This window comes from Staurois parvus, unplaced genomic scaffold (genome assembly GCF_062004578.1).
Source record: "Staurois parvus isolate SC_StPar_1 unplaced genomic scaffold, SC_StPar_1.0 ptg000099l, whole genome shotgun sequence".
NCBI classification, from domain to species: Eukaryota; Metazoa; Chordata; class Amphibia; order Anura; family Ranidae; genus Staurois; species Staurois parvus.
The window spans coordinates 51079-123167 of NW_028317895.1; the positions used below are offsets into that span (position 1 = coordinate 51079).

General features: G+C 40.4%; 1 protein-coding gene across 1 annotated transcript; it reads left to right on the forward strand.

The window, feature by feature from the left end:
• The first annotated feature begins 12796 nt into the window (after window positions 1-12796).
• On the forward strand, window positions 12797-32114 carry LOC149467799 (sulfate transporter-like). Its single transcript, XM_089671157.1, has 3 exons — window positions 12797-12817; window positions 16395-16985; window positions 30107-32114. The coding sequence occupies exons 1-3, from the start codon at window positions 12797-12799 to the stop codon at window positions 31679-31681; spliced, it is 2187 nt and encodes a 728-aa protein (XP_089527283.1). The 3' UTR covers window positions 31682-32114.
• Window positions 32115-72089: the final 39975 nt, after the last annotated feature.

Below are 72089 nucleotides of genomic sequence, written 5' to 3' on the forward strand. Positions count from 1 at the left end.
AGTTGCTGCGGGAGTGCTGCAATAAAATGTCTTAATTGATAATAACGCCATTCATCTAATATAAAAAATAATTCCTTTTTATTTTTTTAAATCTTGAAAAGAACATAATTCCCCTTTTTCAGTGATATATTTAATATAATTTAATATCTTAAATGTACATTTCTATATTTATTTCCATTTTCCTGCAATATCTTTCCCCGGTGGGAAACATTCTGTTCTTACCAACAGTATTAACAGTGAATTATACTCCCACCCCATTTGCTTATGAATTATATCCCATACCTTAATTACATTCCGTGTTAAAGTACTCGTATTTTCAGAAAAAGTACTAAAATGTTGTGGAAGCCAAATAATCCTATCTAATTGTGACTCAGTTAGTGTACTTTCCATTTTTACCCAACTTTTCCCCTGTGAATTATATATTCAATCTGCTATTCGTTAAATCATCACAGAATAATAATATCTCATAAAATCCAGCACATTTAACCCCCATTTACTTTATCATTACACAGTACCTCATATTTAACTCTTGATTTTTTATTTACCCATATATCTGAGTATAATTTTTTTTATAGTCTCAGAAAATGTCCCCGGTAGATATATTGGGAGCATATGAAATTTATGCAGAATTTTTGGTACTATCACCATTTTTACCATATTTATACAACCAATCTAGGAAAGGAATCCTATTGACATTTTTCTCAGTTTATCCTTTATCTTGTTTATTAATGGAATATAATTTACCTGATATAAATTCTTTGAAGAAGGGGTTAACTTTATTCCTAAGTAACTTAATTATTTTTCCCTCCACGAAGGGAAAAGCTTTGTGTAAGGTCTGCTTCTCTATCTTTGGAACATTAATATTTAATATCTCTGACTTTAAAGGACTAATTTTCAGGTTTGATAACTCTCCATAGTATTTTAATATTTTCATTAAGTTGGGTAATGTTAATCTAGAGTTTACGATATAAAATAACATATCATCTGCATATGCAGTGACCTTGTGTTCCACATCTCCTATCAAAATTTCCTTTCATCTAGACTCCTTCGTACAGTCGCTAATAACGGCTCCAGAGATATAATAAATAGCAGAGGAGAGAGTGGACATCCCTGCCTTGTTCCGTTATACATTTTGAAGAACTGTGACAATGAACCATTAACCTTCACCGCTGTTGATGGATAACTATGTAAAGAAACCCCCAATGGCTAAACAGCCTGTCCTGGGAGTAGTACTCAAGCTCATGCTATACCGCCTGCATACATATAACAGGGGGGAGGTGCATCCAAAAGCAATAACTTAAAAAAAAACCCACAAGAAAGAAAGGATACAGTACCTCAATGGCTAATGAACAGCATATATTTATTGGACGTAAAAAATGGGGTGGAGCTGTGCCATCTGGAGGGTTTTTTTTTTTGGGGGGGTGGCGGCAGGTTTTTGGGCGGGCGGTGGGGAGAGGGAACGTATGGGATGTGCATTGTCATTTTTTACGTCCAGTAAATATATCCTGTTCATTAGCCATTGAAGTTCTGTATCCTTTCTTTCTTGTGGGTTTGTTGTAAGTGATGGATAACTATATAGATTTTTTATCCACTGTACCATTTTGGATCCAATTCCTAATGCTTCCAATGTGTCAATCATATGTGTCAATCCCCAGTCTACCCTGTTGAAAGCTTTTTCAGCATCTATCAACAAGATTAATACCGGATATTTCCATCTGTTACTCTTTTTTCTAAGGCTATTAATCTTTCTTCATCCAATCTAGGTAATCTAGCCTCTTTTAAGTATATCTGACTTTTTTTCTTTTTTTCGCTCTGATTCTTTTGGATTCTTAGATTTTACTTTATATAATCTACTATAATATTTTTTAAATGTTTTAGCGATATCAGTGGTTGAAAATACCATTTCTCCTGTCTCATCTTTAATTTTCTCTGTATAGTTCCTCAATTTCTTTCCCCTTAACCTTCTCAATAAATATTTTCCTGGTCTATTCCCTCACTGATATCTTTCCTTTGCCACCCTATTAAAGATTCTCCTTGTCTCCTGTTCCATTAAGTCCTTTAAGTCTTCTCTTTTTAGAGTTATCTTCTGTTGTGTCTCTGTTTTTATTTTTATTTTTATGTAGTTGTTCTAAATCATATAATTCCTCAGTTAATAACTTTATTTTTTTACCCTGTTCTTTCTTTTTTTTGGCCCCTATTGAGATCAGGATTCCCCTAATATATGCCTTATGTGCTTCCCAAACTGTAGCAACAGATACCCCTTCAGTCTCTTTGAGCATAAAATATTGCTCTATTTCCTTCTTTACTCTTAATTCCATCTCTGGTTCCTGTAAAAGCTTCTCATTTAATTTCCACATGTTAATTCTATTCTGCTCCCCTCCCAACCATAGTCTCATTGTTACAGGTGCATGGTCTGATACTAAAATTACCTCGATGTTGGATTTCACCAAAGACTCCAAGAGTCTATGTTCTATCATTATATAATCCAGTCTTGAATACATCCCTTGTGCAGAAAAGAAGACGGTATAATCTCTTTCTCTTGGATGTTTAATTCTCCAGGAGTCAATCAATTGACACTGATGTAAGATTATTTAACAGTTTAGACTTTTACCTCTCTCCTTCTGCGCACGCGATGATGTATCCACCAAGGAAAAATTAAAATCTCCTGCCACAATCAGCTTACCCCTCTTAAAGTCTGTAAGTTTTCTTAGCAAACCCTAAGGCTGGCTTCACACTGATGCGGTGCGGAATTCGCAATGTTTTCTGTGCGAATTCCGCACCACATCAGAATTGCACCCCGTTCATGTGAACCGATATAGGTGTGTATGTTAACAGCACGCCGAAATCGGTCCGCAAAACATGGTGCGATGTGCAGAATCTGATCGCATAGGTGTGAATACCCATGTAATTCGATTCTAGTGCAGATCCAAAAGAGGGCCCTGCACCTTTTTGGTGCGGGTGCAGTGCTATTGGAGCCATACATAATGTATGGCTCCAATCGCACCACACACAAATCGCATGTGATTTGCAGAGGAATGCGGTGTGGTTCCTGTGCGAATCACATGCGATGTACCGCACCGCATTAGTGTGAACCTAGCCTTAAGGTATACCATTGAATTCGTATTAGGTCAATAGATATTTGCTAATGTACATTCTAATCCCTGTACTTTCCCTCTCAGGAATAAAAACCGACCCTCTGGATCCACCAATCTATCTTCCTTGGTGAATCTTACATTTTTTGCTAACCCAATTCCTACTCCTTTTCCCCATTTTATTGGTGAATCAGCATAATCAGCCCTGGAATCAGTTGTGGTTTGGTCCCACTCTCAATTCCTCTTTCAGGGTGAGACTCAGAACACATACACCTATTGAACCTCCATTTGCCCCACCATTCATTTTAAAAAGGCTCTCTACCTATCTTCCTCAAAATTCCTCCCTTCAACCTCTCCCTACCCTATCCTCCTGCTATATCAGCCATTATACATATATCACCTATATCCTCTATCAAACACATTGTGGCCACCCAAAAAGGAGAGGAAGCCCTTAAAAAAAAGAGGAAAGAGAAAAAGAAACAGGGCGATGGAGAGAGAAGAGAAAATGAGGAACAAAAATAAAAAGGATTTCCTTTTTCCATTCCTCCACTCCCCATGCTACCATTGACCCTCATTAACATTATTCTCTGTCATCTTCCTCCTTCAGACTACTACTACTCATAGAAACTCTATCGCAATATCCGTTTGGAGACTAATTGCCACTTATCTTTTTCTAACTCTGCACTCCCTTAACACCTTCAAACCATCCCGGAATATCTATAATCTGTAAATCTAGTCTTTCACAGAAGATCTTTAGATCTTCTGGAAATCTCATCCTCGCCGATTCTCCATCTTTCCATCCAATCAAGCATGATGGAAAATCCCAATTATATTGGATTTTTTTTTGCGCATCTGGTCCAATAATGGTTCCAGAGATCTTTTTCTAGCCAATGTCTCTGGTGCTATGTCTGCAAAGATTTGCAAGCTTGATTCTCCGTATTTTATTGCTGGAGTCCCATGCAACTTCTTCCAGATATTTAATTTGTCTTCATAATGATGAAATCGCACAATCACATCTCTGGGGGTATCCAGTGCCACTCCTTGGGGTTGTCTAATCATGTGTACTCTGGTCTGCCTATTATCGGATTAAACACTTTCCTCGTTTTATCCCATAAATCTTCTCCTAAAGATACTTCTGGCAAACCCTGGCTCCTCAAGTTGTTCCTTCTATCTCTGTTCTCTTGGAAGACCAATATGTATGTTAGTTTTCTTTGCTCCATTCGCATTTCTTCCACCTGCGCTTCTAACATGGTCGTTACTGGTGCATGTTTCTCAAATTTTTCTTCCATTTCTTCAACTGGTGATAGAACTTGTCCCAGGTCATTATGTAATACAGCCATTTCATTCTTTATGGAGTGCTTTAATTTTGCATACATTTCTGCAATTTCCATTTTCGATGGCATTTGCGAACTTGATCCTTATTCTTCTGTATTTTCAGAATCTAGTTCACTTTCCATATTTATAGATTCTTTAATCTAGTTGAAATTTGATACACCTAATGACAGTCTAGTTTGATCTCCGTTGTTATTTCCTAGCTCGTGTCTTCCTCTTGATCCCTGCTGTCTCTCAGGGGTCTGACCCTCTGGGCTTTTCTCCCGTGGGGGCATACATTTTCTTATTGTACTTGATTGAGGAGTTTTAGTTCCTCCTCATTTTACAGATCTGGTCATTGAGATTACACTTCCAGCTCTATAACTCAAAGCCAAATAATATTTTCAAGGATATAATAGTTAAATTTAAGTTTCAGTGCAGGTATTCTTCTCTTTGTTATCTGAGGTATATTATAAGGTAAATTAAGAAGATTTTAACCTCCTCATTGTGTACCCCATCCAATTTTCCTTTTTAGAACTTCTTATCCGACTTAACAGACTTTTTCCTTTTTCTTCCTTTTTTCTCCCTCCTTCGATATATTTATTTTTCTTCTGGACCCACTGAGTGACCCCTCTCCTCTCTCCTTGGTTCCTTCCCTTAGTGTTAACAGTCCCCGAGACCACCTAAGACCCCCTGAAAAGTTATTTTATATCCTCTCCCCTAAAATAAGCTTAATGCAAGCCATAAAGGTCCACCGCTTCCCACGGCAACTCACCCTCACTGCCCGCAACCAGTGTGGGGGGGGTGTCTCTCGTTCCTATATCATTCCTCCTCTCCAGTCAGGGCTCTTGTTGCAGGGGCAATCACAGTGGGTCACCAGGGGTCATTGGTGGTATAGAAGGATCACCCTCTGTGGGTATCGCGGCTCCAGTGTCCTGTGTCAGCTTCCTCCTCCACACCACAGCGGCGTCTCCCAGGATTCCCCATTGCTGTCACGTGGGTGCTCCCAGCGTCCACCGCTGCACTTGCCGGCAGGTGCCTCTCATTCAACCAAGAGAGAACGAACTCCTCCACGGTGCCAACACCACACTCTGCAAGGTAAGGCAGGGTTCAAATATCTATGTCCATTATATTTTGGCAGATATCAGGAGCTCCTAGCACGAGCGACCTATCAGTGCCACCATGTCCAGGCCCTTCCCCTGACACTGCAAATTAATATTAAAAAAAAAAAATGACTACAATCATTTAACCCATTTAAATAATAGCAGTGGGGAAATTCAGTCCAGGGGAATATTGGCTGTTGAGGATGAAGTTAGAAATCTTATTAACTGTAGCCAGCTGACGGAGAGACAAGGGTAAAAGTGAGAAATAAAGAGATGGACCCTTTATTTACTTTTGTGAACAGACAACATCCAAGTAACAAATATCTCAGATCACTTTAATGAAAATACTTTTGCTATTTTTAAACATTTTTTTTTCAGTTAGGTCTGATAGAACCCTTCCTGTGAAAGGGGCCCTGAAAACCACAGATGTATATTTATTTATTTATTACAGGTACCAGGGGCGGACTGACAACTCACCAGTTGCCCCTGGGCAATAGGGGATCATGGGGCCCCTGTGTCCTTGCCCAAACTCAAAAAAGCCTATGAAAAAGGTACCAGGGGCATCTCATGGGGCCTCCTACTGACCCCAGGCCCTCGGGCAGTGTCCGAGTTTCCAAATGGACAGTCCTCCCCTGACAGGTACTTACATAACACTGCCAATTTACGCAGAACTTTACTTATATATTACATATTCACATCAGTCCCTGCCCTCAAGAAGCATACAATCTAGGGTCCCTAAGTCAAATTCATTTATACACATACTAGGGCCAGTTTAGACAGGAAACAATTAACCTACCAGCATGTTTTTGGACCATGTATATGGCATAAAGACATCAAAAATTTATCAATAAGTTGACATGCATGTTTCGCATTAGGGAGTGAAATTAGCATTGCATTAATGATACTCTAAAGCATAATCCCTGGAATTCATAAAGGCTGGTGTAGAAAGATTTTGGGAAAGTGTCTCTCGTGTTCTAAAAGTGGTGCAGCATGTGCCAAATTGATGTACCTGCCTAGAACTTGTTCTGGATCTTGGCACATTTTACCACTTTTAGAATGCACACGAGGCACTTTCACAAAATCTGTATGTGTAGTGTCTCTCTCTGTACCCTAAAAGAGAGTTGGTCCTTATTAGATTCACCTTCATGGGATGTGAACTGTCTATATTTTATCTTGAATTAGGCGCATGCATTGCACCACAATGTAAAAGTGTAGAATTTGGTGCACGATTGCTGTCAGAACCAACAGTGTTGCAGATGCTTAATGAATTTGGTGCAATAAATTAACAAGAGAGATTAACACCAGAAAAGTGGCACTGCAGCTTTATTGAATCTCCCCAATATTTATCTACCGGTAATTCAATTTGACATCTGCACAGGATGGAATTGTTTTTTGGACCCATTTTTTAATACAACTTCAGGGGCATTGTATATTATAAGGAAGATATGGGGTAGTTGTCCTAACCTTAGATAATGAATATTTATTGTCTAACTATCCCTTATGATGAGTCAATTTGGGAGCACAGATGTATGCATCTCCTTGCATGATAATTATTCCAGGCTCCAATCTCCAAAGCTTTTGTCCAAGAGATGGGAGAATGAGGCAAAGACACCTGTTTCTCTGCTTAAAGAATTAGCTGTATTATTCATCAAGGGAATTTAAGTAATATGAATTATATATTGACTTAAAAGCAGCTTTAATAGTATATATAGTATTTAATATTATAAGAATGAAACTTTAGGCAATATACTGTAATATTATTCAATATACTAATTTAAGTCACAACATGAATTTACAGTTTTATTTTTTTAATTATTTCCTCCTCTGAATGTACTATTGAAACTGTACCCCGGCTACGCTATCATATTTGTGACCCCTGTACTGCCAGGACATACGGAGTCTGTTAGAAGTCTCCTCTTCATGCTCACGCGTTTTTGGGACTACAACTGCAGGTGCAGCTGTTCAGAGTGTCACAATAGAAGAGATTTCTATGGGACGTCATAGGTCCTGGCAGCAAAGGGTACATACATATAACAGAAGTGTGGCAGTGCAGATGGGGGGCAGTTTCACAAGGAAGCTCAAAGGAGGAAATTTATAAAATATAAAACAGCAAAGCATACAAGTTGTGATATTAGCATCTCATTTATGAAAAAAATGCCTTTAATACCATTTTAAGGTTAGAGAAGTTGTAAAATATTATGCATGTAAAAAACTGTGGATTAAGTCTCCATTGTACTACACAGTAAAATACCATTTAGTTGACTGGTTTGTCTGTACAGATTCTCTAAGGAAAATACTCTGCCGACCTTATCTCTCTGATCTAGATGTATCAGAGTTTTCCTCAGACTCAATTCTCATCTGACTGGGGTTCACAGCTGTCCAAAAGCAGCTGGCTTCTTTCTTTGCATGGAGAGATGTTCACGTAATCAATTAACCCAAATTAACCACTTCCTGTCTGGATATTTTTACCCCCTTCCTGTCCAGGGCAATTTTCAGCTTTCAGCGCTATCACACTTTGAATGACAATTGCGCGGTAATGCAACACTGTACCCATATGAATTTTTTACCATTTTTTTGAGACAGATAAAGCTTTATTTTGGTGGTATTTATTCACCGCTGGGAGTTTTATTTTTTTTTGCTGTGTAAATGAAAAAGTCCAAAAAATTCGAAAAAATGTGTTTTTCTTATAAAATTTTGCAAATAAATAATCTTTCATCATAAATCTTGGACAAAATGAATTCTGTTATCTTTTTAGTAAAAAAAAAAAGCCAAATTAGTTTATAACCTAAAATTATAATTTTTAAACATTTTTTTACATTTTTATTTTTTTTTTTTTATATTATTTGTTTTTTGTTTTTTTTACATACTGTCACCCTAGCAGTACAGTGTCACCATGGAGACACTGTACTACTTGTGGGGGGTGATGAAGATTTTTTTTTTTTTTTTTTTTTTTTTTTACAGTGATTGCTTTTACATCCATATAGGATGTAAAAGCAATAATTAATCTTTCTCTCTGTCTGCATTCTTGCAGCCATTGAGAACTACTGAGTGAGCTGTGATTGTTCACAGCTTGTCACATGGTACAAGGCTGTTGTGAATAGCCTTGTACCATGTGACCTCTGTGATCATTCAAAGATTTTACACGTAGTAAGCAATGATGTCACAAGTGACATCTTGCTTACTACTTTGCATGTGATCACTGATTGACCAATCAATGAGCACATGATCGGGACCTCGTACAGAGGTCCCGTCCGACGATCGGGGTTTCACTGTGTCCGGAGGACACAGCGGGCACCGGATCGCGGTGCTGCGCGCTCCCAGGGAGCGTGCACAGCTAGAAATGGCGGATGCCGTTTATGAACGGCAACCCGCCCCTGGAGTGCCACCGTCCTGCCATTTATAAACAGCAGGTGGACGGCAAGTGGTTAAAAAGAAAGCAAAGCTATTATATTTAACTCTACTGTATGTCCCACATTATATCCATCCTCCTCCAGTGAAAAAAAATGTTATACTTATTTATACTGCAATACGCCTCAGCCAGTTCTGGGCATTTGGCCAAATTAATATGTTGCACCTTATCTATGAATACAGGACAGGCTACGCTGAACATTTATGACACACCCTTGCCTTACAGAAATGTATATGTAACTTGTAGCACTACCTCCTTAGGAGTTTCTTGAATATTTGGGTCCCCCTATAGTCCTGCACAGCCAGGCATCACGCATCTTCACTAAATCAGTCCTTGAGCTTTGGTTATGTTGTTTTTTTAAGGTATTTGAACTGGAATAGGGTTCGGGGTGTACAGGATGCCCAAGGGTATTGATAAACTGAGGACAACTTCCTGAAACTGTTTACAAGCCTTCTCTACAGCAGTCTCTGTTGGAGAGCTAGCACCCCAGACCCCAGATGAACTTCTCCTCTTCACCCAGCAATTTGGAGGTATCCTAGCCTTACATCTTCCTCTCTATCTCCCACCCCAACTCTACCCCAACACACCTGCCACTGAGCAGGCTCGAACACTTTTTAACAGTATCCAGCTGCTTGCCAACCTCTTGTTGGGGATTGGCTAGGATCCCTCAAAAGTGCAACCAGCCACTTCTTAGATCCACCCACTGCCTCCAGGGCCTTCCTCCAAAAGCCCTAGAACAGGGGGAAATTCCAGAGGGGCTGGCCTGCAGAGCCTCTCAGCCCTGACCACAATTTGACCCCTCTCTGGCTATTACAGTTGGGCTGCTGCTCACCCCTGTCTAATCACTGGAGTCTAGCTCCCCCTGGCTACATAGGAGGGAGCTACAAACTTAAACCTTATATTAATTTTTGTGTCTTGTCACTTTAGACTCATTGATGAGCAATACTGGCTTTTAATGGTCAGTGAAAAATGAACCTGAACCATGTCCACTACTTTTCACAGACTATTAGTTGATTACTAAACATTTCATTAGCTACACAGTTTTCAGTTTGCAAGCAGAATCCTACAGGGGTCATTAATGTAAAGATCTTTCCGATTCAGTGTGGGGTTCTGATTCTGTTTCTGCAACTCAGAGACATTTTAAATAAAAATGCACAGGGAACAGGGAAGGTCAATTATCCCAACACATCTACATAGGTTTTACTGACTACAAATTGTGTCAAACAGTTAGACCTGGCAGGGAAGAGAGTCTGGTTCACCTGATTTGGTGTCATTAAAGCTTGTTGCAATTCAGCAACGAAAAAAAAAACAGCATAGTGTGGCTTATAAGTTTTCATGCCTGGAGGAGAGAAGGCGGATCCTAGAGAGTCATGCACTTGTGGCAGGTTGCTGCATCAGGTTTCCTGGAGCAGTGTCATTTGCTACATAGGTTCTGTTTTTCTTTCCTTTGCTGTTTTTCTCTTAGTGACCTGTCCAGAATCCTCTCTTTAGAATGAGTGACCCATCAGTAAACCAGGATCTTCTCCTCTAATTCTTACTGACTTGGTCATAGAGAAGGCTTCCCTTAGGCCCAGAGGCAGACTGACAACTCATGGGTCCCCCGGGCAATAAGGGATCATGGGGCCCCTGTGCCCTTGCCCAAACTCAAAAAGCCTATGAAAAAGGTACCAGGGGCATCTCATGGGGCCCCCTACTGACCCCAGGCCCTCAGGCAGTGCCCGAGTTTCCAAATGGTCAGTCCCCCCCTGCTTAGGCCTCATGTGCCCATGAACTCCCCTAGATGTTAGCTCTCTTGGCAGCAGAAAAACGCCAAACGTGGCAAAAACCCGTGTAAACATGGTACCGCGTTTAGCCTCATTTAACATTTGGACGTTTATTCAATTGATTGACCACAGTATTTTCCATTGACATGAACAAACAACCAAGCGCTAAACGTTTTTAGTAATAACAGTATAAATATATATTTTTTCTGTTTTTAGCAGTCATATAACCACACAGCTCCAAGTCCTGGACAGCTGCTATGAGAGCTCCTAGAGCTCCTAGAAAATTCCTAGAGCAGTGACGTCTGTTTTCATGGTCTTCTCCACCATGTGCAGCAGCCACACAGAACAATGGAGCTGTGGAGTCATGTGACCACTAGGAAAAACTTTTAAAATGTTAACACTGTTTACTGTAATAATTTATGTGCAGCATGAGTAAAGGCAGAGGAATGGTAACATTTAAAGCTTACTTAGTAGAGAGCCTTTCCTTCTTTACCTTGAGGTCATTTTTCAACTTCTTGACACAGGATCTTCAGGAGGTCACAATTTCCAGATCTATTTGTCCAGAAATCCGTTGCAAGAACTGGCTAATGGTTTGTCATGTAAGTCCTCTCTTACTAAGGTTTTACTTCTACTATAGAAGAGTCTACTTCCATGACATAGAATATTTTGCCTAAAGCCCATCCGTTTTCACAAACCTAGATATAGAAAGTTGGATTCTTCGGATAGCATTAATTTCCCATGTAGCTATGAGATTTAAAGAACAAGTCTCACCATAAATATATGTTCTCCTGCCTCCCAAGGGATCAAAAACCATGTAGCACTTTCTCATATCATAGAAGCCATATATTATTATTATTATTATTATTATTACTACGAGTTTATATAGCGCCAAAGGGTTTGCTCAGCGCTGTACAATAGGGGGGGACAATACATGGCACAGTACAACAAAGACAGACAGCGTACGAGGGGTAAGAGGGCCCTACTCTTACGAGCTTACAATCTAGGAACAGGGGGAATATAGCCTCTGTGGATGCAGAGCTAGAGCATAGTTGACAATGCACCCATAACCTCTGTCCAACCACGCTACTCTGAAGGAGATGAATGACTGTTTAGTCTAATTGCCATTAAAAGTGTGGCTCTATCTATTCTACTTCCACCTAATCATATAAACCATATATACAATTATCCACATTCCTCATAAATATAAAATTATATAAATAATGTGTGTAACGTATAAACATTAAAGTGTTTTCACAAATAAAACCAGAGTTGTGTGTGTTTAAGTTTCTATCTAAAAATCTACCTATTCAAAACAGAAATAAGTTGAATCTTTGTGACTCTTTAGTGTTCAGTATTCAGTTTAAACTGGCTCTCCATTAGCAAAATTCCACTTTTCCTCCTCCTTATGTATCACCGTACCTTCACCTTAGCTGTCACACATGAGCTGGACTTCCTTTACAAGGTACCAAAATGCACCATTAGAAAGGCTGAATCAGGTGCAGGTACTTTCCTGCACTGATTGTCTGGAAGGACTCCAGAACTTCTTTTCTTGCTGACAGAACCCATCAGCTCATAGCTTGGGGTTCTTGCTCACCATTTAGCCACCTGTTGGTCTTCTGGAGCTTCAAATATTTCATGGTATCTCCTTGGCTGGTCTTGACCTTTAAAAAACAATGCCAACCAAAAATAGGCTTGATATGAGACAAATCTAGATTCACCTCATTGCGGCAAGGGTCTTCCACTTTCATGTGTTTCTGGGACTTTATACCCTTTCAAACAAGAGGAACCCAGATACCTTGTGCTCACTCTGGGATATGGACCACATTTCTATTTCCATCTACATTCCTTTTTTACTCTTTAAACATCCTGCCTTTCCTTCACTTTTCAACTTGATTTAAGGGGAAATCCAGTTCCAAAAACATCACTATCAACAACATATGAACTCATTTTGTTTTCATAATTTTCTTAGTAAGGGGTTAACCATTTCACTATATTTCAGAATACACTAAACTTCCATGTGATACCAGCCACTGGTTATCTACTCAAAAAACATTTTCTAATTCAAAAGTACCAGGTTTAGATAACACACATCACAGTGTCCTCGGCACTCTAGCTACTATGACTACCAAATCTACCCAGGTAGGTTTTCTATTTCTTTTGCTATTACTCAATATATATAAATATTCTCTCTCTTTGATGTGTGATTAGTCTTTTGGGTGTTCAGGTCTTGCAGGGTATCAGGTGTGTATAAGTGTGTCTATTGTTTGTTTCCTGACCAATGCACTCTTTTATAATGCTTTATCTCAACTTGAAAAGTGAAACCAAAAGAGCAATGAGGTGGATTTAAACAAATTACCAGACCTAATACCTCAACACCATGCTACAAACACCCCATAAATGAACCCAGACACAACAAGTTAGCTTTTAAAAAGCTCCAATGAACCCATAATAATAGGAAGTCATCAATGCATCTGGGGGAATATATGGTTGACCCAGTACAATGCCTTTTGGTTAAGCAGTCTGTCAGCATAGATACCCTTATGAGAATTTAAATGTCCAGATAGAATAACAGGAGGATCTCCTGTCTAACTTATTGCACTGATCTAGATGTAACAGGCAAATCTCCCTGAATATATCACCCCTTGCTTTAGTAGAGGCATAGCCTTCACCAAGGCATTCACAGTTTGGGGGAAAGCCTCTTTAAAAGGCACTATAAACTTCCTGCCTGCACCTTGTGTTTTTCAACTGCATAAGATGTGCGTTGATCATGTACCGTATTTTTCGCTGTTTAAGACGCACTTTTTCTTCCCCAAAACTGGGGGGGAAATGTCAGTGCGTCTTATGGAGCGCATATAGAGCGGCCGGTCCGGTATTTCCACCGCGGCCGTGTCAGAATACCGGGCCGGCCGCTCAGCTCTGCAGCGGGACCTTACCTGTTCCTCTATCCAGCGGCGCGCTGTGTTCCGGCTTCTGTAGTGTGGGCACTGGGCATGACAGCCGGGTGCCAAGTGCGCATGCGCAAGAAGCGGTGCTTTTTGTGAATGGTAAGGTGGTACCTGGGACACATGACAGATCCCAGAAGCCGCCGGACCAATCACAAAGCGCAAGTGCTTCTCGCTCATGCGCACTGGGCACCCGGCTGTCATGCCAAGCGCCATTACAGAAGCCGGGAAGACAGCGCGCTGGATCGAGGAACAGGTAGGATCGAACAAAAACTCTGCGGAAGTAAGAGCGGGTACCTGTCAAATTCAGGTACCCGCTCCCCACCTCCCCAAAGGTCAGCAGTCATCTGTACTGTCCGCAGTCTCTGGTCATCCCTGTGCTGTCCGCAGTCTCTGGTCATCCCTGTGCTGTCCGCAGTCTCTGGTCATCCCTGTGCTGTCCGCAGTCTCTGGTCATCCCTGTGCTGTCCGCAGTCTCTGGTCATCCCTGTGCTGTCCGCAGTCTCTGGTCATCCCTGTGCTGTCCGCAGTCTCTGGTCATCCCTGTGCTGTCCGCAGTTTCTGGTCATCCCTGTGCTGTCCGCAGTCTCTGGTCATCCCTGTGCTGTCCGCAGTCTCTGGTCATCCCTGTACTGTGTCTGCAGTCCATTAGTTCAGAATTTTTTTTTTCCTGTTTTCTGCCTCTAAAACCTAGGTGCGTCTTATGGTCAGGTGCGTCTTATAAGGCGAAAAATACGGTAGTTTCATGATGTAACATCTTTACATTCTTGTGTCAGAAGTTTCTGTTTGAGTTCAAATGGCATGCGGCATGGCACTGCAAAGGCTAATACATGACCTCTGTCTGTAGTCTGAGAGTGATCACTTTGTGTGAAGAAACTACACCTCTACAATCCCCAGGTCTCTGAATTCAAAGACACCCCCCGAAAATCAGTGAAAATCAGCAAGGCTAGTCCATTTTGCTGAAATTTCATTGCAGCAACTCAAAATTGTATTCAGTAGTGCATGCCTGACAATGTTGGGGCATGCTCCTAATGAGATGACAGATGGTGTCCTGGGGTATTTCCTTTGAGATCTGGACCAGGGCATCACTGAGCTTCTGGACAATCTGAGGTGAAACCTGGCAGTGTCTGATGGGCAGAAACATATCCCAGAGGTGTTCTATGGATTTAGGTCAGACAAACGTGGGGGATCATTCAATGGTATCAATTCCTTCATCCTCCAGGAACTGCCTGCATACTCTCGCCACATGAGGCTGGGCATTGCCATGCACCCGGAGGAACCCAGGACCTACTGCACCAGCGTAGGGTCTGATAATGGGGTCCAAGGTCTTCATCCCGATACCTAATAGCAGTCAGGGGGCCATTGTCTAGCCTGGAGAGGTCTGTGCATCCCTCCATGGATATGCCTCCCCAGATCATCACTGGCCCACCACAATGGATTCTTCAGACCCTTTTATGTCTGAAAAGCACAGGACGCCAGTGGTGAACCTGCCAATTCTGATGTTCAGTGGCAAATGTCAATCCAGCTCTGTGGTGCCAGGCAGTGAGCACAGGGCCCACTAGAGGACGTCAGGCCCTTAGGCCACCCTTATGAAGTCTGTTTCTGAATGTTTGGTCAGAGACATTCACACCAGTGGCCTGCTGGAGGTAATTTTGTAGGGCTCTGGCGGTGCTCATCCTGTTCCTCCTTGCACAAAGGAGCAAATACCTGGCCTGCTGATAGATTAAGGACCTTCTACGTGTCCGTCCAACTCTCCTAGAGTAACTCCCTGTCTCCTGAAATCTCCTCCATGCTCTTGAGACTATGCTGGGAGACACAGCAAACCTTCTGGCAATGACACGTATTGATGTGCCATCCTGGAGGATGAAAAAATATGAAATAATAATTATGCACACAGTGAGTTAAACATTACTTAAATGAAAAGTAAAATAACAGAACAATAAAACACTTAAGAAATAATACATTAAATTAAATAGGTAAACATGCCCACAGAAACACATTTAGTACCATACCAGGAAAACCAGAAATCACATAGATAAAGTTAGTACCATACTGTTAAAATCAGAAACTTGCATGCAAAGACATGATCAGTTTTATACTGACACATCCAAAAATAAGTTAGCAGAGACCAAAAAATACTGGAGATGGGGTTGGGTCACCAGCAGGTTAGAAAGTTGGATATGTACTGTATATACAAGTGTCCAAAAGGCAATGGAGGGTTGAGACTTGTCTAATAGACTCTTTGAGTAGAATTAGTCAACATAAATGTAATGTGTCCTGGGAGCCTTTGTGCTGGCCCTGATGGCCTTGGTGCACTAGGTCATGGTCTATGTGGCCTAGTGAGAAATCCATCCTTGACTTCAGGAATGTAGAGAGACAGCAGAAGGACGTACGCTCCTGCTGCCCCGATGCTTACTCTATAGCATGCTAATTCTGCAGGGGATTTCAGAACTCAAATTAAAGCAAATTGAATTAATTTAAATTAAAGGTTTGTTTTAGTTTTTTCTAAATAACAAACATGTTATATTGACCTACTCTGTGCAGCGCTTTTGTACAGAGCAGCCCCGATATCAGCATCACTGAGATGGAAAATGGGAGAAAAATAAGATAAAAATTTAATTTTTTAAACAAAAAAGCATGCTATTGTTTATGATACATAGTACTTTACAGAGCTTAGTATCATCCATTTAGAGTTTAGATGCAGTTTAAATTACTGACATCTTTCCATATTTTTTAACCTTTTTCACACTTTAAATTATTTCCAATGTAATCAGCAGTTTGTGGATTCTGAAGATTCCATAAAGAAGGAGTTCTCAGACCGGAGAGAGCACTCACCTTCTCTACCCTACATTTCCGTGGAACTTGAAGAACAAATCAAGCCACCATTCAAGCTAAAAGATGTCATTTGCGAGACAACCAAAGAATGTTGCATAAGTAGTCCAGGAAACTTGGGCAGGTTTTGTTTTGGACTATTCCCAGTGCTAACATGGCTTCCTCGCTACAAGGTTAGAGAGTATCTGCTGGGAGACATTGTATCTGGAATCATAGTTGGTATTGTGACTATTCCTCAGGCAATAGCGTATTCCCTCTTAGCAAGCCAGGACCCTATCTATGGCCTTTACACCAACTTCTTCTGCTGCCTAATCTATTTCTTCATGGCATCCTCTCGCCATAACTGTGTTGGAACATTTGGAGTGTTGTGTCTCATGGTAGGAGAGTCTGTGAACAAGCAGTTAAAAGCTGCAGGTTTTACAGAAGATGATACCAGATTCAACTCAACATTGACTGATGGAACTGTATGCGGGAGAGGCTGCTATGCCATTATGGTGGCCACATCTTTAACCTTTATGGCTGGAATTTACCAGGTAATGTTACGTTGCATTTGGATTATATAAAATAATAAAAAGAACTGTCATTAAGCTTAACACCTTTCAGCTAGAAGCTGATATTTTCTGATTTTATGCATTACACAGCTAAGCCTTGTTCTCCACTTTTAACCTAATTGATGGAGAATGTGATGAGGCCAAAGCATTATGGATGGAGCTGTATATGGGTGTGCATTGTTCAAAGTTGATATTTGGAGTTTTTTTACAGGCCACCCAGTGTTAATAAGGAGGTGGAGGCTCAGCTTCTTGCACAGATAGAAAGGGCTGCAAGGGCTGGGACAGTGATAATAATGGAGGATTTTACAGAAAAAATGGCAACCGTCCCAACCTATAACCAGCCTTAGCAGTAAGGTTCACATGGAAGAGCAAGGCACATCACATCACACACAAACAAAATATTTCCCAGCAACACTTACCAGCCAGCCTGAAAAACAACCAATTTGGCCCTGTCTAACAGTTTGCATTAAAAACAAAGGATTTTGTTTACACACATTTGCAAATACATGGGTAACCCACAGTCCCGTGTCAAGGGTCCTCTGTATACTGTGGACCTAACTAAAAAAAATTGGAGGGTTTTACCTACCCTGAAATTGACAGGAGCAATGGCACTGCAGGAACAGTTAAAGAGCAAACATTTATAAATCTATTATAAGACAAATGGTGCAGTTCATAGAAGCCTTAACTAGACATGATGTCCTGCTGGACCTGGTAATCTCAAACCATGCTGAGCTTATCATTAATGTTCATATAAAAGAACATCTGGGTAGCAGTGACCACAACATGATTTCATTAAATTTAAGCTGTAAAAAACAAACACATACTAGAAAGATAAAAACAATTAACTTTGAGGGAGCACATTTTACAATGCAGAGGGGTGTTTAAGACTTAGACTGAGAGGCAATATTGGCATCAAAGAACACAGAAAATAAATGGGAATTCTTTACAAAACCACTTTATGTGAACACACTGCAAAATATATTTCCATTGGCAACACATTTAAAAAGCTAAAATAAAACCTATGTGACTCATTGCCAAAGTAAAAAAAAAATGATAAAAAATGAGGAAACGTTTAAATGATGATAGTGTTCCTTCATTTTTATATTTTTTTAAACATTACAAAGAATATAACAGAACAAAATATTAAAACGAGCGACAGATTGCAAGGAAAGTAGGACAAACCCTCAAAAAGTCTTCAAATATATTAATAGTAAAAAGGTCAGGTCTGAGCATGTAGGCACTTTACAAAATAATCTAGAGTGGGTGACTGGGGACAAAAAGAAGGCAAATTTATTAAATACCTTCTTCAGCTCTGTGTTTACAAAGGAGCATAGTGGAGCTCCAGTCCATAACAGGGATGACACTGACATATCCCCAAATGAACCACTATGGCTCAAAATTGATATGGTCCCGAAATATTTAGACTGAAAAAGGTGAATAAAGCAAATGGATCAGATAACATACACCCACAGGTCCTTAAAGCGGAGTTCCACTCAAAAGCGGAAGCTCCACTTATTTGCTTCCCCCCTTTCACTTTCAAATTTGACACCTTTTGGGGGGAGTGGGTACCTGGTTTTGACAGGTACCTACTCCCACTTCTAGCTTAGTTCACCACTTAGTTCTCTTAGTTCACCACAGTCTCTTAGTTCACCACAGCGAAGTGACCCAGAAGTACAGCCCTCTCCTTGCTCCAGCAGTCTCCTGATAACTTTCACAGGTCCCACAAGACTGCCGGACCAATCAGTAGGCACAGCGCGACTCTCGCATACAAAGTGGGCACCAGGCTGTGAAGCCACAAGATGTCACAGCCTGGTGCCCACAGTAGAGATGCCGGCGCCATGGAGGACAGAAGGAAAGAAGGGACTGCATGGGTGAGTAAATCGCTGAACCCCAAAAAAGGTAATAAAAGACCACATAGATTAGTTCTTGTGAGAAACAAATATATTATGTAACAGGCAGCATGGATTAATAAAAAACATAAGTTGTCAAACAAATCTGATTTCTTTTTATGAGGAGGTAAGCAAAACCTTAGACAAAGGAGTGGCTGTAGATATTGTATATTTGGATTCTGCAAAAGCATTTGACACAGTTCCCAACACACAAATAATATGTAAGGTAAAGTCTTCAGGCTTGGAAAAATTAGTTTGTAAATGGATAGAAAACTGGATAAAAGACTGCATTCAGAGTAGTGGTAATGATTCATACCCTGAATGGTCTAGGGTTATTAGTGGTGTACCCCAAGGTTCAGTTTTGAGACCCTTACTTTTTTACCATATTTATAAATTATATAGAGTCTGGGATTAAAAGTACCACTTCAGTCTATGCAGATGACTCCAAGCTATGCAGTGGAATAGCATCATTACAGGATCTCTCCATCTTACAAGCCAACCTCAATGCACTGCTTGATTAGACAATTCTGTGGAAAATGAGGTTTAATGTGGATAAATGTAAAGTTATGCACGTGGGGGTCAAAAATAAGCATGCATCATACATTTTAGGAGGAGAACAGCTGGAGGAATTGGGTGTTCTGGTAGACCATAAGCTTAATAATGGCATGCAATGCCAAAGCTGTGGTTTCCAAAGCAAGAAAAATCCTTTCTTGTATAAGCATAAACTACAGAGAGATTAGTAAAATAGAATAAAATAGAATATGCTGTTAATTTTTGGGCATCAGTTTACAAAAAGGATATTAGTGGAACTGAAGAAAGTGTAGAAAAGAGCAACCAAGCTGATAAGAGTCAAGGATAATGAGGAAAGATTAGAGGAACTTAATTTATTCTTTCTTGAAAAGAGGAGATTAAGGGGGGATATGATCAACATAGTGAACTTGGTGTAGAGTTATTCACTTTAAAGGCATGACAGAGAACAAGGGGGAACTCTTTATGAGGTTTAACCTCCAAATACAGAAAGGGTTTTTCACAGTGTAGCACTACCCCCTTAGGAGTCGCTAAAAGATTTGCGTTCTCATATAGTCCTGCACAGCCAGGCTTGCATCTAAAGTCAGAAATCAGTCCTTGAGCTTTGGTTCTTTGTTGTTTTATTTAGGGAATTGGAACTGAGATAGGGTTAGGGGTGTACAGGATGCCCAAGGAAACTGATAAACTGAAGACAACTTCCTGGAACTATTTACAAGCTGTCTATGAAGCACAGTCTTTGTTGGAGAGCTATCCAGCATCTCCTTAATGTACCACCCCAGACCCTAGATGAACTTCTCCTCTTTCACCCAGAAATCTGGAGGTATCCCTAAACAGGGGATCTGGTGTCTGCTGCTTTAAAAGAAACAGTCCCAAGTAGACAGGGAATCTGGTTTCTCACCAGAGTGTTACTTCCTCTATCCACCCAGGGGCTGCAGGGGTGTTCACTAAGATCCTCTCCTGTACTGCTAGTGGGTTGGTGGCTGCTACCAGGCCTTTCCAGCTGGGCTACTCCTTTTCTGCCATACAGTGAAAGTCTGAGCTTCTCCCTTTCCAGCTCCAGGCCTGCAGGTAGGCCCTATCCCATTGGGCCTCTGCACAGCCTCCTGGCTTTAGCCTCACATCTTCCTTCCTGTCTTCCACTCGAACTTTCCTGCTGCTGAGCAGGCTCCAACACTTTTAAGGGTGTCCTGGTCCTTTTCCAACCTCTTGTTCAGGATTGCCCAGGATCCCTCAGTAGTGCAAGACAGCCACTCCTTAGATCCACCTACTGCTTCTAGGGCCTTCCTCCAAAGCCTTAGAGCAGGAGGAAATTTTAGAGGGGCTGGCCTGCAAAGTCTCTCGGCTACTAACCACAATTTGAACACCTGGCTATTACATCCAGGCAGCTACTCAGCCTTCCTCACTGACAACCAGGACTCTAGCTCCCCCTAGCTAAACTAAGAGGGTGCTAAATCGGTAAGAGCTGTGAAAATGTGGAATAGACACCCTCAAGATCTGGTTCAGTAGATTTTTTTTTCTTTTAAAGCTGGGATTCTTGCCTAGATACACAAAATATAACTGGATACTAATATTTACAGATAACGTTGATCCAGGGTATATCCAATTGCCTCTTTGGGATCAGGAGGATTTTTCTCCATCCTGGAGCAAATTGGATCGTGCTTTATTGGCGTTTTTTGCCTTTCTCTGGATCAAATGTGGGTATAGGATTGTGTATATAGGATCGTATAACTTGTATGGTTGAACTGGAATGACTTGTGTCTTTTTTCAACCAGACTATGTAACTGTGTAACCTCAGGTGGCCAGGTCATTTTTCCAAGTATTTACTTTATCATTTTTCATTCTAAGATTGTAAAAGACCCTACTAACCATACATTTTCCAAAAGTACAGGACTGATATGATAAAAAGAAGGTGCTATTGATTTTGTAGGTCCCGTGATAGTTGCAGTTTAGTTATACAGATATGAAGAGAAAATGGTGTTGCGCTTCCATACACAGTACCTAAATACACTCAAATGGCATAATTAATGCATGAATATTAAATATTATAAGAATTTATTTGAGATTTAATAGTCATGCATTAATTATGCCATTTGATTGTATTTAGGTATTGTGTATGGAAGCGCAACACCATTTTCTCTTTATGTTTGCAACATATTCAGGTATTATTATTATACAGTATTTATATAGCGCCAAAGGGTATGCTCAGCTATATATATATATAAGGTATATAGCCAGGTGATAACAGCTTCCTGATCTTTATATTTATTCTATTTTGAGTAGCGCAGGTGGTTTACATACTACATAGTTATACTGATAGTTTTTCAAACTATTTTTCTGATAAAATATACACTACAATTATTAATAACACATACAAAAACAAAATAACTTACATAATTCCTCCTAAATGTAAAATATAAACCTATATCAAGTTAATAAATAACAAATATTTGTACATTTTAAATTGTGAAACAGTGCAAATATTAGGTAAACAAAACTGTAAATAAGCAACTTATGCCAAAAATCTGGAGGTGGGGCTTACACCTATGCATTGGGGTAACACTCAATCCGCGGTGCCCTGTGTGCATTGTGTTGGTGTACCTTGTGATAAAATGATGTGGGCATACACTTTATTTTAACACAGTGTGTTGCAATGCAGAGCAACGCGCTGCTACACATATGCAGTTGTTGAATAGATTACATTTAAAAAAAAATACAAAATCAAGCACTGTGAGGTGTTATACCAATGCAGTCTAATGCATTTTCACAGCAAGTACACTAGCATTAATGGTGTGACCCTCCTGCGCTCCAAAATGTGTGTTAAACCAAATTGAAATAATAAATGAACCCCAAACAGCTGCTAACATTAAATCATATACCAATGATCAAGTGAATATAAACCATAAAAATGCTGCGCTACATTCAAACTAATTAAAGTAAATGTGGAATTCAATAGCTCAAATGAAATAATAGCAAATAATGATAAATATATTATATTAAGAAATGTGCTAAGTGATAACACAAAAATGATGAAAAAAACACAAACTTAAATCAATACGCATGTGCATAAAAAATGCACATACATATATTAGATCACACGTGCAAAAAATGTGAAGTGAAGATACATCTAAATCATACACACAAAAACAAAGTCCAATAATGGAGTAAAGTCCAATAATGGAATATAAAAGGTGAAAAAATGTTTTTGTTTTGGTAAACTGTGTTTCCAATATGCTGTAAAGTGACCACAGGTGAAACAAAACGTGCAGGTATCTGGGTGTAGATAACTTGTGAATCCAACCACCTTCTGGATTAGCCTCTCACCTCATCTCTTCGACCCTTGCGGGTCAAAGAGCAGTATGGATCCCTCTCACAGATCCTCCAGGCACCAAAGCACTCCAAAACCACTTCTCAGGATATAATATTCCCACTCAGCTCTTCTCCAAATGTAGATGAAATATCACTTTCCCAGAACAAAACAAAGGGATCCTCCCATAGTGTAGTAAGTTTATTATGCCATAGGAACATCAAATCTTTAATAAAAATGCACTTACGTAGCAGCCAGTCCACATTAAACCCTCATGCTCTCAAATGAGGATATGTGTATGTAAGTTGGGTGTACAGCTGAGTCCACAGGTGTACCAAAATGGCCGCCACGCCGGAAATACGTCACCGCGCTACGCCGACGCGTTACGTCACAATATCACGTGACTTCATCAGGGCCTGATGAAGTCACGTGATATTGTGACGTAACGCGTCGGCGTAGCGCGGTGACGTATTTCCTGCGTGGCGGCCATTTTGGTACACCTGTGGACTCAGCTGTACACCCAACTTACATACACATATCCTCATTTGAGAGCATGAGGGTTTAATGTGGACTGGCTGCTACGTAAGTGCATTTTTATTAAAGATTTGATGTTCCTATGGCATAATACTCTTACTACACTATGGGAGGATCCCTTTGTTTTGTTCTGGGAAAGTGATATTTCATCTACATTTGGAGAAGAGCTGAGTGGGAATATTATATCCTGAGAAGTGGTTTTGGAGTGCTTTGGTGCCTGGAGGATCTGTGAGAGGGATCCATACTGCTCTTTGACCCGCAAGGGTCGAAGAGATGAGGTGAGAGGCTAATCCAGAAGGTGGTTGGATTCACAAGTTATCTACACCCAGATACCTGCACGTTTTGTTTCACCTGTGGTCACTTTACAGCATATTGGAAACACAGTTTACCAAAACAAAAACATTTTTTCACCTTTTATATTCCATTATTGGACTTTACTCCATTATTGGACTTTGTTTTTGTGTGTATGATTTAGATGTATCTTCACTTCACATTTTTTGCACGTGTGATCTAATATATGTATGTGCATTTTTTATGCACATGCGTATTGATTTAAGTTTGTGTTTTTTTCATCATTTTTGTGTTATCACTTAGCACATTTCTTAATATAATATATTTATCATTATTTGCTATTATTTCATTTGAGCTATTGAATTCCACATTTACTTTAATTAGTTTGAATGTAGCGCAGCATTTTTATGGTTTATAAGTACACTAGCATGTTATGTGCACCATAATGGGCACCTGCTGGTATGAATAGGCCCTTAATGTGTTGGTACACCAACACATGCAACATGCATCACCACAATGTGTAATTTTTTTTTCAGTATTGCCTGAAATATCAGGGATGTAAACAGTCCCTTGATATTTCAGTTATGAATTAGAGAGAAACACTGAGGACAGAGAGTCCTCAATCTCCTTTTCTCTGTAGCCCCACACTTCTTTATGGAAATGCTCAATACAGAGCGCTTTTGTGTTCATTCACAAATGAAAGAAATAGTAAACACATAACACATTTTTAATAAGTGGCTGCAATCACAGTTACTCATTTAATCAGGAAAGTCTAAGGTTACATTTTTGTTATAAGTTCAGTGGGGACAATTCACTAAAGGCTATCGCATGCGTTATGCTGGTCATGTGACCACCTATCGCACGCTATACTGAAAATGTCAATTCACTATTACAGCATGTGGTATTTACCAAAAATAGCATAAACACTCGATAAATACTGCATAAAAGACCCTAAAGTCAATTCACAGAAGGAAATAAATAATTAAATGCATACAGTAATTAAGTAGTGGTCCATGCTGGTAACTGTCATGGTTGTTAAGGAGTGGGTGGCCGTTCTTAACAACCTATGAATCATCAGCTGTCAATTGGGTACCCCGCTGACAGCTGGATGTAAAAATAAAAAATTAAGCAAAAAATCTGCTTGAGGCCCCCCCCCCCCATCTACACCAAGCCCTCCGGGCCTGGTATGGACTTTGAGGGGAACCCCCAAGGCAAAAAACAAAAAATGGTGTTGGGTTCCCTGCTGAAATCCATACCAGACCCTTATCCGAGCACACAGCCCAGCAGATCAGGAGGGGGGGGACAAGCCCCCCCCCCTCGAACCATAGCAGGCCACATAGCAAGCCACATGCCCTCAACTTGGGGGACCCCACGCTATTTATTTACTTAATTTTTAATTGCCGACAATTCTTTTTTTAACATTCAACTGTCAGTGGGGAACTGCATGTTTTCATTACTAAAATGCAACAAGACAAAAAAAATTAATTCATGAGGTATTTTAGTAGCTGGTGTGGCATATGGAAAGATCAAGATGCTGATATGGGGCATGGCGGTGATCAGGACGCTGGTGTGGGTATGGCGGTGATCAGGATGCTGGTGTGACATATGGAAAGATCAGATGCTGATATATGTAGTCAACAACTCACCCAAGCCTTGCTGCTCATCAGAGGAATATGAGTGGGGCGCTGGTGCTCAGGCTGGTTAATTAAATCCAAGATACGTGAAAGAATAGCCAGCAACTCATATCCTTATCATATTTGCTTTATTGGCACACAGAGAATATGGAATCCATAAACTGACGCGTTTCGGCCACAACCTTTGTCAAAGCTTACATCAAAAAGAACTACAATTCAGACTTATATAACATAACAGCCCACAAAATTAGGGGCGGTACATACTTAATTAAAATAATTGTTCAGTCTAAATGATTGCAGGTGAAAGTAAAGCAATAGCATTTCAGAGAAAAAGAAGAAAAAAGTGAAAACTTTATTTAATGCATATACTTTAACTGCAAGCATCCTAGTGCAAGAGCAGCACAACAAAACTGCCCTCAACATGGATGCCGACAAATTAAACATGAGAATAATAAGGATCATATTTCGATTATTATTTAAAAAATGACTAACATCCATTCTATTATTTAAACCAAAAGGGACCCTAGTATTGAGCGTATTAATTCACCGCACTTCACGTTTAAGTAAGGTGCAGTGTACATCTACTCCTCTTAAAGGTTTTCTTACATGTTCCAAGCCGAGGAAAGAAAAGGAGTCTAGGTTCCCACTATGCTTCTCCCTGAAATGTTTAGAGACATTGAAAATGTTTTTGCATGTGGATTGTTAGTATTGTTATAATGTTCAGATATTCTGACTCGTAATGAACGAATAATACATCCCACATATTGGAAACGGCAAGCACTGCATTTTTTAGTATAAACTACCATCCGTGAATTGCAATTATTATAACATTCTAAAGCATATACTTTCTCTGTAGAGAATGAAGTGACTGTGGTACTTTTTTATGTCTTTTACATTGTCTACAGGTGTTTGTGCCACATGGATAAGAACCCTTAGTTCTCAAACATTCACTACTTTGACAATTAGTTTTTGAACAAAACAAACTGGGTGATAATAATGTGCCTAAAGTAGAAGCTCTTCTACAGGAAAAATTGCATCCATTTTTCAAAATGTTATACAACACCTTATCAGCAAAAAGAATCGGTAGATATTTTTTAACTATGGCAACAATTTGATTGTATTGCATAGAATATGTAGTAACAAAATGAACTTTATTGCATGGTTTTCGTTTACGAAATCTATCTTTTTTCAAAAGTTCTATGAGTAAATTATCCCGATGTTTTTCTTGGGCTGCAATCATTCCTCGATCTACCAGATATTGGCTGTATCCCCGCTCTCTAAGTCTTCCTGAGACTATGTCACATTCCTTATAAAAATCAATATCGAGTGGAACAGGCAAGAAGGAATTGTTCCACTATTAACATGGTTAAAAAATGTCTACCGATTCTCTATGCTGATAAGGTGTTGTATGACATTTTGAAAAATGGATGCAATTTTTCCTGTAGAAGAGCTTCTATTTTAGGCACATTATTATCACCCAGTTTGTTTTGTTCAAAAACTGATTGTCAAAGTAGTGAATGTTTGAGGACTAAGGGTTCTTATCCAAATGGCACAAACACCTGTAGACAATGTAAAATACATTAAAAAATTACCACAGTCACTTTGTTCTCTACATAGAAAGTATATGCTTTAAAATGTTATATTAATTGAAATTCACAGATGGTAGTTTATACTAAAAAATGCAGTGCTTGCCGTCTCCAATATGTGGGATGTACTATTCGTTCATTACGAGTCAGAATATCTGAACATTATAACGAAACTAACAATCCACATGCTAAAACATTTCCACAGTCTCTAAACATTTCAGAGAGAAGTATGGTGGGAACCTTGGCTCCTTTTCTTTCCTCAGTTTGGAACATGTAAGAAAACCTTTAAGAGGAGGAGATGTACACCCCACCTTACTTAAATGTGAAGTGTGGTGGATTCATACGCTCACTACTAGGGTCCATTTTGGTTTAAACAATAGAATGGATGTTAATATTTTTTTTTAAATAATAATTGAAATATGATCCTTATCATTCTCATGTTTAATTTGTGGGCATCCATGTTAAGGGCAGTTTTGTTGTGCTGCTCTTGCACTAGGTTGCTTGCACTTATATGCATTAGATTAAGTTTTCTCTTTTTCTTCTTTTTCTCTGAAATGCTATTGCTTCACTTTCACCTGTAATCATTAAGACTGAACAATTATTTTAATTAAGTATGTACCGCCCATAATGTTGTGGGCTGTTATGTTATATAAGTCTGAATTGTAGTTCTTTTTGATGTAAGCTTTGACAAAGGCTGTGGCCGAAATGTGTCAGCTTTTATGGATTCCATATTCTCTACTGTGTGCCAATAAAGCAAATATGATAAAGATATGAGTTGCTGGCTATTCTGTCACATATCTAAGATGCCGATATGGGGTATGGTGGAGATCAGGACGCTGATATAGCAGTGATCAGGATGCTGGTATGGTGTATGGCAGTGATCAGGGTGCTGGTATGGCATATGGTGGTGATCAGGGTGTTGGTATGGTGCATGGCGGTGATCAGGGCACTGATCTGGGGTATGGCAGTGATCAGGACACTGGTATGGTGGTGACCAGGAAATTGGTATTGTGTATGGTGGTGTTTTTGTGCGCACTGGGACAGGTAACAGGGCTGGCTGCATTGTTTATTATCCCTTCACTGGAGAAGTTATCAGGGACACTGGGGGTAGTGATCAGGGACACTGGTGTGACTTGCACTGCAGGCTGTGAGTGTACAAGCAGCCTGGCAGGCTACTGTACACTCACAGGCTGCAGGATCGCTTCAATCTACTCTCACAGTGAGAGCAGAGAGAAGCAGTCTATAGTTTCACTTTGCATTGTTTACTATGTGATTGCTGTGATTAGACACAGCAATCACATGGTAAAACACCATGTGATTGCCCAGGCACAGCAGTGATGTGATCTGCTGTGTCCAAGTGATATACAGATTTCCAGGCTCCCGGTCTGTGGGCAGTGAAGGAGCTGCCGATGCGGGCTGAAGTACAGGTACAGTCGCCCGCATTGGTAAAGCTTGCTGTCCACCGTTTAAAGTCTATGGGCAGACAGGAAGAGGTTAAAGTGTATGTCTGGGAAACACAGAAATAAACATATGCACAACATGTCTGCAGTTCATGTATATTTTCCTAAGCATTATCCATTTAAGAATGCTGCAACAGAAAAATATCCCCTTCAAGACCGCAATACATGTATGTACATTGTGGTTTTGAAGTGGATTACCGGGGTTATGGCTGCAGCTAGATACCATAATTCTGATATAAAAATTTACAACAGCTACAATAAAAATTTTCTGATTAGCTGCTGGATCACTTTTAGAAACCTAGCTTTCTGGAGGTTCCGGCGACCGCTTTTCGGTGGTTCTCAGCCTTACCTGCCTGATCGGTGAGCCCGGGAACCTATCCGGCAGTCACGGCGGCTGGTCATAGAGATTAGCTGAGGAAAGATGGCCTCAACTAATCTCTATGACCTAGGAGGACTGGCGTGACGTAATGACTTCACTTTTGGTTCAGACTGAATGTAAGCAAGGCCATTTTTTGGAGGGGAAAGCATTAGATCAATAAGTTTTTTTCTGATCTAATGTTTTTCATTGTAGAGGAGAGATGTGGGGTTCTTCTAGACCCCTGATCTCTCCAAAAAGAGGACCTGTCATTATTTATTGTTATCGCAAGGGATGCTCTGATTTTTTGTGCTAGTAAAAAAAGTGGCCAAAAAAATTAAAAGAACAGTGTAAAAATAAAAAAGTAATAAAATAAATAATAAAAGAAAAAAATGTAAAGCACCCCCATCTCCCATGCTCGCGAGCAGTGGCATACGCATATGTAGGTCACACCCATATATGTAAATGGTGTTCACACCACACATGTGAGGTATCGCCATGATTGTGAGAGATAGAGAGAGAGAGAGAGAGAGAGAGAGAGCAATAATTCTAGCACTAAACTGGTAACCTGTAAAGGCTTTTAAAGCGTCGCCTATGGACATATTTTAATAGCATAGTTTGGCGTCATTGCATGAGAATGCACAACTTTAAAGCGTGACATGTTAGGTGTCTATTTACTTAGCGTAACATCATCTTTCAAATTTTACTAAAAAAATGGGTAATATATAGTGTTTTTGTTTTTTTACATTTATTAAAATGTATTTTTTCCAAAAAATTGCATTTGAAAAACCGCTGTGCAAATACCGTATGACATAAAAAACTGCCGTTTTATTCTCTAGAGTCTCTGTTAAAAAAAAAAAAATATATATATATATATATATATATATATACAGTATAATGTTTTGGGGATCTAAGTAATTTTCTAGCAAATATCTCCTATATGTAAGCAAAAAGTGACAGAAAAAGCCTGGTCTTTAAGTGGATATACATGGTGAGCCTGCCACAAAATCCAGTGAGCTCCTAACTTCCTGCTATTGGCTGACAATGCTGACTTTGTTGCATTGAAATGCTGAACAGTGTTCTTAGCTTTGCCTGAGTTCTCCTCTGCTGGATTACAGTATTCGGCCTTTTTCTCAATACTATCTGTCCCTTTCCACCTACATTTATTTATTTCTTTCCCAGAAAATCATTGCTGCTGGCTTGACTTCCAATACACTGTGTGCAGAAAAAGGAATCTTGAGAAATGTAGTTCTGGAGGGGGGCATGGCAGGCTAACATCATTAGGAAGTGACCAGTCACCTGCCCCTGCAATCATTTTATAAGTCTGGTAATAAAAGCTTTTTCTTGCTACAGGAAAAAGCTGGATGAAAAAAATTAATGCGGGCATGTGCTCAAGAGGGGCAGAGGAAAGTGTGGGGATAAATTTTGGTCATGTCTATACAAATCCTTTAAATACAATTTTATTGTTTAAATACAAAATGTGCATTTAATAAAAACCTATTAATATTTTCCTATTTTGCAGATCCTAATGGGACTATTCCACTTTGGTTTTATATCTATGTACTTATCCGAGCCCTTACTAAGTGGTTTTGTCACTGGATCGTCCCTTACCATAATAACATCCCAAATGAAGTATCTTCTAGGTCTGAAGATTCCTCGTCGTGATGGTGTCGGATCTCTGATACTCACATGGATTGATATATTTCAGAACTTGCACTATACCAATATATGTGATTTATTGACCAGCATTGTTGTAATTGCTGTTATGGTACCAGTGAAAAGCATTAATGATTTGTACAAGACTAAGTTGAAAGTCCCAATTCCAATAGAATTAGTTGTTATAATTGTGGCTACATTGGTTTCCTATTACTTTGATTTCAATGGCAAATATGAATCATCAATCTGTGGCATAATTCCTACTGGATTTAAACCACCAAGAGCACCACAGTGGAGTCTGATTCCACGTATTGCAACTGATGCAATACCAATTGCAATCATAGGATTTGCCATGACTGTTTCTCTTGCTGAAATATTTGCCAAAAAACATGGGTACACAATCAACACCAATCAGGAGATGATTGCTATAGGCATGTGTAATCTAATCCCATCTTTCTTCTATTCTTTTGCAAGCTGTGCTGCTCTTGCCAAAACCATGCTTAAGGAATCCACAGGCGCCCATACGCAGCTAAATGGAATTGTTTCCTCCATAGTGTTGTTACTAGTATTGCTTGCTATTGCCCCCCTTTTTAATGCTCTACAAATCTGCACTTTAGGTGTTATTACAATTGTAAGCCTTAAAGGTGCAGTTATGAAATTTCAGGATACACCCCAAATGTGGCGGGTTAACAGGACAGACACAGTGGTCTGGTGGGTCAGCATGCTGGCCTCTGCGGTAATCTCAACAGAGTTCGGTTTACTTGTGGGCGTTTGTTTCTCGATACTCTGTGTGATATTTCGTACCCAAAGGCCAAGGGCCACTCTTCTAGGTCATGTCAGTGGCACAGAGATTTATGAAGATCAGTTCAAATATAAAGAGCTTGACAACGTACCTAATATTAAAATTTATAAATTTGACAGCTGTCTGTACTATGCAAACAAGGATTATTTCAAATCAGCCCTATTTAACAAAACTGGGGTCAACCCATCAATTGTGTTGGCATTACAAAGAAAAGCCAAAAAAGAGGCCTCACGCACAGAAAACAAGTATATGTTTTTCTCAAAGCTAAATGTGATAAAAACACTTTGTAACCCCCAGAGGTCTCATGATACTTCCACTTCATCAATCACTATGCATTCTCTAATAATTGATTGTGGTGCCATGCAGTTTATAGACTCAGTGGGTTTCAGTGTGCTGAAAGAGGTTTACAATGATTATGAAGAGATTGGTGTGAGGGTATTTCTTGCGAACTGTAATCCATCAGTACGTCGTTTACTCCACAATGGAGACTTTTTTGGTAGATCCAAAAGCAATGTATTCTATAGTGTACATGATGCAGTCACATTTGCTGAAAGGAAGTTTCAAAGGAAGATGAAGTTAAGTAAAGAAAATGATGCTGCTTCACTCCCAGCCTCAGAATCAGATGATGCAAAACAATAACAACTTTGATAATAATTAAATGAATAGATAAATAGTACAGCGCTACTCACTAAACCTAACCATAAAGAAAAAAGTAAACACCTGACAGAGCCCCTAACTAAGGTGATATAAGTGCATACCTAGAGAATAACCAAACACAAGTGAATGAGAATATCCAAACAGACTAGATGCCCTGCTAGGCAATACCAAATATGAACAAATCAATAAGTAAAACTTCAACATATGTGCAAATAGACAATCTGAGTAATATTATTATTATTATTATTATTATTATAATACAGGATTTATATAATGCCAACAGTTTGCTCAGCGCTTTACAATATAACAGGAGACAATACAGTTCAATACAAGAGAGTTAGGAGGGCGCTGTTCCTTGGAGCTTACAATCTAACAGAATATATAATACAGTTAGGTCCATATATATTTGGACACAGGCACAATTTTAATTGTTTTCAGGTATTTATCAAAACATAATCAAGAGATAGTTATTTAATGGATATGGGCTGAAAGTGCACACTCTCAGGTTTAATTTGAGTACCGTATTTTTCGCTCCATAAAACGCACTTTTTTCCCCTCAAAAAAGGGGGGAAAATGTCAGTGCGTCTTATGGAGCGAATATAAAGCGGCCGGTCCGGTATTTCTGCTGCCACCATGTCAGAATACCGGGCCGGACGCTCAGCTGTTCTCTGTGGCAGGAACTCACCTGTTCCTCGGTCCAGCGCTGTAGTCTTTCCGCGCCGGCTTCTTTCCGCCCCGGCATCTGTGACAGCCGGGTGCCCACTGCGCATGAGTGAGAAGCGCTGCGCTTTGTGAATGGTCCGGTGTCTTCTGGGACACATGACAGGTCTCAAAAGATGCCGGACCATTCACAAAACGCAGCGCTTCTCGTGCATGCGCAGTGGGCACCCGGCTGTCAAAGTCGGGTGCCCACATTATAGGAACGAGAACTCCGCAGAAGTGGAAGTGTCAAATTCAGGTACCCGCTCCCCCTCCCTCCCTAAAGGTCCGCAGTGTCTGGTCATGCCCTGTACTGTCTGCAGTCTCTGGTCATCCCCTGTACTGTCTGCAGTCTCTGGTCATCTGTACTGTCCGCAGTCTCTGGTCATCTCCTGTACTATGTCTGCAGTCTCTGGTCATCTCCTGTACTATGTCTGCAGTCTCTGGTCATCTCCTGTACTATGTCCGCAGTCTCTGGTCATCTCCTGTCCTGTCCACAGTCTCTGGGCATTTCCTGTACTGTCCGCAGTCTCTGGTCATCTCCTGTACTGTCCGCAGTCTCTGGTCATCTCCTGTACTGTGTCCGCAGTCTCTGGTCATCCCCTGTACTGTGTCCGCAGTCTCTGGTCATCCCCTGTACTGTGTCCGCAGTCTCTGGTCCATCTCCTGTACTGTGTTCGCAGTCTCTGGTAATCTCCTGTACTGTGTCCGCAGTCTCTGGTCATCCCCTGTACTGTGTCCACAATCTCTGGCCATCTCCTGTACTGTGTCTGCAGTCCATTGGTTCAGAATATTTTTTTCTTGTTTTTCTCCTCTAAAACCTAGGCGCGTCTTATGGTCAGGTGCGTCTTATGGAGCGAAAAATACAGTATATGTACATCCACACTGGAGGAAGGATTTAGGAATTACATCTCTTAAAGAGTAGCCATCCCCCCTTTTTCAAGGGAACAAAAGTAATTGTACAATTGAATATGATCATAAATTTTTTTTTAATTTTTAATATTTTGTTGAGAATCCTTTACTGGAAATGACTGCCTGAAGTCTGGAACTCATGGACATTACCAAAGACAGGGTTTCCTCCTTTCTGATGCTTTGCCAGGCTCTAACTGCAGTGGTCTTCGGTTGTTCTTTGTTTGTGGGTCGTTCTGCCTTTAGTTTTGCCTTTGCTCAATGGGGTTGAGATCAGGTGACTGACCCGGCCATTGCAGAATATACCACTTCTTTTCCTTCAAAAGCTCCTGGGTTGCTTTTGCAGTGTGTTTTGGATCATTGTCCATCTGTACTGTGAAGAGCCATCCAATCAACTTTGCTGCATTTGGCTGAATCTGGGGTGACAGTATGTCTCTAAACACTGCAGAATTCATCCAGCTGCTTCTGTCTTCTGTCACATCATCAATAAACACCAATGACCCAGTGCCACTGGAAGCCATGCATACCCATGCCATCACACTGCCTGCACCATGTTTTACAGAGGATGTTGTGTGCTTTGGATCATGAGCTGTTCCAAGCCTCCTGTCATTCTGGTTCAGATTAATCTTAGTTTCATCTATCCAAAGAATGCTTTTCCAGAACTGGTCTGGCTTATTTTGATGTTTTTTGGCAAAGTCTAATCTGGCTTTTCTATTCTTCAGGCTTATGAATGGTTTGCACCTTGTGGTGAACCCTCTGTATTTGCTCTCGTGAAGTCTTCTCTTGATTGTAGACTTTGACAATGATACACCCACCTCCTGGAGAGTGTCCTTCACTTGTATGGATGTTGTGAATGTGTTTTTCTTTACCATAGAGAGGATCCTGCGATCATCCACCACTGTTGTGTTCCATGGACGTCCATGCCTTTTTATGTTGCTGAGCTCACTAGTGCGTGCTTCTTTCCTCAGAATGTGCCAAACTGTTGATTTGGCCACTCCTAATGTTGCTGCTATCTCTCTGATGGATTTGTTTAATTTTTTAAGCCTTACAATGGCCTGTTTCACTTACATGGACAGCTCCTTTGAACGCACAATGTAGGTTCACAGCAATAGATTCCAAATGCAAATACCACACTTAGAATCAACTCCAGACCTTTTACCTGCTTAATTGATGAAGAAATAATGAAGGAGTAGCCCACACCTGGCCATGAAACAGCTTTTGATTAAATTGTCCAATTACTTTTGGTCCCTTGAAAAAGGGGGGATGGCCACTCTTAAGAGCTGTAATTCCTAAACCCTTTCCCCAATTTGGATGTACATACCCTCAAATTAAATCTAAGAGTGTGCACTTTCAGCCCATATCCATTATATAAATATAGCTTGAATATGTTTTGGTAAATATCTGAAAAAACTAAAATTGTGCCTGAGTCCAAATATATATGGACCTAACTGTATATATCAAGGCATAAATTAAAAAAAAAAAATAATAATAATGTTAATTATATATAAATACATGTATAAAACAAAGCACACAAAATAAAAAGAAAATGTTACATATTAAACACCTGGTTGAGCCTTCAACCCAGTGACAGTCTGTGAATAAATGTCCGTAAATGTAAAAATCATGATTTGTAATGCAGAAAAATCTTCAAATCAGCATATATTCCACAAGTGACTTAAACAGTCTTAGTCTATCATATTAGGTTTTTTCTTTATTTATATAACTTTGATAATTAAGTTGCTCCCTAAGCCACCCTATTAGTTCATAAAGGTGATGAGTGACCTCATTAATAAATAGAGGCTTGGGTGGTGGAAAAGGGCCAGACACAAGCTCAACATTCATGGAGAAAGTTAAGACTTGCATATAGTATAAGTTCAGTTGTACATATATTATTATTATATTGACCTGTGATTTTCACTGAAGATAATCTCTTTATGCATTTCAGTCATAGGTTGTTTATGTTTATCGGTTGACTCAATGATTGACTTCCTAGATAGGAATTATCAGTTCAACTTCTGAAGCTTCTGACAAACCTGATAGTAATGACTAGAGATGTAAAATTTCTGGAAATTTTGAAGCCATGGGGAAAAATATTTTTTTCATTGTTTTTTTCTGGAAAAAATGGAAATTTTCAGAAGCTGAAAAATACATTCTGAAAAATAAATTCAGTGTGGAGTATTTTTATAAATTGAAAGTCTGGGAGCATAAAAGTACTGAGAACATGAAATACAGAGTATATAAAAGTATTATTGTTTAAGTTAAGGGAGGATATCCTCGTAAGTGTTTGTGGCTTTGTACTCTAGAAAAGTGGGAATCTGTGCGGTATAATCTGTTTGCGTTAATAAGAAAGTATTATGCTTGAAATAAAAGTACAGCTTATACAGTAAAAAAACTAAACTTTTTTTTTAAAACTTGTAATGATTCAGAAGCAGTAGAAAGAGTGTTTCTGGAATGAGAACTCTGGAGGGAAAAGCTACTCGCACTTTTATTGTGATTTAAATAAAGTATTTCTAAATGTATTTAGGGCACATCTGGCATGCAAAGATGTATTTTTTCATTCTTGTAGCTGTTAGAAAATAATATTTTTTTCTCACAATATTTGTAAATTGCAGCTTTGCTCTCAGTAGAAATTGCACTCTGGAAATGTTTCCAAACTCTAGATGTTGGTCTCACCATTTTACTGAGAGGTGGAAAATTAAATACAATTTACTGATCAGACTATAGGTAAACATTATGCTGTGGTGGTGGAGAACATTATTAGGAATCAATTAAAGGTTATAAAGATAAAGTCATTTGTCAGATGAATTTACCCTGTTACCTGTCAATTAACCTGCGAGGACAGAAACTATCATCTACTGTATCCCAACAAACATCAAACTGTAGGAGGTACAAGATGGAGCCCACAGGCAAACTAATCTGGAGCCTTTCCCCCTGCAGTGCCCCTAGTGACAGAAATGAATATTTCTCTTGTTTGAGAACTGCATTTAAATGTAAAGTGTTCCTTGAATTGTATTCCAGGATTTCCTTGTCTTCAGCTGAGAGAGCTTGCAACAATTTAAAACTTTACATAAAGTCCCAGAAATCTTTCATTAAGGTCTTCATGTTATATAGTTAGAATACCATGTCATAGATATATAGAGGGAGAGAGTCTGTTAGTTTAGCTGCTTGTGAGATCATTTCCTGCCCCGAAGCCCATTACCGATCACAATTACTATCTGTTGGAGAAGCAACAGGCTGCTCCTCTTCCCTCATATCGACTTCTTCTCCTGCAGGACTAACATGTCCTCCAACTCCAACCTGAGCACTATGCAGAGACCGGTGGAGCAGCTGAAGCTGGAGGCCAGTGTGGAGAGGATCAAGGTCTGCTGAATTGTTTTTGCCTGGAGCGTACCTGTGTCTGTCTACCTACTGATCTGGAGGGGTTCCTGGGGAGGATTTCTTGCTGGCTATATACCTGTCACTAGATCACCAGGATTTCTTGTATCAGAAGGATCAAGGAGAGATCCATAAGGCTCTATGGCCCCTAAGGGTCGATGAGTGGAGGTGAGAGGCCACTTTAGCCATTGTTTGGAGAGCACCTATTGGTGGATCACAACCGTTTATGCATGATCTGGAAGATTGGAGCACCTCAGCTGTGTCTACACATCCACCTTATGATTGGACTTGGCTATATATTTGTGATTTTGGTGCACGATTAGCACTTGTCCCTCAACAGGGATCAACGTTATTTTAGACTGCAACCCCAATTGTGGGGACTAAGGGTCACGCTACTTTGATCCCTCCATGGGATTGTGTTCACTTTTAGTCACCTACTAGGTCTGCTGTGACCTGAATTGTGAGCACATAGTGTCACTAATATTGATGTATTTTATTTATTACATGTATTGCATTTGGTACTGAGTGCTACACCACTTTTTTCACTAACATAGATATGTTATTTATCATTGTAAAAGTTTTTCCAGAAAAATAAACAAAAAATGGTTTTGGTAAAAAAAAAAACCCAGAAAAAAATGCTTTTTTTCTCCCAATTTTTCCATTTGTTTTCCAGGCCTTTCCATCTCTAGTAATGACCAAGAAACAAAACTGGCATCCCCCCTTCTGCTCAGTTTAGTTGGAAAATCTGGCACATTGTTTGTCTGTGTGCGCCGGAGCAGATAAGGATATTGCGCAGTTCACTGGATCTCAAGAATGACTGGGGAAACAGCTAGAGATGGAGATGAAGGTTTAGTACCAGACTGACAAGTAAATCACCTTTGCAGTCATTGAAATAATTGAGTTGAATTAAAATCGTGGCATTTGTGCAACACAATCCATGCTGATCAGAAATCTGTTTTGCCAGTGCTTATTAGCATATGTAATGTCTTAAGTTAGTACCAAGGTGCATTAGATATAGTTTTGTGATAGCAGTTCATTAGGTATGCATTTTAACAGGTTTGTTTTAAATCCAGAGATAATCATGAGGGTAAAACCCTTCTCTCCATTAATTCAGGTTAGAAATAAAGTCTGGACAATTTGGCATTTGCTTTTTTCTATTTCTCTTTTTAATGTTTTTAAATATTTATGTATACAATAAAGATTGTATTTATGTTGGCTTTTTATGTATTAATCATGTTTTCTTTTCCTATACCTTTTTACTGCTGCAGAAATTAAGCAAACCCACTGGCAGTATAGAAATAAGTATACAGAAAGCTTAATAATGAAAAGATATCCATACATACTGTATATCAATAAATGTTCATCACTAGGAATAAGTGAAAATTAAAGTGTTAATCATTTTGAAACATTTCTGAAAATCGGGCAGAAAGTTCTCCTGTTTTACTAAAATGCATTGGAATCAATGGGGAAGGGGGGAACCTTAATCAAAACTAAAAAAACAAAATCTCTGGGGTGAGGTATACACTGAAAATCTGAAGTCCCAGAATACAGCCAATTAACACTTCTGTATTTCAAAGATGAAAGAGAACCCTATATGCTTGCCAGCAATTGGTATAAGTTGCCCATGTAGTTAGATTTTCTGTCAAACCTTTGTATGGAAATTCTGAAAAGTCATTCATCAGATCATTCTTTCTTGCCACCATTGACTTTCATAAAGTTGGCCATACTTGGATCAAAATTCAGCCAGTTCAGCAGTTCGATCTACTGATTGCCTTCTGTTCAACCTCCCCGTTGGATAAAAGCCAATGAATCAGTGCTGATCTGTGTACTCTGACAACTGGGGAGTCTTCCCGCTGTCAGAATACATTAGCACAAAAGGGAGGATTACCCCATCCATCTTGAATGTGTGGATGGGGAAATTGTATGGCCAGCTTAAGGAAAAAACTGGAATTGCATGGCCAGCTTTAAGAAAAGCTCCAGTCTCTGCCACAAAAAAATAAAATTCATCAGCTACTAATACTGTACCTGCTGACTTTTAATATAAGAACACTTACCTGTCCAGGGATCCAGCATCCTTACCCGAACCAAATCTTCAATTGGCTTTGGGTTCCTGGTGCCATCATCTTAAGTAAGGGAAACCTTGCGGTTTCACATCCGGTTCCCACTGCACGAGCACCATTGTGCTTTGTGAATGGTCCCACAGTCTTCTGGGACCTGTGATGTGTCCCAGAAGGCTGCAGGGGGAAGGAGGGGGCAAACTTCCACTCAAATCGCCACAGTGATCTGAGTGGCAGTGGGAGCGGGTACCTGTTAAAACCAGGTACCTGCTCCGCCCACCACCCCAAAAAGCGTCAATAGTTAAACAGGAGGGGACATGCAAAGAAGTAGCACTTCCCGTTTTGTGTAAAGTTCCACTTTAAGGAAAAACCTTTGTGCAAAAATTCTGAAAGATCATTTTGTCAGAACATCCTTTCTATCATCAACTAATTTTGTTTGCAAGACCTTAAAATTTCAGTCAGATCTGCTATTTGAATGGAATCCCAGACATAATAAACAGGTTTCATTCCAATAAACTATATATGATATTTCCTGAACAAAAAACACCATCGCAGTAAGAATTTCATTTGTTCAAGAATAATTGCCCGTCTGCGCCTTCAAATTTTCTCATTACTGTGGTCAAAAATTAATGTTAATTTGACCCCACTAACTATTAGATAATAAAACAATTATTCCAAAAATGAAAATGATCAAACAAAATTCTACTGGTATATGGCCAGCTTTACTGAAACCATTGTGAAATATAAATCATACATCTTACAATTAACTCACTGATGCATAATCGGCAAGCACAAACTCATTCTGTCCATTGAAACCCCATTACTGCCTTATCGGACACTACTATTCTGCCTCTTGTGTAGCATACAGAAGACAAAGTCAAGCTGTCAATTAAGTCCATACATCAAAGACACAGTTGCTCTTCCAGTTAAGGTCATGAATCACTACTCTCTGCTTATGTTAGTGGCATGTGGGAGTGGCTAGAGATGGAGACAAGAGCTTAGCTGTTGACTTTTCACAAAAGTCAGCATTATCATATCAGTGACAATGCTGTTTAGTTTTATTAGGCTGCAGGTTTTATGGAAAATGTAAGAAATGTTGAAAGTATAAGAGGTGCTGGATGGGGGTATCAATTGATTTTACTGTATATGACTAGCCTTAATTTACACATTTAAGGATTACTTACATTTGCCTCCAGCAATTCCACCTCTCAGAGCCCAGACTGCAGCTCTGATTAGCAATCATAAAATGTTTGTGAGCACTAGAAAAACATGTATTTAATTTGTTTGTTTTTTTATTCAAATGGTTTGCCTTTGAATAGTGTTTTACATTGTTTAAACATTTAATGAAGAATGGGTTAATATACACTATATGTTAATTAGAGAAATTATAGGACCTCTGTCAGCTTTTTTTTTTTGTTGTCCTTTTCCTCGTTGCAGATTTTTTTCACTTTTTATCTGGTAGAAGGTTGTCTCCAGAACAGAAACAGAGGAGATCTCTCTAACAGAGTCCTGGATGACGTAAAACCTGGCAGGGATGTTAAGCTTTCCTCATGTTATCCAAAACTGAGAAAGCTAAAAGAAAGGTTTTGTTTGTCCCACCGCAAACCTCTATGAGCTCAAGATGACAAGGGTGACCTCTGATAAAATTCACATCTAAGCATCCCTTGAATTTGAGACAGGGTCTGCAAGGCTGATGAAAGGGCACAAGTGCCAGGGAGTTGGAACTGAAGACAGAAACTTGGGAGCACTGGTATCAGACAAGGAGAAGTACAGCAGGGCACCCAGAATACATCAAGTTCAGTTATGAGTTCAAGTTCAGGTATGAGTTCAAGTTCAGTTATGAGCAGAGTCGGGTAACAAGCTGGATTCGGTAACAGTCAAGCAGGAAGACACCAAGTTGTAGGCAGAATTGGGAGCAAACAGAGGTTGGCAGGCAGTAAGATACATTGAGTCAAAAGGCAAAATCTTGGTCAGAAGTCCAGGCTGAGGTCACTAACAGAGATGAGCAGCAAACGTAGGCAGACAAGGATAATCAAGAAGCAGATTTAACAAATGCCAGGTCAATAAGATGGTCAAGATCAGGTTCAGTATCAGGTATTGCAGGAACTCAGAGTAAAAAAACATGCAGCAATGGCCCTATGCAGAACTCATGTTTAACCACCTGCCTAGTAGACACGTTTACCCCCTTTCTGCCCTGGCCAATTTTTAACTTTCAGTTCTGTCGCAATTTGAATGAAAATTGTGCGGCCATGCAACACTGTACCCATATGACATTTTTAGCATTTTTTCACACAAGTAAAGTGGTGGTATTTAATTGCCACTGGGTGTTTTATTTTTTGCACTATAAACAAAAAAAAGCAAAAAAGTTTAACAAAAAAAAGTTTTTATTTGTTTCTATTATAAAATTTTGCAAACAGATAATTTTTCTCCTTTACTGATGTGCGTTGATGAGGCAGCTCTGATGGGCAGCACTGATGGGCACTGATAGGCAGCACTGATGGGCAGTGATGAGGTGGCACTGATAGGCAGCACTGATGGGCACTGATATGCTGCACTGATGAGACAGCACTAGTGGACATTGAGGTGGAGGGACTGATGAGGCTGCACTGATATGTGACACTGATGGGAACTGATAGGCGGCAATGATGGGCATTAATAGGAGGCAGTGATGGGAACTAATAGACAGCACTGAAAGGCACTGTCTGGTGGCACTGATAGGTGGCACTGACTGGCGGCACTAATGGGCACAGATTGGCAGCACCGACGGGCACAGATGGGCAGCACTGATAGGCAGCACTGTTGAGCACTGATGGGCACTTTTGGGACTGCACTGATAATCAGGGAACACCGGGTGTGTGCCACTGGGGGTGCATTCTGGGAGAAAATCATATGACACCCTCCCAGAACTGGACGACCGCGCTGTAGCCATCATTTGGCTTTATAGCTTTCAAGAAGTGGCTAAAAGACCAGCTAGGTGCCAGTATTAGTGATAGATGTGCTCAAATGTTCCTATGTTGCACATTCTGTTAGGCTCCTATACCCACAAACAAGTGCACAGTTATATGTAAGTGCTTTATGTGCTGGCATAAAAAAACAATAAAAACAATATACAGTATACCTAACACATTGATATTACATAAGTAATGGCAAAGTTACTACCAAATCAGTGGGCAAGTATTTTGCCAGGCAGGCTACCCTCGTGGGGGTGGGGGTGTAAATTAAGGACATATTTACCCAAACTAAAGTTGGCTTTAAACTCCACATGGAGTTGCTCTAAGGCTTTCAAAAGCTTACTTCAACCACTAGAGAGCACACAAGCTCCATTAAAAGTGCTTGTACCACAGATAATGTTACAGGCAGATACAATTTACACTGACTACTGCAACAAGAAAACAACAAATGAAAGTCAATGTTGGCAATGTATAATGCAGTTTAATTATTTAGACTGCAAGACAATAAACCAAAGGGGTTGATTTGCTCCACTTAGAAGTAGACACTGTTCACCTAGCAAAGTAGCACATTAGAAAATATATGTTCTCTTTGCAAAATGAGCGTTAGTGAATACAGCGAAGTTGTGCTCCCTTTGAATACCAAAATATTTACTAGCATTTTTTTAGTAAATTAATCCCAGAGTCACAATACTGTAAGAGCACATTCACACCATTCACACACTGTATGGGGCAAATACAATATTTAAAGTGTTACTAAACCCAGGACCCTGCATTCACTATATATGGTCTCCTATACTAAGAACATGGAAATGCAATTATTTTAGTAAATATAAACTGCTAAATACCTTTTCTCATCAGCAGTTAGAGCAGTATTGTGACTTCAGCAGAGCACTGCTTAAAGCTTGTAGGAGGAGTTGTCTTTCTGCTCTAGGAGGATGTGAAACCCCTGACGCTCTATCTGGACAGTGTTGATGGCCCGGTGCTGACCACATGCACCCTCCCAAGAAAAAAAAAAAAACTCTATCAATGCACACCAAACTGAGCATGCGACCACAGGTTCAGTCTGTCTCAGTTAGTCATTTCAATAAGAGCAGGGGCAGAGGACCAAACAACCTTTTTACACAATGCAGAGGATTAACCCTTTAGGTTCCACAGTGAGTATAACAAGCATTCTTTACTGCATATACAGACTGATTTTACTGTTGTGGATTTAGTAACACTTTAACTTAGTTAAGATGAGTCGCTTTAGGTAATCCTTTTATTTTAGTTGGACTGTGAACACATGAAAGAAAAATTAGGCTTAACTCTATTGTATATGGAGTGTCAGTGAGCGCTATGGGTGTATAGAAAGGTATAAGCTGCTGGAAGTAAAGGACCGCCCTTGGTATCCTCACTAGTGAATGAAATATAAAAGGTGCAGCGCTAACTGTATTGTTTTAAATGCAGCAAACTGCAACACACAGAACACTTTAACACAGTTTGGGTCCAGCGCAATGAACAATGAATAGCAATGCACAACAACAGATATATACAGTGCACAACATATATACAGTGCTTTAGAACATATGTTGTGTTGCAATCAAGCCCTAAGACAGTAAAGAATTACTACAACTGGTAGATTTTTCTTCATTACTCATATATTTTTTTTAAAGTTTTCAGTTGCCAAAATATTAATTGACATTAGTTACTGGAAAGTTAAACAGCGAGATAAATATACCTGGCTGTTTTTTTTTACTTTGCACTAAATTAATGTGTGTGAATGTGTGTGTATATATATATATATATATATATATATATATATATATATATATACAGTTGTGTTCAAAATAATAGCAGTGTGTTGAAAAAAGTGAATAAAGCTCAAAATCCTTCTAATAGCTTTTATTTCCATACACCCAAATGCATTGGGAACACTACACATTCTATTCCAAATCAAAACATGAAGAAAAATATATCAAATTTGTGTTGTTCCTCTAAAACAATTGAAGAAAAGTAAATATTAGACTGTTCAAAAAAATAGCAGTGTTTGTATTCTTCTTTACAATCTAAAACATTCACTATATAAACTGAAAAATGTTTGAAGATTTTGCTTTCCTTTGAATCACCTAATTAATATTTAGTTGTATAAGCACTGTTTCTGAGAACTGCTGTACATCTGTGTTGCATGGAGTCAACCAACTTCTGGCACCTGTGAACAGGTATTCCAGCCCAGGATGATTGGACTACATTCCACAGTTCTTCTCTATTTCTTGGGTTTGCCTCAGAAACTGCATTTTTGATGTCACCCCACAAGTTTTCTATTGGATTAAGATCCGGGGATTGGGCTGGCCACTCCATAACGTCAATCTTGTTGTTCTGGAACCAAGATGTTTCACGTTTACTGGTGTGTTTGGGGTCGTTGTCTTGTTGGAACACCCATTTCAAGGGCATTTCCTCTTCAGCATAAGGCAGCATGACCTCTTCAAGTATTCTGATGTATTCAAACTGATCCATGATCCCTGGTATGCGATAAATAGGCCCAACACCGTAGTATGAGAAACATCCCCATATCATGATGCTTGCGCAACCATGCTTCACTGTCTTCACAGTGTACTGTGGCATGAATTCAGTGTTTGGGGGTTGTCTGACAAACTGTCTCTGGCCACTAGACCCAAAAAGAACAATCCTACTTTCATCAGTCCACAAAATGTTGCACCATTTCTCTTTAGGCCAGTCAATGTGCTCTTTGGCAAATTGTAACCTCTTCAGTACATGTCTTTTTTTTTTTTGGGACTTTGCGGGGGCTTCTTGCAGATAGCTTGGCTTCACATGGGTGTCTTCTAATTGTAATAGTACTCATAGGTAACTTTAGACCTTCTTTGATCTTCCTGGAGCTGATTGTTGGCTGAGTCCTTGCCATTTTGGCTATTCTTCTATCCATTTGAATGGTAGTTTTTCACTTTCTTCCACGTCTTTCAGGTTTTGGTTGCCATTTTAAGGCATTTGCGATCATTTTAGCTGAGCAGCCTATCATTTTCAGCACTTCTTTATATGTTTTCCCCTCTCCAATCAACTTTTTAATCAAGGTACGCTGTTCTTCTCAACAATGTCTGGAACGACCCATTTTCCTCAGAATTTCAGAGAGAAATGCACTGTAACCAGCATGTACAACATTTGCTGCCTTCCTTCCTTAAATAAGGGCAATAATTGCCACCTGTTTTTCAAAGAACGAATGACCTCACTAATAGAACTCCACACTGCTATTATTTTGAACATGCCCCTTTCAATTAGTGATTCAATTACACAGAATCAGCAGCATGCATGTCATGACTGTTAGGTCTGTTGGATTTCTATTACTCTACTACACCTGCTAGTAAATTATTTGCCATGTAGAAATATAATTTCTACCAAAAACTGTGATTGATCAGGTTAGTGATGTCTGACTGCTATTATTTTGAACACAACTGTATATATATATATATATATATATATATATATATATATACACTCACACACGACCACCTCTTCATATTTTCAAAGACTGAATTAAATTTGAAGGCAACACTCTTTTTGATCTTCCTGAGGCACCATCTTTGCAGAAATCTTTCACATTCCCAAATCCTCTGTTAGAATATGCCTTACTGTTTCCCTTTTGATATTCAAATTTTCTGCCATCATTTGCACACTCAATATTTGATCTGAGTGTACAAGTGTTTTCGCTCTGTCCAAATTTGCATCAATCCTTTGTACTTTTGGCTGCCCACCTTTTGCATCTGTTGCACCCTCCTGGATAGGTGGTAGGTAAGTACATTTAGTTCTGGTCTCTCCTGTAATAAGTGGGGCTACTTGTGATTGCTCTGGTCTGCTCTCAGGTTCACAGGCTGTTGGTTTGGTTGCTTCCTCCTGTTTACTGGATGGTCCTGGAAAGTATTCTGCTGGTAGAGTAAAATCTACAGTGTGAATATTTATGTGGGACCAGTCAATCCTTGGAGGAGGGTGCCCAGATTGTGACTCTGAAGCCAGGAGCTGCAGGGATCTTGTCCAGGAGGAGGAGGTCCCAGTAGAAAGGGCTGCTGTCCTTTTGTGCAGTTCAGCTGTGCTTCTACTGATCATCGAAATCCTAGCTGTGCTAGCTGGGGAGCCTATTCTGCTGAACATTTCTGGAGCTGACTTAAGGTCATTCTTTTTTGGGGATCTCATCTGAAGTCTCCACGGGAGAGGTGTCTGGAAGATATTGGAAAGAGGCATCCAATTATCCCAGGACATTAGTGAATACAGATCGGTGTGAGGGATACCAGTGACTGTGTGGTGCTGCTATCCCTTTTGCATTAGAGTCAGCATTACTTAAAGAGGACACTGTTCATGTTGTTGCATTGTAACTCAGCCCATCATTTACTGCTACAAGGACTGTGCCCAGATTCTTTAGGAGAAAGAGAAGTGTCCTTCATGTTACTACTTAACATTGTTGAAGTGTCCCAAAGTTACTCTGCACACATCCAAGTTCATGTTTGCAATAAGACATTGAAAACGCATACCCTTAGACTGATTATTGAGGCAAAAAAGTGCCTGACTGCTAACATTTCTACTGTGTAAGAACCTCAGGACCTAAACAGTAGGCCTATTTGGGGGTGAGCACTACACATCATCATGGACATCTTCCCACCCCTCCTAAACCCCAAGGCTACTGGTGGCGAACCTATGGCACGCGTGCCACAGCTGGCATGCAGAACCCTCTCTGTCAGAACGCCAGCACTAATTCACCCCAGCAGCCGAGCATCTGATAATAGCATCAATGCGCATGCTCGGAAGAGAGTAGGGCCCCTATAAGACAGTGCATGACTGCAGGGAGGGGCAATCAGTTACTGCAGAGAGAGTGGGGAGCAGAGAGTGGAGAGGACAGAGCTTAGACCAGAGGGACCATCATCCGTTTGATCCAGGGAAGTTGGTCCGGTGATCGGTGACAGTCTGGTAAGTCCTCCACTGCCAGTGTCCAAGCTCACACTACCACTCAACTGCTCATCCCAATCTCTTCTCCTCCTGCTGCTTCTCGTTTCTGCACCCCATTTCCATCATCACCTTCCATTGCAGCTCTTCGTGTAATAGTAATAATATATATTGCTTTCCTAATGTCTCACAGCTGGTTCTACCGCCAACCGCTCAAGTACACTCCGTAACCCTCTTCTGTACATACCACCCACCACCATACACTCCACACTCCTCTCCTGCACATACTACTCACCTCCATACACTATGTACCCCTCTACTGTACATACCACCCACCACCATACACTCCACACTCCTCAGCTGTACATACTGTCTGCCATCGTACACTCTGTACCCCTCTCCTGCACATACTACCCACCTCCACACACTATGTACCCCTCTCCTTTACATACTGTCCACCACCATACACTCTTCTGTACATACCGTCCACTGCCATACACTCCATTCCTCTCTATTGCACATACTACTCGCCGCCATACACTCCGTACCCCTCTCCTTTACATACTGCCCACCGCCATACACTCCATATCCCTCTCCTGCACATACTACCCACCACATCACTATACACTCCTTACCCCTCGCCTGTACATACTTCCCACAGCCATACACTCCACACTCCTCTCCTGCACATACCATCCACTGCTATACACTCCATATTGGTGATTAGGTAAACATTAATTGTGCAAAAAAAAACACAAATGCAAACCACATAACAAGCAGTTTGTATCATTGAAATCTCTGTTATTGTGTTTTTCTTTTGAAACAAAAGAGGTTGATGTATGAGTAGTATTTTCTAAACTAAAACCTCAGTATTCAGGTTTATTGCAGTGTTGACACTTCGCGATAAATAAGTGGGTTTTGGGTTGCAGTTTGGGCACTAGGTCTCTAAACGGTTTGCCATCACTGCCCTAGGCCATTCAGAAACACAGCTAATGGCTGTGTGCATCACCAAAATACTGCTACGCTGTGGTCATTCCAGGGAATAAATTGTCGCTATATATATATATACAGTGAAGGAAATAAGTATTTGATCCCCTGCTGATTTTGAATGTTTGCCCACTCACAAAGAACTGATCAAAAAAATCGAATGGTAGGTATATTGTAACACTGAGAGACAGAATAGCAACAAAAAATTCAAAAGAAATGCATGTCTAACAAATTATGCACTGATTTGCATGTTCATGAGGGAAATAAGTATTTGATCGCCTATCATTCAGCAGGAGTTCTGGCTAGCAGGTGTCTTTCATACAGGTAACAAGCTGAGATTAGAAGCAGTCTCTTAAAGGGAGTGCTGCTAATCTCATTTTGATACCTGTATGAAAGACACCTGTCCACAGGAGCAATCAAACAATCAGATTACAAACTCTCCACCATGGCAAAGACCAAAGAGCAGTCCAAGGATGTCAGGGATAAGATTGTAGACATACACAAGGCTGGACTGGGATACCAAATGGTCACCAAGCAGCTTGGTGAGAAGGTGACAACAGTTGGTGCAATCATTCGCAAATGGAAGAAACACAAAACAACTGTCAGTCTCCCTAGGTCTGGTGCACCATGCAAGATCTCACCTCGTGGAGTGTCAATGATCATGAGAACAGTTAGGAATCATCCCAGAACTACACGGGAGGATCTTGTCAATGATCTCCAGGCAGCTGGGACCACAGTCACCAAGAAAACAATTGGTAACAGGACGAGCCAGTACGCCGTGACGTCACGCCGCCAGAGCCTGGTGTAGGTCCGGCAGCCATCTTGCTTTTGTGGATGATCAGTCTCTCTCCACTTACTTGCTGCTATTTGTATTGTACCACGTGGAATCTTTTTATTTAATAAATCATTTGCTAACACAATACTGCACTATGGGCTATCTTATGTCTGGCTCTACGTCGAGCTAAAATTCATTTGCAGAGCCCATCCTGGATGGTTAAGTGGCAGTATTCCATTATATCCAGAGGAGGGAGTGTTTCCATTAACATTGGCTGTAAAGCATCCATCCATCCATTAAGGAGGCCTCTGGCTGGATCCAACTTGCGCCCACCAAGGAGACATCTGTAAGGCAGTATACCACCCAGAGGGAGCAGAATCCATAATCGGCATATCTCATCCATTCCATCCTGATAAGGGGACCTCTGGCTATATTGTTTACATGCGTATTTAAAATACTCATCTGGTGAGTGCGTATTTTTACTACACCTCTGGCACATCACTGAAGTTTGAAGTTATTATCAGCCTTTACCCAGCACTTTACCACGAACTGTCACTTTATTGATATCTTAAATTTATTCCTTTATGAGTCATTATTTAGTATTTTAGCGCTGCACCATTTTATTAAGTGTAAAGTTTGGTGGAGGGAGGATCATGGTGTGGTGTTGTTGTTCAGAAGTTGGGCTTGGCCCCTTAGTTCCAGGGAAGAGAACTCTTAAGGCTTCAGCATATCAAGACATTTTGGGCAATTTCATACTCCCAACTTTGTGGGAACAGTTTGGAGATGACCCCTTCCTGTTCCAACATGACTGCGCACCAGTGCACAAAGAAATGTCCATAAAAACATGGATGAGCGAGTATGGAGTAGAGGAACTTGACTGGCCTGCATAGAGTCCTGACCTCAACCCAATAAAACACCTTTGGGATGAATTAGAGTGGAGACTGTGAGCCAGGCCTTCTCGTCCGACCTCAGTGCCTGACCTCACAAATGCGCTTCTGGAAGAATGGTCAAACATTCCCATAGACACACTCCTAAACCTTATGGACAACCTTCCCAGAAGATATGAAGCTGTTATAGCTGCAAAGGGTGGGCCAACTCAATATTGAATCCTACGTACTAAGACTGGGAACAGTTCATGTGCATGTAAAGGCAGGCATCCCAAAACTTTTGGCCATATAGTGTATATAGTTCCAAAGGAAGTCACGGTACTCTATGTTTGCGGTAAATGCCTAGGTGCTCACACACCAAAAAATTCATATAAAAAGGTTTAGAGGCACTTTATGTATATTTGAATATATTCCTATCTGAGTTGCTGATCTAATTTCTATTTGATGAATTTAACAAACTGAAAAAAATAAACCATAGAATTATGGCTGTATCTGGGGGGGGGGGGGTGCTAGGATGGGCTGTTCCCCCCAGATTTCAGTTGTGCCCCCCTAGGGCAGCCCCTTATGGACATTGTGCCTGCTTCCCTCATTTCTCCACTCAGGGCCGGCACAAGAGAGAGGGGGCAACCTGGTGCAGTGAACTCCTAAAGTGAGTACTTTAGGATAGACAGGCGTGACAGCAGAAGAGAGCTGGGAAGGGGTGCGGGTTGGGCTGTGCTCTCCCCCTCCTGTCATAACAGCTCTCCTCCATACTGCAGATGACACCAGATCACTAGATTATTGAGTACATAGTCTGATTTATCCACCCCCTATCCACATTTACTACTGCTGGAAAATGAGCAGTCTTAGGAGGAGATAGGGGGTGGGCAATCAAATTATGTGTGTACACTGTGATATAAGATCAATACTATGTCATCTGCTGTATGGAAGAGAGCTGTTCTGATGCAGTATGACTGGGTATACCAGTGGGGGAATTGTACTGGGGACACAATTTGGGTTGGTGTGGGGGACAATCATTTGTGCTTCGGATGGGAGGTTTGTGGAGGATGAGGGAGGGTTATTTATATTGGAAATGGTAATTTGGTATGCTGAGCTTTTTGCTAGGAAGGGGGATTGGGGGGAAGAATTGTACTAGGAGGGGGTGGGGAGATTTGGGCTACGAAAGGAATTTGGGAAGGTAGAAGATTTGTATTTGGAAGGGTAATTTTAATGGGGTTGTGCTGGAGGGTGGGTTGGGGGGAGAGGATTTGTGCTGAGAAGGGGAATTTGAAGGGAGGATTTTTGCTGCATGGGGAGGGGGGGTTGTGCTAAGAAGGGGTTAGGGACTTTGGGCAAAAACGTGGGACTGGAGAGGAAATTTGTGTTGATTTTTTGAGCGGTGAAGATTTATGCTAGGAGGTGGGAATTGGATTGGGAGAAGGGAATTTTTGTATTTTTGTTTGGGGAGAATTCTTCCTTTCAGATGGAATTCATGCTTAGGGGGTGAGCCTACCAATCAGTGCTTTTTTTTTGAGGGGGAGGGATTTATGGTGAGACATAATGCTCATAGATTGAGGAGGGGCCCAGTTTGTCATCTTGGATGACCTTGTCCCAGCACTGCCCACACTACACACAAGGCACTCAACATATTATCTCTTGCCCACACAGCTGAGATCAGATTTCCTTACAGACACAGCCTCAATCTTCACAGTTTGTAGCTGGCTACTATGTTACAGTTCTGACCTGTGAAATTCCCTGATTGGAATGGTGGAGCACAGCTGCTGTAGCCAGCTACACACTGAGCAGATTGAGGCTATGTCTGTAAGGGATTCCAATCTCAGGTATGTGCTGTGTGGGGAGGAGGAGATCAGCTGAGTGCCCTGCTAGCAGTGACCACTGTCCTCTGCCCTGCTGATCCCTGTTGTTTGCCCTTGTAACCCCTATTCTCTGTCATACTGACCCCTGTCTTCCATCCTGCTGACTCCTGTACACTGCCCTAGAGAACCTTGATCTCTGCCCTTCTGATCCCTGTCCTCTTTCCTTGTGACCCCTGTACACTGCCCTGCTGACCCTCTGCTTCTGCCCTACTGACTGCTGTCTTCTGCACTGATAACCCATGTTATCCACCATGCTGACCCCTGTCCTCTGCCCTGCTGACCCCTATCCTCTGCCCTACTGACTCTTGTTCACTCTCCTACTGACCGCTTATCCTCTGCTTGTTTGACCCAGTGCACACATCCCTGCTGCCCCCTGCCCTCTGCTTTACTAACTTCTGTACACTGATCTAATAACCCACTGTACACCTCCCTACAAACCTCTGCCTCTGTACACTGTCCTACAAACTGCTGACCCTATCTTCTGCCCTGCGGAACCCCTGTACGCTGCTCGGCTGACCTCACATCTTCTGCCCCCCTGATATGTTTGACTGCACCCCCACATCAAGCAGGCTAGATCCGGCACTGTCTAGAATATGACAAGTAGGAAAGTTTGTGAACCCTTCCATTTTAAGCCACTATTGTTTTTTGTTTTTAAGGTTTCAGATTATAGTTAACTTGCTGGTCTAAGTGAAGTGAATACAATACCATAACATTATTGGCTTTCTGCACCTTGGAAAGAAACAAGCTGTTTTGTTTACAACCAACAGCTATGGTTTTCTGCAACGGAAGAAGGATCTGAAAGATATTATTATTATTTTACAGGGCCTTGCTAATTAGAGCTTACACTCTAAAAGAAAAATAGTATAACTTATCCTTACAAAGAAGAAGAATACAATAAAAATCTACGTGCCCAAATTGTCATTCATAAATGCAGTTTAAAACAAATTTCCAATAGAACAATTTTAGATTAAGAATGAAAAGGAAAATACCCATCTCACCTGCAGGGAGGTTTAGTGGTAATATGGATATTGGTGCAGCTGTGTCCTGTGCAGCATTGCTTGTACCTGGATGATCTGCAAAGTGGATTTATCAGCAGTTAGCGATACTTACAATTACATCAATATAGCCAACTTTGGGAGTATTCAACACAACACTTAAATAAGCCAGTATTTAACTATTTTGGCTTCAATCGGCAAAGGTATTGTTGGAGAAAAAAAAACATAAAGGTGTTCTTTTTGCAAACTGTTAACCATAAAAAAGAGAATTATTTGTTCTTCAGTTTTATGTGGTGACCAGTGGCACAGCAATTATTTTGTTGGTAGAGGACATACTGGAGGCTATGTAAAAAAAAATTCTGAAAAGAGGTTAAATAATCCAGCAAGGCAATTATTGAATGCACACCCAAAGAATAAACATGAATTACCTTAAGAAACTAAATCTCATGGTTTTGGATTGGCTTTTTACAGACCAAAGACCTATAGACTGTACTATTGAAACTCTGTATGTATTATCTCAAATGTGCAATGCTTGAATGTAAAGTAGAAACAAATAATCTGGTAGGTAATTACAATACACATTTAGAAATTGAGATTTGTGGCAAAGAGAGTGTTAATTATTTGCAAACTACATGGTGTCCAAGCTTTTGCACATACCACATGCTTATTTTCTCTGGTCCATCAGCAAATATGTCATAACTTTTTAAAAGTTGCATAGTCAGGGCAAAGTGACAGAGCCTCTAACTAGCCCACCCTGTGGCCCATATATACACATTCTCCCTGCATTCCACCATGAATCTGCTCCTTTGGGAGCAAAACCCAGTTTGATATTTGTGTCAGATGATGTCAGAACTTACAAAGGGTTGATGGCCACTACTCATGTGAGTAAGTTTCTTGTTCTATTATACCTAAAATGTCCTAAAATGAGATGGATTATTGGGGAGGTATGAGAAATGTATGTAGCGCCCTCTTGTGTACATAGTTGGCTGTGCAGTTAGAGGCTTGCTAAAAGCCTCGGTGTGAATCGCAGGGTTTACTTCAGATCAGGCTGGAGGGCTCTACAAGTCAGGCCTCTAGTACCTCCCCCTGGTTCTAGAAGCATGGAGAAGTTTCTAAAAGCTAGTGGGTTGAGGCCAGAAAATGCTGATCTGCATATGCATAGGAGTCTGATCAATCCCAGGCAGGAGGCCTGGCAGTGTGGCAGACAGGTTAAAAAATATGAGAGAGTCTGGCCAGCAGAGGAGTCAGGTGGAAGATGGAGTACTGAGGTGTGCTATCATTTGGCCTGGGAGGGACACCCAGAGCTTGGGGGGGTTCTGCCTCCAGGCTGAAGGTTGGAAGGATGGGGGAAGGAAGTTGACAGAGGAAACTCCACTGCCTTACAGCCACTGAGGAAGGACAGCCTGAATACTTGTAAAGAAATTAGCTCAACAAAAAGTGTGAAAGCAGTTTACCCAAAGCTATAGGACACAAGGACAGTGTGAGTACCTCTACACCCCTAGGGCCTACAGGAGAGAGGGCTTCTATGTGCTATACCCAACCAGTTCTCCCTGGGACAGTGCTGCAAGTCTGTTTTAGAATCTCTTGCTCGGGGATACTCTTCTATAAAAGCTAGGTGGATGGGCAGTTTCTAGCTGAAGTCTGAAGAGACTGTGTTACTGATCCGTCAAGAGACTGATGCCACTCCTGAGGGAGTAGAAAGTTCAGGATCCTTAATTTTTGTACAAAATTTAGGAAGTTTGTCCTCAGATTTCAAGTCAAGTTGAGCATCCCATATATCCCTAGACCCTATCCAAGTTTCCCCTAAATAAAACAACAAAAAAACAAGCACATGGACTGCTTACTGACTCTAAATGGAAGTTGGAAAATGCATGTTGCCTGGCCATGCAGGAAATAGGGGGGACCCAAATTCAACAGTTCTCATGGAGGTAGCACTACATGTCAAAATTTCAAATGTGCACTCAATTTTCTGCCATATTTAAAAAGCTACAGATACGACTCTAAAATGTGTAAATCTGTGCAAAGAATTTCAGTAAATATTTTAACTCAGTGGTGCCTTTGTGATGTGTTCTGTGAAGATTTGTGGCACAGGTAAGCCATGCTTGACTTGGCAGGAATCTATATGCAGCGCTAAGGCAACAGTTTGGGCTTCTGTCATAAGTGCTGGTTGAGTATTCATGCTGAGCAATTACAGTACAGCCAATACCTTTGGAGTCAGGACATTTCAACTGGTTTCAGTCAGAAATTAATGGTGGCCTAGTTAAAGAAAGTCTATCTTGGCTTGGCCATGGTGGGAAGATTTCCTTTGATGCATGTACCTAGTAACCTGAGTCCTCTTGTCTCATTGGCCTCTGGTGTTCGGTAGGACACCTACAGACTAATCCTGGAACCTCTGGCATCAGAGAAGGTCTTCTCATTATTGTGTGTGTGATTCCAAAGAAGGTTCTATATCGTACTTTAGAGAGCACCCTGAACATTAGTGAGTGGGAAGGATGGTGGGGTTTTAGACATGTCATAACTGAAAACCTATGCAGTAGGCCTCAGCATAGGAACTAGTTTAACAACCACAGCTAAGGGGTACTACATGCATATTCCAAGTGCCATCTAATGTCTGTGGGATCATCTCTCAGTTTCCTTTGGAGGAAACATCAGATCGCACAAAGGCAAAACGTACAAACTTATCACCTATACTCAGCTGCATACAATGAGTTCTGTCACCCTAAATAAAATAATCTAATCTGCTTGTGAGAATGTTGGAGAGACCACTGGTAGCAGGCAGAAGGTGATGTATCTACACATCCATGCTGTTTGTTTAATGCAATGTAATCACTCCAGAAAAGGAATGCTTGTGTTAATTTAATCAATAGGGTGAACATTTGTGATTAAAAGTCTGGCTCTCTACTCATTTATAAAGCTAAAGATAAACGTGTTTTTTTTTACATTATCTTCATCCTTTGCCCCTACCAATATTTATATTTATTGGAATACTCTAATACTATTTATCAAGCTGTCCGCTTTTAACACCTAATTCACAATCTTTAGATTGCACAGGGATGGTGCATAGTAAGAAGAATTAGATTGTTGCATTTAAATTTCAGTAAAATATATTGCAATGTTGTTGAAGTCTAATTATATTCTTTAAAATGCTTACTGTATAATGCAGTATGTTACCTGTAAATTATTTTTTTCTTGAGCTATTTGTTCCCTTTATGAATAAACGCACAAAACTGAAATATCTGCAAGAAAAGCATATCAAATGGCATAACAGGCAAAAAATAAGCAAAAAAAAAGGAAGGACTATAGGTGACATTATGGTAACAATGGCAAACCAAAGTGATTATAGCAGTAAACCGAAAGATTCTTTGCTAGTTTTCCTACTTCAGAATGATAAGATTATGGCAGCTCAGACACCCTGAAAGAAGCCTCAAAATTCAGCAGATTATAGCAGGTGAAACGTTTTACATGTGTTTATAAGTGAGACCTAATCTATTACAGAATAGATTTCAACATGAATATGCCATGGTATTAAAAAACCAACAGAAAAAATAGCTTCAGCTTAATCTACAATACGACTGAAAATGAAGATGGTAGAAAGAAAGAAAAACATTTCCTTAGAACTATACTGTATAAATATATTATAAAACACACATGCATGAAAAGTTTCTATTTGGAATCTAATTGGAATGAATTTTATGTTAATTTTTTAAGCGTATTAGTTTAACACATGCTTTATATATTTTTTAAATGTTTATAACATTGTCATTTTACACACATATAATACAGTTTGAATACATAACATAGCATTAACAGAGCACTATAATGTCATGGATTACAGTGGACTGCCCAAACTGACAGTAAAGAGTTCAGGCTGGACCAGAACAAGGAGCCAAATGAGGAATCAGAGGTGAGGACAGCACAGGATAGAGGTAAAAGTAAGCTTCAGACAAACATAATCTAAGACCAAACAGAAGGTAAGGGGCAGGTGACTTTTTTTTGCATAAACCAAAAAAGTCCAAGTCATAACCAGAAACAAGCAGTAATAGTAGATTCCATAGAATAGATGAACCAAGAGACAGGAGTTGAGAGAAGCCGGGTTGAAACCAGCAAGCAAGTCAGAAGTTTACAAATGTAACCTGATAGGTCATAGTACACACATCTGATCAGAAATTAACCACTCCGCCAACTGCTGGGTGATTGACATGTAGGTAAGCCAATAACAGTGCAGGAAGGCCGCCTACCTGGAAAAGCAGAATCATGATTCTGCAAAGAGCAGCCACCCTGTAGCAGTAAATGGGTCACTTGCCAAGTAGTTAATAAATTGCTCAGATCCCAGTAATAGCACTACAAATTGAGAACAGGTGTACACCTGCAGTATGACCATACTACATTTCAGATTATTTTCCAGCAGTTGGCAGGGATGACCTTTGTGACGGGAGTGACTTTTGGGGGTGGGGGGACCGCTTGGTCAGCTCATGTCCCCCTCATTATGTTTAACCCACCCTGTGCCTGTTAAGGGGTACAGGGTGTGAATGTGAATGTCCCAGTATTGTGTATAGTGTGTGTTCCTTTGTCCCTGCCATGTGCTCCCCCCCATGGTGCTGTGTCTTCCTGTCCAGCCAACTATTATGGGATGTACTGTTTGTGTATTGGTGTGGGGGTTGGTCAATGTCCTTTGCCACATGGTTGCATCCCATTGTTCTGTGTCTGGTTGGATGGGGAGGGGTGATGAGGTGTTTCCTGCCTATACTGTAGCCCTTCCCACTGAGAGGGTGGGCTGATGATGTATGTCCTGTTCCTGGATGTGTTTCCCCGCCCTCTGTATAAAACATGTTGTTTGTGAAAAATAAAGAGTTGTTGGCTTCCTGTTTTAAGAGCTGGGTATTGTCTATTTTCCTGAGGGATTTCAAGGGCGTGGTCCGTGGATGGTGTTCGGACAGGGGAAGCTGCAGTATAACGGAAAAACTCAGTGCGGTCTGGGTTCCGGTTCCGATACAACCTTAAAATGCAACACTATACATCATTTACTTAACCACTTGCCCTCTTGAAGATTTTGCCCTCTTCACGACCAAACCACGTTTTCATAAATTTTAACTGACAATTGCTTAGTCGTGAAACACTGTACCCAAATGAAATGTATATAAGTTCTTTTCACACAAATAGAGCTTTCTGCTGGTAGTATTTGATCACCACTAGTTTTTTATCTTTTATTATATAAAGAAAAAAGACTGAACATTTTGAAAAAAATTATATTTTCACTTTCTGTTATAAAACATATCCAATTAAATCACATTACTTCATAAATTTAGGCCAAAATGTATTATGCAACATGTCTTCGGTAGAAAAAAAATAGCGTCTAAAAACTATAGTATATATTTTTGAAAATTGATTAATCCTGATGTACTGGTGGCTTATTTTATTTCTTGAGGCCCTTACAATGCCAGGACAGTACAAATACCCACCAAATGACTCCTTCTTTGAAAGAAGATAGTCTGAGGTATTTTGTAAGAGGCATGGCGAGTTTTTTGAAGTTGTACTTTTTTTGCCAAAATATTTAGAAAATGTAAGAAAATAATTTTTTTTTTACATTTTTGTTTAGCATACTGTCTCCAGTGCAGTAGAGAATCATCATATGTGGCAGCGATCAGAGATACTGACTGGTGACAGCATGCTAAAAAATGTAAATACTTTTTTATTCAATTTTTTAAAAACATTTTTTAGTTTTTAAATTTCTTTTTTTTTACATTTTGTTTCTCTTTCTACATATTTTTTTACATCCTGTCATCACAGTAGTTCACTGTCACCATAGTAGGGAGGGTGTGATCAGGGATTTTTTTTTTTTTACACTTTGATTGCTGTTAGAGTGATAATTTGAAATGTTATGAATGAGTTTAATTTTGTGATGCAAGGTGCTGTGATTGGCCCACTGTACCATGTGATAGCTGTGGGCAAATCACAAGATTACAATACTAAGCACAACTGTTATGAATGAAACCCATTCATAACAGTTGCGTTGACACTGAGATCATGGGACCGCTTAGCAATCATATGATGTCCCTTGTGTTTAAAAAACCTTGTGAGCTGCTATGCAATTTTACTTAATAAATGCTGCTAGCACCAAACACAATCCCATTAATTTTATGTGCTAAAATAAATACAAATATAGTGCTGAGCTCATAGTAATCTAGACAAATAACATAATGTTAGTACCCAATACGTAAGAATGAAATAAATCCAACAATCAATCTAAGTGAAATAATTTAAAACCCCATATGCATACACATATATATTCTTAAAAAATGGGTAAAAATTGTAATTTCCCCCACCAGGTGTGCTGTCACCTGAATACCTCTGATTTTACTAAAATAGCATGAGCAGTATGTGTTATTTGTCCCACAGGACCCGATGCATTGCTCCCACATAAACGTCAATCTCTCCTCTTTTTCATACGTTGCAAAGGTTCCATGTCTCTTCCCTTACGCAATACAACCAGATCACATATAGGGGAGAACAAAAAAATGCCCACATAGTGCTGATATCGTAAAAACAACTTTTATTTATCCCAAACCACAGGAGATGAAGACACATTAAAAAGGTGCTTACAGCCCACCATACATATCACGCTTAAAAACTAACAGAGACGTCAATCATGCATACCAGGATTCGGGTCAGTATAGTTAATACTCGTGTATACTCCTAGAGCTCCATGGCGTCATATGCCCCTCCCCTACATGTTACGCCACAAGGTCACGTGGCTTCCTCAGGGGGGATTCTATGATTTGAAGCACTGGAAGATACAGTATATGGGACATTATTACACAGACATTTTTTAAGGATATATATGTGCATGCATATGGTCTTTTAAGTGATTTCACTTAGATTGATTGTTGGATTTATTTCACGTATTTTAGCACATTAGCACAAAGTATTGGCACAAATTCATGTGATGTTCCTTACCGCTCAAAGCATCTGCTACCGTGATCTGCAATTCATTGTGTTAGGTGGCCCTGTTAGCCCAGGGGGCATGCCAGTGAGCATTTGTTAAGCAACATACGGGTACGCCTCTTAGTCAACCAATGCCGCCCACCCGCAGTATATGTACTGTGGGTAACGGGAAGTACTTTAAGAGTAGCATAAGACTCTGCTACAAAGGCCTATGAAAATTAAACTGTGGCACCACCTGCTAACTAGAAATCTAATATTGCATACAAATGCAATGTTTAATGTTAACTTCACTAAAAGATGTAATTTGACTCTTTTTTAATCCTGGTTGTAATAAAAGACTAAACCTTTCTACATTTCCCTGTATTCCTACAACATATAACCGGATATAAGAGGGTTCTTCAAAAAGTTTCTGCACTTTAAAAAAAGAAAAAAAAAAAAAAAATATATATATATATATACTGTATATATATATATAAAAAGGTGCAAACTTTTTGAACACCCCCTCATACAAAGCAACAAAACCTAAACCATGATATTTTAAACCCCACTAATCAAACCAAATCATTATCATGGCACTTTTGCTAAACTCTACATTCCCTAATATTCTGAATTGCTTGCTCTCAGTAACCTTTTGCCACCACAAACACAGAAGATTGCTTTTTACAAGAGGGGGGGATGGCTGCTCCAGTCACACATTGATTTTCCATGTTACCCTTAAAGATATAAAAACAATTCATCAAAATGTGTGTTTTGATTTTATTATTTTTACTCTCGCTTTGGTGATTGTCATTTATAAACTTAAAACTTGTCATTGATTACAAAAAAAACAACCTTTGAAGCATATATAGTATTTGAGAATGGACTTCTTCAACATGTCAACGGCTGCCATGACTCTCACACTGGGATATGCAGAAATGATCAAATGCATCTTCAAGGTCTTTTTTTTCCCCATTTATTTATTTTATTACAGGTACTTATAGAGAACCGTCAATTTTTTGCAGCGCTTTACATATATATTGTGAATTCACATCAGTCCCTAACCCTCAAGGGGCATACAATCTAAGGTCCCTAACTCACATTCATACATACACATACTGTACTAGGGCCAATTTAAACAGGATCCAATTAACCTACCAGCATGTGTTTGGAGTGTGGGAAGGAACCAAAGTACCCAGAGGAAACCCAAGCAGGCACAGGGAGAACATGCATCAGCTAAGGAAATAGCTAGATGCTTCTTTTTGTGCTCAGAGAGGATGTGTAGCACATGCTTTCGATTTAAACTTCCTGCAGTCATAAGGAAATAGATTCAAGGATGTGAGATCAGTTGTGAAATTTGACTACCACAAAACCATCAAACATTGAATTGTTGAGTTGGGGATGAGCAACACAAGGTAGCTCAGCACTATCCAAGATAAAGTGATTGATACTTAACAATAAAAGATACCAAGATGTAAGAGCAGCCTGAAGATATGGGTAATCCAGTCCTTTGCCAGTGTGTGTAATCAAATTTGAGGTATGCTTAGAAGAGATGGAATGGACTTTTCAAAAATTGATGAGAGGATTAACTGAGCCCTACATGCAGCACACTTCAGCTGTAAAGGTCTTCCATTTCCAAAGATGTTCAAAAACAAAGAGGATATTACCATTTCCCATCAGCTTGTTTTGCATGCACTTTAAAGTGGAACTAAACCCTCCTAGGAAGACAAGGAAGCTGCTATCTTAGCCTTTGTTTGATCTGCAGTTGCCATAGTTCTGCACATGGGATCAGTTATGATACCAGTCATTTGATAGCCAGACAGTTTACTTGAGAGCACAAGCATCTCTTCTGCATCTACACCTCCTCCCTTTGCAAACTGATACACTCCCACGCCTTCAACTACCATCTCTATGCCGATGACATGCAAATTTACCTCTCCACCCCTCGCCTCACCCCTTCAGTCTCCTCCCGTATCACCCACCTACTGAAAGACATATCAGCCTGGATGTCACTCCATTTCCTCAAATTGAACCTTTCCAAAACCGAGTTCCTGATTTTCCTCCCAGCCCGCACCCCCCCCCACCCTCTCCATCACAACTAACAACGCCACCATCAGTCCCACCCCGCAAGCCAAAGTCCTAGGTTTCACTCTAGACTCAAACCTGTCCTTCCAACCCCATGTCCAATCGTTGGCAAACTCATGCAGGCTCCATCTCTGAAACTCTTATCTCATGTCTGGACTACTGCAACTCCCTTCTCACCAGCCTACCTCATCACAGACTATCCCTACATCAGTCTATCCTGAACTCAGCGGCCAGACTCATCCACCTTACCAACCGCTCCGCTTCTGCCACCCCCCTCTGTCATTCCCTCCACTGGCTCCCGATTGCCCAACACATTAAATTCAAACTACTAACACAGACATACAAAGCCATTCATAACGCAGCCCCAAACTACCTCACCGACCTGATACCCAAATACCACCCTACCCGTAATCTTCGCTCCTCGCAAGACCTCCTACTTTCTAGCTCCCTGGTCTCCACCTCCCATGCCCGACTGCATGACTTCTCCAGGACTTCCCCCATCCTCTGGAACTCACTACTCCAATCCATCACACTGTCACCTACCCTCCTCACCTTTAGGCGCACCCTGAAAACCCATCTCTTCAGGGAAGCCTACCCCGCCCTCACCTAACAGCCGATCTCCTCCACTCCTCCTACCACTCCATCCCCCACAGCCACTTCCTCCTGTACCACTATCCCCTCCCTCCTAGATTGTAAGCTCGAAAAAGCAGGGCCCTTGACCCCCTCGTGTATTGTATTGTTACTGTATTGTCTCATGTTCTGTCCCCCACTATAATGTACAGCGCTGAGCAAACCTTTTAGCGCTATATAAATACTGTATAATAATAATAATAATCTGTGACACTTATCAATCACAGCATACATTGAATGTAACTGTTTTGGGAAACAGTTAAATCAGTGAGTTTAGTTCTGCTTTAGGTTAAAGGCCCATGTGATTTATATTTCTACTTGTAATAGCTGAGTTCTGCAATTCTCACATTTAAATCAGCAACATTTTAGGGCTTTCTGTTCTGGGACTACTTGGAACTGTAAGCACTGTTTACTACTGAATTTGTGTAGTCAGGTTTGCTAGTGGTTACAAACTTTTCCCTTCTTTGGAAACGTTGTTCCCTACCTGTGACACAATGATTGCTTGCAATGCTGAGCTACAGTGACCATTTTGGGGAAGACCATGAACAATGCTCAGCAATTGAGTGTCTTCAACCCTGAGATTACCATTTTGGGTTAGCCAATATGTAAGCTGGTTGGATTGTGATTGGCTGAAGGAGGGGGACACAAAGGTAGGAGATATGAACGTCTGTGCTTCTTGAGAGTGACAAGAGCCTGCTGGGCAGAACTAAGACCTATGAGAGATGTAGTGCCCAGACAGACTGAGCCTGTGTATTAGATTGGCAGTGGAACTACACAACAGCATGACCAGGACTCTGTAGAAAGAAAGGACTGTTCCCAGGCTTGATGCAGGTGTGGTGAGATTCAAACTGTGTAGCAGACTGCTAACAGAACGTTTTACCACTGCATCAGGGACACAGAGAGTAACAAGTGTCTCCTGGTTCTTGAAAATACAACTGTTTCTGACTGGTGTCATAGCCTGATAATTGGGGAGGATTCTGCTGCCACCAACTTTGCTTAGCCAGTCAGCCTGCAAAACAACAAAATTGTTCATGTCTAACACTTTACATTACAAACATAGGGTTTTCTTTGCACACATTTGCAAATATTTGCCCAAGCCACAGTGCCCATGCCAAGGGACCTCTGTATATAAATGTGAATTGAATTCCAAGCAGCATAATAATTGATTTGAAAGTATTGCCAACTTACAGACTATCAAATAAGTACATATCCATCAAAAGCCCTATTGTCGTTTTCTATTGCTGCAGTTTCTGTGAGTGTTTTATCCTCATAAATCAAAACAGATGCACTGAAATGGCAGCTCATATCACCTTACTTTTCTCTGACAACAGGTGCTGTAAGAAGTTGACTGCAACCTGGTGGGTGATTTTTAGGGATGAATTATGCCACAGTGCCTTCAACGACATAGATCAATGTGGGCTTGTTTTAAAGCTCATTACCTAATGATGCTTAAGGATATTTATGTAGCGCCCTCTTGTGTACATAGTTGTTAGTGTAATTAGAGGTTTTCTAGAAGCCTGGGTGTGAGTCGAAGGGTTTAATTCAGGGCAGGCTGGAGGGCTCTACAGGTCATATCTCTAGTACCTCCTCTTGGTTCTATAAGCTTGGAGAAGTTTCTTGAAGCCAGTGGGTGCAGGCCAGAAGGTGTTGAACTGCATATTCATGGGAGTCTGACCAATCCCAGTTAGGAGGCCTAGCAGTGTGGCAGAACATAAATATGAGAGAGCCTGGCCAGCAAGGGAGTCAGGAGGAAGATGGAGTGTTGAGGTGGGCTGCTGTGTAGCCTGGGAGGGGACCCTGGAGAAGAGTGGTTTTGCCTCCAGGCTGGAGGTTGGAAGAATAGGAGAAGTAAGTTGACAGAGGGAGCTCCAATGCCCTGCAGTTCACTAAGGAAGGATAGCCTGCTAGCCTGGAAGGAAACTAGCTCTGCTACAAAGGCCTGAAAGCAGTTAATACAAAGCTACAGGGCACAAGGACAGTGTGAGTGCCTCTACACCTCTGGGGCCTACAGGAGAGAGGGCTGCTAGGTGCTATATCCAACCAGTTCTCCCTGGGACAGGGTTCAATTCTGTTCTGAAATCTCTTGCTCTGGGATACTTTTCAAAGACAGACAGGTGGATGGGTAATTTCTAGTTGGGGTCTGAAGAGATTCACTTAGAGGAGACCGAGTGATCCTCACAGAGACTGTGTTACTGATCTGCCAAGAGGCTGACACCACTCGGGAGGGAGTAGAAAGTCCAGAATCCTACATTTTTAGGAAGTTTGTCCTCAGAGTATTGCTTTCAAGTCAACTTTGTCAACCTTTTAAACCCCTAGACCGTATCCTAGTTGTTTCCCCTAAATAATACAACAAAAACCAGCCCATAGACTGGTTACTGTCTCTAAATGGAAGTTGGAAAATGTGTGTTGCCTGGCTGTGCAGGAGATAGGGGGGACCCAAAACTAGCAGCTCTCAAGGTGATAGCTGTATTTAAATAATGTAATGTTCATACTCTGTGCTCAAGTTCACATAAAATGTGACCTTTAATATATGCAGGGAGAATTTAATTGTTCCTACTGTCATCTGAACTGTGGTTACTCTAAAATTAGCATTCTAGGCTAACTTACTGTTCAATCCAACAATAATTAGCTAGAACTCTTGTGGCTCTTAGTTTTCTTGCAAGACAAAAGGAGAAAAATTAAAGATCATCTGCACAGCTTACTCTGTTCTTGCATTGTTTAACTAACCCTGGGTTAGTAAATTTAACACACACATGAATTTACTATATTGACAGTCCAGTCAGAAATAGTTTATACACATAAAATGATGAAGTACAATGTTTACCTACATGAACATCCTTTCTCCTTCCTATGTTAGATATTCTTGTAACGTATTTGAGGGTGCGTGATTGGCTCTACATACAAAAATGAATGTAGCTAGCATATTACAAGGCTTTTGTTTTTCTATTCTGGTGTCATGATTTCTGTTCTTCTAGACCCAGGAAATACCATCTGGGATTGCAGGAGTCAAATACTCAATTTCTGTGTATTGATTTATTTTTGTTGTTGAAGTGCAGACAAATGTATTCAGTGTCGCCGCTGTATCCATTCAGCATCATTTGGAATGTCAGAAAGTCATGTCAGGATCAGAACGAAGTGCATTGCTCCTGTACATTTATCACTCAATCTCAATTCTCCCAGGACCAGGCTGCCCACAGTTTAATTGAAGAAAAAGGTGAAATAAATAGCATTGACTCGGTATCCATCACCCTTCCATAAAGCACAGCAAGCAACAGTTGAAGTCAACTGTGCTTAACTTTAGCAATGTACTTTTAGTCATACAGAAACTTCTATATTAAATACAAATAAAAAATTGATGTTTCAGCTTAAGGCTCCTTTCAAACAGGGCTGACTCTGATTAGATCAGCAGAGGATCTGTCCACTGACAAGTCCGCTCAGTTTATGCAGAGTGGACATGGACTGAGTCCTCTCTGTTCTATGAGCGGTTGTGTGTAAACCCAACTGCTCTCCTAGACAGAGGTGGATGGATCCCATTCCATTGTTTTTACCAGACTGGATTGGATTGGAAGGAGGTGGGTGTAGATGGACACAAGTCTGTCCATAGGAGTCCATAGGGGTGAATGAACCTTACCATCAGGTTGAAAAAATGACAGGCAGACCTGATCGGACCCTTGTGAATAGAATCTGAAGCTAATATCCAGGCAAACATATAAATACACAAATGAAATAAATATAAGAGAACTGTTTTACCTGCCTGAATTTTTTTTTGCCTATCCATCCTGTCCTGGTTTACACAGTTCAGACACACAGACCTGACTTTTGTGGCAGGACAGGACAGATCAAATGCACATATTCACCATCACACCATGGATCGCTGAAAACATCCAAATATTTATTGAAGAATGATCACATCACAAAAAACATAGTGCAACTTTTGAAGCCGGGCAGGACCCCTTAGTCAGGCATGTGATGACTGACAAAAGGGTCCTACGTGGCTCCGAAATTATGCACTATGTCTTTTGTGATGTGAATATTCTTCAATGAATATTTGGACGTTTTTGGACGATCCATTGTCTGCTCTTAAATAAGTATATTTGATCTGTGATGTCTCCAGTTCCAGCTGGTTGTCACAGCAGCACCTTCTGCTCCTAAGCCTTATCCAGGAAAGTGTGTAATGGGAATATCGACATTACAGCAGGACAGGAGAGCTGTTTTTTTTGGCGCAATTGAGTAACTGCCGGGAGGTGGTGAAAAATAGGTAGTCGATTTATAGTTTTACAGCCCCAAACTACCCACCTTAGCTTAACAAAGTGGCTGGAGGGCATTGTACACATGCAGTGGTTGCAATTCTTTGCTTTGCAATTGTGGCAAAAATTTTACAAGCGCTTCTGCCAGTGTAAATGAGCCCTTACAGGTTTTGTTTTCCCCCAGACTGTAACTGGACAAGCGAAAGCAAAAGAAGTAGACCAATTTGCTCATCTCTGCTATTTCCAACTATCAGCATGCTCCTGCAGTCTGGCACAACTTGTACTGATTTGCCCTCTCCTTTCCTGAGCTCTTTTGTACAGGGTCTGCAAAAGTCTGCCACATAGCCAAATTCAGATATTTAGGTTCACCCTGCTCAAAGTACAGGGACAAAGCCGTGCAAGTGCATACAGAAGAAGATCAGGAGGACTGGAAGAGATGATAAGAAGATCCAGGAACCAGACCAAAGCAAGTGAGTCCATAGGGAGAGTGAGCGAAAGCTAGTACACAGGAAGTGAGTCCAACAAAGAAACAGGCAAGAGACCACAGATGCTGCAAGGAACCAAACGGGACTCACAAAGATGACAGTATTGAGTAGGGTCACAGAATGCAGAACACAGACTAGATCTAGGAACACAAACTGGGAGCTCTGCTCCCACCTATGGGTTAGGGATCGTCTTTGCTCTGGGCATGGGAGCTGATCTGAGCATTACTTAAATAATGTGGAATATCAGGGCAGTGGCATCCCTAGGGGGTTGCAGGCCGCACCGGGTGGCACCATCACAGGGGGTGCAGGAGCAGGATGCCAGCACAGTGACAGCTGCCCCCGCTCTGGTGTAGCGGTAAAACGACTGCGTATATGTCTGGTTTCAGGCCAAAGATGCTGATTGCCGGCTCTGTGCTACAGTTGGAGATCGGCTTCTTCGACCAGAAACTGGCACATGCACAGTTGCTTCAGGGGATACATATCTTCAAGAGATACTCATTTTACCACTACACCGGCACCGCTTCTTCCTCTCTGGAGGGGTGACACCACGTGTTACCGCACTGGGTGACACCAACCTTAGGGAAGCCTCAGATCAGGAGGATGGGCAGGGAGTCACCAAGAAGCAAAGTACATTAATCAGCAGGTGGTGGCAGATAATGTCCAGAGCTACCAGGTCTGCACAGCAAGGAAGCAAGAGCAGAGCACATGCAAGAAGACTCACAGGTACCACAAAAAAACCACAGCAGCTAGGATTTAAAGACAAATCAAAAGCTCTGAAGCCACAAGTGGCAGATCAGCTCTGCAGCTGATCTGTGACAATAGCTTTTGAAAAATGTTTGCACTACCCCTTCACAAATAGAAAGGCACTTGCAATATTGAATTTTCTGCTTATGCATAAGTAATAAGTAGATTTCTGCAGGTTATGAAGCCATTCTGTTCATTGTTGCTACCCCTTAGATTAGTCTGTGCCTGTATTATCTGGCCAAGTCTCCCTCATCCTCCCCCCCACATAAGAATAAAAATGAATTTTTGCTTTAACCAAGTATTTATGTTTATGGAAAACCTTCCGGGAACCATGCTAGATGGCAATCAGATTGTGCCTGCATTGAAGTCATGCTCATATCAGGCCATAAGCATCCACTTAGATTTTGTTGCTCTAAAGTCGGCCATACACGGGTCGAATTGAGAAAGAATTTTCTTTCGAAAATCTTTTCTAAGAATTTTCATTCGAATTTCGCACCATTAGTGGGTTACAGAAATGGCCATCAAATTTGAGTGATCATTTTTTTGAAAGACAAACAAATTTCCTATCAATGATGGGAGAATCGTGCAAGAAATATAATTGAAAAAGAAATGAGCGTGAGCCAAGAAAATTCTTGGCCATGAAAATTCTTTTCTGTAGCAACAGGAGGTGAAATTGAAGGCTTGGCTGGTCGAATTTCGAAATCAATGGTGATTACAAAACGCACAAAATTTCCAATTTTCTAAGAAAATTAGTTCTGGAATTCGACCCATGTATGGTCTGCATAAGTCTTACAGTAGGGTCAGATTATCACCACCTGAGCATAGTGGCATACAATCTTTGTTTCCCAAAAAACACCCTTGGCTGAAATCACCACTTTTATCAAAACATTTTCTCTTCACCACTGTCACTAATCGGCTCAAACTTATAGTGCAACCTTTTAAACTCACAGAAACCCTTGAAATAACTTTCCAGTTTCAGCACACCCCTGCCTAAAATTACTATATCCACAGCTCATGATACATTAGTATGATGATCAGTGGGAAGAATGCTCCTTACGCATGTGTTCATTGGGAATAATTACCCCCTTATAGATAGTTAAAAAGATCATCGGTGTCAGTGGGAACTTATCTGAGATGCAGAAATTGCTCATTGCTCAAAGAACCCTTAGCAACCACTGGAGGAACCCTGGTTGAGAAAATCTGTTATAGTGTGTAATGTTAAAGTATATCTAAAGCCAAAACTTTCTTTTTTCATTTTGGATACAGTAAGGAATGGTTAAAACCCCTACTAGATTTTGTTTTATATAAAATATTGTGTGAGAGATTATACATTTTATTACTGCCTGGTGAGTTTTACATGTGTACTGCTGCAAAAATAATTTCAGTAAATGACTGTAAAAGCAAAATTGATTTCTTTTTTGTCTGTTGCAAAAACAATGCCTTGCTAGCACCCACATTATAATAAAAGGACCAAACCAGCACCCAAATGCAGCAACGTGTCACTGACAAGATATAACTAGCGTGAAACCCTTTAAATAGTATCCAAGGCAACAGCCCAGCATGGAGTAAAGGATTTTCTTAAAGCTTCTCGAGTGATTACCATATTTTGATCTATTCATCCAAAAAAAGCAAACATCAGATCAAAGAGTGTGTCCTTCATTGGCATGGCACCATCCCCAGGACAGACCTTTCTCTCTCACCAGGTGCAGTGGAAGTTTACAAGGGCAGAAGTACACAGAGTGATAACATATAGGAAATAAATGAAGCTATATTTATATGTATCAACTTATTTTTATCTCTTACATACATATAACACATAAAATGCCTTCTGAAAAAACATGTATACGTTAATATCTGCTGCACTGATATCTGCGTTTATCCTGAACTATAAGCAGATATCAAGGGAGCAAATTAAAGTATATGTCAACCCCCACCTTGCAAAACAACTCATTCAGTTTAAAATAAAAATGAAACGCAAAACATTCGTGTATACAAATAAAAATTATTATAAATACCCTTTTTGCTCCTTTTTATAAGTGATCACATCCCCTCTGTTCTCAGCTGCAGAAGGAGCTCAGAGAGCTAGGGGAGGAGAAACTGCAGTACATTGATCTTCCCAGTTGGGGGGGAGGCGTGTCAGCACCAGTATGATCATTGGAGGAAAGCAGGCTGAGTTCCCAGTACAGCCAGCAATACTGACCACACTGTGCTCTTATGCCTAGTGCGGTCAGTTTGTAATAGGAAGTCAAGGGGACTGGCAGGAACACCAGGGATTCCACACAAAGGAAGCAATACGAAGAGAACAGGACACGTTTTCATACAAGTACCTGGTACAGCAGGCACATATCAGACATATGAAATGTTTGCATCATTAAATGTAATTTATTTTATATGCAAGTAATACAAATGCCTGAATTTGACTTTGTATAGCCTCTTGCAGTCTGCTGTACAGTAGAGCTCAAAAATTAAAAAGAAGCCATTCAGATAGTAGTCGAAGGCAGAGAGGTCATTAGTGCTCTGCTTCTACTTTTACTGTCCAGTCACGGAGTGGGGAAGGAAAGGTGAACTGTAAGTGAAAACAAAACTGCAGCAGAAAAAAATCAGGCCCCTACCCCTGCTAGACACAGGTGTGCTATGTGGCAGAGGTGTGCAAATTTAGGTCTGGATGGATAGAAATGCAAATCTTTTTGGCAGGCAAAACAGCTTTTATATGTGTATTAAATGTGTGGATTTAACCGTTTTTCTGGAGTTTGGCTTTAATGGCATGACTGTTACACTGTTCACTGCTCCCTGAAATAACCACACTGACAACAAAAATACTTTTAACCTCCTCGGCGGTATGATTCTTTCCGATTTTTTGTGCTGAAAGCGGTAGCAATTTTTTTGCATAGAAATATGTAGTTTTTTATTGTAGGCTGTAATTTTTAGGAATAACTCACTGAAATCTGTCCGAACAAGAGTCTAGTAAACATCCCGGGTATGATAAAACTTGAAACACGAAATCATAAATTATAATTTAATAAATAATCATAAAAAATAATAATAATATAATAATAATAAATTTAATTCAATAATATAACACTGTTCAACAAATTTTTATTTTTTGCCAGTTTTGGAAACAAAAGGATCCATTTTTTAATGAATTTCACATTCTGAGTTCAAATATAACAATGAAATTTGTCAATTGCCTCTAGTTTTTCTGTAAACGGAAAGTTTTCTACTATAGGCGTAATGACTACATAATGCACAATAATTATATAGATAGATGTCTTTCCACAAATATAAAGCAAGTGATATTGACTACATAACAAAGCCTAAATGGCATAATATATTGCATAGGATTACCAAGAAAAATTATAGCCATAAGCTAAGTTGAATCAATTTAATACTTAGGATTCTCACTAGTTTTGTCTTCAGTTTGTGTCAGTTTTGCTTCTCTTGGCTTTTCTCTTGTATTCAAGGAAAGGGCTATCTCTTACAACTGCACGTGACTACACGCTTCAGGTTCTTCCTCACTTGACTCAACCACGAAGGATTCTGGTGCTTTAGGAATTGGTAGCCCCTCTCCATGAGGAACTGGACGTATTGCCGATGGAATATTTGGATAGTGCACAGATAACTTTTTCTTCTTATTTAGCCCTTTTACAATTGGAGGCACCATACAAAAGTAACAATTACTAACATGATCTGTTGGCTCTCTCCAAATCATTGGCACAGCAAAAGGCATAGATGCCTTTTTTCCATTCAACCATTGCTCCAGTGCCGTCCCACAAGAATTGCAGCATATATGTGGTGCCCAGCTCTTGTCCTGGTCTCCTATCTTGCAGCCAACATACAAGTTGTAGGCTTTCTTAATCATTCCTGTTATCCTCCTTTTTTGTGAGATAAAAGTTATTTCACCGCAGATATAGCAGAAATTATCTGCTTTATTCACACAAGTTCGAGGCATTACTGAGTAGCCTATATAAGCATAAAACGAAATGTAAAGACGCTGTCCAACTACAATCAGCTACAGATACTGCAGCTTTTATGCAGTGAAGTGATGCAATTAAAGGCTAATATTGCATCATCTCAGTATACATGCAATTTTCTATTGGTCACCAGTATCAATTGCGCAATATGCAGCTGAAGTTGCATCATAATTTTGAATGGCTTACGTCATTAGATGGGTGAATATATCATGGAAACTAGAGCCAATCAACATTTTTTAGGGTCATTTTTGTTTTCAGCACCCCAAAATTATGTAAGATTAGCTAATTTTATGCCCAAAACTTTTTACCTGTTGAACAGTGTAATCAAACCAAAAACACTGAAATTTGAAATACAGAGGCAAATTCGCACATCACTGAGCAAAGTCGCAAAATCGTTTTCAGTGTCTGATGACGAATTTCCCCACGAATCATTATCACTCAATTCTGCAAGTGGTTCTGATTTACTATCGCTGTTCTCTAGCTGGTCTAAAACCGCTTTTGACGTAAAGGGACGCTTTTTGGACGCCATGGACTTTTCTAAGTTTCCAGGCAGAAAGAACAGTCAAAATGCAGGCAGGGCACAGGTGTATGGTATGGGCTAGCCTGCGGTGCAGCACAACAGCTTACAATCTTACACAAATCTACAGTATTCCCTCTCCCATAACTGGTCCTGTAGCATGTGCCTGAGTATTCCTTCTGAGCAAAACGCCAGTCTGGCTTGAGTTTGTAGGATTTTATCAGCTCTCCAATGTGAAATGTCACTTTAAGTTGTGGAGTCCTTCCAATGATCAGTAACAACACTTGTGGCCTGACACAGAGACCCTAACTAACTAACTATAGGCCTGGACTCAGTCTCTAGGCACCAACACTGAAATGAGGTGCGTGCACGATCTTAC

What these genes read in the sequence shown, in the direction of transcription:
- LOC149467799 (XM_089671157.1), top strand. Translation starts at nt 12,797, where the DNA reads ATGACTACCAAATCTACCCAG. An exon ending in TGACTACCAAATCTACCCAG is followed by an intron (nt 12,818 to 16,394) that starts GTAGGTTTTCTA and finishes CAATGTAATCAG; the next exon opens with CAGTTTGTGGATTCTGAAGA. An exon ending in TTATGGCTGGAATTTACCAG is followed by an intron (nt 16,986 to 30,106) that starts GTAATGTTACGT and finishes CCTATTTTGCAG; the next exon opens with ATCCTAATGGGACTATTCCA.